At 38.9% G+C, this 72,089-nt stretch overlaps 1 protein-coding gene across 1 annotated transcript; it reads right to left on the bottom strand.

Moving 5' to 3' along the window:
* Positions 1-7,808: 7,808 nt before the first annotated feature.
* Positions 7,809-38,876, bottom strand: gabra1 (gamma-aminobutyric acid type A receptor subunit alpha1). The gene is made up of 9 exons (XM_085364630.1): positions 38,797-38,876; positions 33,865-33,977; positions 32,903-32,970; positions 30,998-31,218; positions 28,874-28,956; positions 25,821-25,964; positions 21,917-22,069; positions 8,775-8,977; positions 7,809-8,129 (listed from the first exon to the last, which is right to left on the bottom strand). Exons 1-9 carry the CDS (start codon positions 38,874-38,876, stop codon positions 7,809-7,811), a joined length of 1,386 nt encoding a protein of 461 aa, XP_085220756.1.
* Positions 38,877-72,089: the final 33,213 nt, after the last annotated feature.

Raw genomic sequence — 72,089 nt, forward strand, 5'->3', positions numbered from 1 at the left:
GTTCCGCTGCTGAAGCCAGTGCATGTCCAGGCCCGTCTGAAGTTTGCCAGAGAGCACATGGATGATACAGCAGAGGATTGGGAGGATGTCATGTGGTCAGATGAAACCAAAGTAGAACTTTTTGGTATAAACTCAACTCGTCGTGTTTGGAGGAAGAAGAATACTGAGTTGCATCCCAAGAACACCATACCTACTGTGAAGCATGGGGGTGGAAACATCATGCTATGGGGCTGTTTTTCTGCCAAGGGGACAGGACGACTGATCCGTGTTAAGGACAGAATGAATGGGGCCATGTATCGTGAGATTTTGAGCCAAAACCTCCTTCCATCAGTGAGAACTTTCAAGATGAAACGAGGCTGGGTCTTCCAACATGACAATGATCCAAAACACACCGCCCGGGCAACAAAGGAGTGGCTCCGTAAGAAGCATTTGAAAGTCCTGGAGTGGCCTAGCCAGTCTCCAGACCTCAACCCCATAGAAAATCTGTGGCGGGAGTTGAAAGTCCGTGTTGCTCGGCGACAGCCCCAAAACATCACTGCTCTCGAGAAGATCTGCATGGAGGAATGGGCCAAATTACCAGCTACTGTGTGTGCAAACCTGGTAAAGACCTATAGTAAACGTTTGACCTCTGTTATTGCCAACAAAGGTTATGTTACAAAGTATTGAGTTGTATTTTTGTTATTGACCAAATACTTATTTTCCACCCTAATTTATGAATAAATTCTTTACAAATCCTACCATGTGGATTCATGGATTTTTTTTTCACATTCTGTCTCTCACAGTTGAAGTGTACCTCTGGTGCAAATTACTGACCTCTGTCATCATTTTAAGTGGGGGAACTTGCACAATCGGTGGCTGACTAAATACTTTTTTGCCCCACTGTACTTCTGAAAAGAAAACCTCATTTCTGCCATTCAATAGGCTTCTGAACAAATGTAAACTTTTTAAAATTATACAAAATGCAAAACGCTTAGCCGTGTCTGTAATAAAACCGCTGTAACTTCAGAGGTAATGTTCATATTTTGATTAATGGTTTTCTTTTGTTTTTGATGTACTGCAGAATATTTTTGTAAAATCCCAGGCCAGGAAAATCACCTTCATGTTTTTCTGTGTTTTATCTTCAGCTACTTTGACACAAAGACATCTGCTGTGATGCTCACACCTTGGATAAAGTCTTGTGAGTGTCAGCTTCCTTTTTATAGATACAAAAATATGTAAATGTCAGAATTATAATATTTCTGACTGTCTGAGGCAAAATTTCCCAGATTTAAATTGAATCGAATTGAATTGAATCGAATCGTTGATCGAATCGATTCGGGACCTTGTGAATCGGAATCTAATCGATTCTAGAAATCAGTGACGATACCCAGCCCTAGTCAAGTGTCTTGCCCAAGGACACACCGACCAAGACTGTCCAAGCCGGGGCTCGAACCGGCAACCTTCCAAACCATAGCACTGAAAAGGTCAGCCAAATACTTATTCATTAAGACCTATATAGAAACAAAAAAATTCTGTATGACAATCACTTTCCGTCATGTACGAATTATTAAAAACACCAAACAAACAAACAACCCCCCCCCCCCAAAACAGTAACGTCCTTGCCCTAAACCTCTATGACAGAGGCATTTACTTTCAGGAGGTGCAGAATGTGAAGTAATTATCTTTTTCCCCCAATTGCATTTCTTTTCTGTTTATGTATTCATTTATTCATTTCAGTTGAAGGAGAAAAACAAATCTCAGATCCTGATACCTGGCCAAGCAATCTATGGAGTGAGAAGCTGAAGCAAACACGAGCAAGCAGAGAGAGAGAGAGAGCTAATAGAAATCTCAGGAGATGTGGGTCCCTGATATGGCCATTGCTTAAGAATTTAGGCCCTGAAGAATTGGACGTGACACAACTTGGATGTGTGCGAGAAAGATTCCTCCTTTTCTTCTCCATGAACCAAAGTCTTCATCATCTCAATGTGGAGGATGTTAACTTCAATGAGAAATAGAGATTTAGTTTAGAAATGCCTTAAATTTATAATCATGTACTCCAGGCACAGTGTTAATCTTATTGTTTTCTTGTGGTAACACAATACATTGTTGAGGCTGATAATGTCATTGTTGGCGAATGACAAAATCCATTTACTTTATGTATAACTCCACTACTTGTATGCTTAAAATGTGACTCTGAGAGTTTGCAACTTGACTGTTCTGATTTATTCAGTTTTGTTTCTCTGCAGTCACAATAGATGGTAGCCACTGAGGGCCATTCTAAATGATTGCCTGAGACATTTATCAAGTTCCACTTATATTACCAAAAATGGAAGCTGGTTTCTTAACAGCAACATGATATGTGCCCTTTAAGGGTATTTAGCAATGATGATGTCTGAGATTGATTGTTTTGATTTAAGAAAGTTAATAATCATTTTCCTCATTTGCCTTTTTTTCAGGCAACACTACAAACAATTAATGGACAGACTGTTAAATGCACCTCCAAATGAAGTTTCTAGGGAAGCTAGCAGACAAAGAAGGATGCATTGGCTTTGTACTTGTGACAATTACCGTGCAGAAAATGCTTTTATTAAATCCCAATACGTGCCTTAAACCGTGATTAAGTAAAAACACTGCATGTGCAATGGATGCTTAAACTTTAAGCACAATTCATCCAGTGCCTAAGACTGAATGGAACTTGTCCAAATGTCCATCATTTCCTCGCCTAACAACCCCATTTTTAATCTGTGCTTATGAGTGGAAGGTGACACAAACAGAGAGCGGGAAGAAGATGAGAACTATGCAGAGAGACACAGAGAGAGGGAAAAATTGTTCTTCTTTCTGCTCTCTTGCCAGGGAGAAGCAGCTTTATTACATAACAGCCTGAGGACTTGGCAGCTCACATGCTTTTAAGGAAGAAGCGCACGTTCCCCTGCACCTGAAGTCTCATGGCACGGTGGGAGAAGACGAGGATGAGGTGGAGGCTTGTGAGCAGAGGCAGCGAGAGCAGAGAGGGAATATTCAGGAGAAAACATGCTGAAGAACATAGCTGTTCTTGCCAGATAGTCACAAGCAAATAATATTACTTCACATGCACAGGTGATGCCTGCAGCTTTATGAACACGAGTTATTAGACACTCTTGGAATGAAAACAGGTTACAGTGACAGGATGCTTATTTTGAGAAAGATCTTTTTTATCATGTTTTTATCATTTTTATCATATCATATCAAAAGCAGTGGTTTTGTTTGTATGCTAACACTTGCTAGTTAGCAATAAACACAATAAAAGGCCTCAAAATCTATCTATCTATCTATCTATCTATCTATCTATCTATCTATCTATCTATCTATCTATCTATCTAGCTATCTAGCTATCTATCTAGCTATCTATCTATCTATCGCCATTTTTTCTAATATAAACTGCTGAAACTACTGCAAAAAATATGTATTTTTGATATTAGCAAAATGGATCAGGCTTAAAATGTCCTAAGAGCTGTGATCGGGGCTGAGACTCAGAAGACAGCTGCTGTAACAAATGATTTAAGCTGAAAACTGTGACTCTGTGCGTAACAGCTCAGCTGTCCGAGGTCTCCTGACCGATCCTGTCTGTGGTGCAACTAATTGAATAAATGAGGTGTGTTATGAGTTATTCTGCCCGTGGGAGAGTTACACTCACTTTATATGGTTGGAACAAATCTTCATAGCTTGTGATATCCTGCCGCATTTAGTCATCTAAGAGCAAGTCTTCTTTGGATCTTGTAAATCCAGATGAAGTCCAAACAGTAAACTGCCAACATAAACAAAAATCACCTGTGCACCAATCCCTTTAGGTGAGGTCCCACCTTCTATCCCTCTGCCCCCTTGTCCACATAAAGCTAACGTAACCCTTCTTTCCCACAGGTATCATCTAAATGGCATTTAGCTCAAAAATTGAATCATTCAGATTTCTTCACATGCCCGATACCAGATGCCAGTTATCATACACAGTCTATTTATTTCTATATCTTATTAATTATGATCAGGAGAATGTTTCTTATGATTAATTAAACACTCAAAAACAAGGTCTAACTTTTAAAATCTATCATAGCCTTGGTCAGGTAGCACAGAGACAGAAGTATAGCCATGACATTAGTTTGTTTTCTTTTTATTTAAAGACTAATGCAGAGAATCAGATTTTACAGGGCCATATCATAACCAAAAGAAACAAAACATTTACAGAAGATTCACCAGTTCATCTACATCCACCAGAACCTTTTGTCAGTATCATTGAACTGCCAGCATGAACTGTATGTAGGTTTGTGAGCTTGTGTGCGTTTTGTGTTTGTTCTTTGATGTCCATATGTATACAGTGTCATTCTTATCTCTTCTACCCTAGTCAACTTTTGTGCTTTAGAAAATTATTTTTTTTTACATTTCAGTGAAAATCAGAACATATTTTGTTTGATAAAAATACAAGAAAAACTCCAGTAGGTATCTAGGAATAACCAAAGACTCAATGTTGAACAGCAAGTGCTGCTGAGAACTGCATCGAACAATGAAATCAATGACTGATGTGCCTACCGATGTGATATTTACATGTATGCTCTGCCTATGAGTGTAAGGGTAAAGGTTGGAAGCTCATGATTGCACTGTGCCTCATATATCACATTCTCTCTGGAGCATTACCTAGACAGACCACGCTCAAAAATATTTGGAAATGATCCTTTGTTTCATTCTGCTTGGAGTAGAACTCGGGGCTTTACAAACTTGAAACAAAACTCACTGTTGCTTCCTGTAATATCACTGAGCTTTGGAAAGCAAAAGATAAACAAAATGATCTATTTAGTAAAGTAACATTTTCACCCGCCTCCATTTTTAGAATGACAAATAAGCTCAAGAACTTAACAGAAATGTTATTAACAAGGTTACGGTTTTGCTCCTGGTTTTCCAGTTCAATCACTTTATTGCATGTCTCTGGAGAAAAAGTGCAATCAACAATGAAAGCCATTTTCCCTTCAACCACTGACAAATCCAAAGCGCTAACAAAAGAGATAATCCACTGTTTTCTTTGATGTCACCCTGTATAGCCATGGTTAGAGAAAAAAAAGAAGAAAAAATGCTAATGGATGCACAGCTGATATAAAAGCTAAGCTTTTTTCCTTTTTTTGTAGTAATAGCTTGTAAATCTGAAGCACAATGGTCAGGGAAAGAAGGTCAGTGATGTGGTTGAAAGCTGTCCTTGCATAGCACGAAGCTGACTACATAAATGTAATGTTATTGTTCTAAATGTGCAAAATGCATAACAATAGGTTGATAATACAAACAATATTCATCATCATCTTAGCTAATATCTTCATTGATAGAATCAAATACTATATGCATTAAGTATTTTACATATGTATATATATATATATATAGATTTTCTTTATGATATTAAACATACATACAATAGTTTAGAATTCAAATATCTTTATACAACTCTTCACCCTGAACTTTGCAGTTCCATGACCCTCAGCTTGTAGGTTAAGTGGCTGTGAACAGTAGACTGCTTGCATATGCTTGTAAAGATGTCTGCTATAAGGGGATAGATTCCATATTGGTTATGATGATAATGCAAATAATGACAATAGCAACAGCAACCAATCTCTTTTTGATTCCCTCTGGTAGTGGCATGATCTTTTCACCTTAGTGCACAAGCACACAGAGAATTCTGCACAGTTCTAATTTGCCCTTTGGCCTGTTTAGTGCCCTGTAAAATATATTCAGCAAAAGACATTGAATCAGTAATATGACGCAATGCACCAGCACTCTTGATTCTTCATCAAACACAGTTTGAGTGCGAGCCAAAGGGTTTAGAACCCAGCATGGACACACAATGCGATGCCTGTTTTCTTTAACAAAATCTAAATAGAATAAATTTCTAAGTACAGCATACAGATGAAACTACAAGTAGAGAGGGGTCAGTGTAAAGCTACAATGGATATCAACTCCAGACTGAGTGTCAGGTTCAGGTCCTAAGAAAAGCCCTTGCTAATTAATATTGCTACATTAACATAATTTAAATTGGACTGTTCAGAAACCTTAACATGCCACGTCAGAGAAGGAGCATTTCCCTAAAGAGTGTGTGTTTTTTAAAGAAATGAAGGTAGCAAGCAATTTTCAATACAAAAACAAAAGCATTCTTTTCACACTGGCGTTAATTTCTGTTGGTTTTTCTCGGAAGAGGGATTGACATCATGCTACAAAAATAGATTCATCTTTGTCACTATCGTAGAACTACAAGACAATTCCTCTGTGTGAAACACAGCGCTGGCTAAAGTAAGCTTACAATGCCACTTCACCTAAATGTCTCCTTTCTCTTTTGTCCCTTTCTGTCTCTGTCCCTGTCTCTCGCTGTTGCACACCGACAAGCAGCAACAAATGAGTCCTAACGGGCATGTGATACTGAAGGCAGTGTAGCTGGTACTTTCTGAGTGTTATGTCTCAATATTTAACTGAATGGGGATGGGGGTGAATATGGTAAAAATGGTCAGGGGACACAGTGGGATGGAAAATACAGATGTGCCGTCAATCGCCAAAGTAACAGCCTTCACAGCTTCAACTCTGAAAATGGAAAAGGCACTTCTCCCTCTCAATGTGCCCCTGCCCCTTTTTTTCAATTGATGCTAACAGAACTTTCCTACCAATGGTGTTTCTGACAAAGGAGGCCCCACCATAAGTAGTCAAAAGCCCCAAAAAACAAAAACAAATATACATAGGTAATGAGTGTTTTATTTCTAAATCTAATGCACTCCATGATTTGTGATATATATTTTTTTACATTCTTATTCGTAACTAGCCAGTGTCAGTTTACCACTGATTTTGTTGTTGATGTTGTTGCCGTCAATGTGTACACAAGCACACAGTTTAATATTTTAATCCAATGTAAAAGCAGCTTTGAATGGAACATTAACTTGGTGAAAAACAGTCACTTAAGCATGAATTAGACCAGTATATACTCTTTTTTTGTAGAAAGTATCATAAAGAGGAAACAAAAACAAATTAATCCAAAAAATTCTTTTCTCTCCATGTGTACAATTACCCTTTAGTTACACTTTGCAAAGCCTAAACATAATACTGACATCTGTAACACCTGATATTTACAATGCTGTGAAAATAACTTACTATATTTTTTTCAATGTTGATCACAACCATGATTGAATCTTTGTATCTTTTGATCTCTAAATAAATGGTGTGTCCACTGAGACATGTTTTATTGCTATTGCAGAAATCCTAACATATTATGGAGAATGGTATAATTAGGCTCATAAAACATCTACAAACAATGGAAGATATTTGGAAAGAGACTGACTGTAGCATTTTGCTGCTGATGTCAAATAAACCAAGCCAACAGTCAATGATGAGTTGTATTTTGAATAAATAAATACAAATTATAAGATGTCCTGTCCATGCATATACACAAATGCCCACTGTATCTGTGATTCCATGTTTAAATGAAGTAGAATCAAATAAAAGGTAACAAATAAATCAACAAAAACATGCCTCTCAACAAGTTTGGGCTATGTGCAGTTGTAGAATAGCATTCTCTTGGCTATATATTTAAAGTAGCATTTTCCTAGTAGCATCATCCCAGACCTGAACAACACTCTTTCAAAAGTTTGTATTGTTTTCATTTTTTTTTCCTATATTTTGTTTTTTCAAAATCTTCAAAATTTTGTTCAACATAGAAGCAATGCAACAACTGGGAATTGGAAACCAGCATGGACACCATGTTGTCTGAAAATAAACACTGTTTATAGGAATAAGAAAATGAAATAATTACAGGTATAGTTTAAAAGGAATGAAAAACTTGATTAGTGTGGATTGGCCCCCTGCAATTTGGGCTTCTTATTCAAGTAGGTCGCCCAGTAGACCAAGTTAAAGGTTCCAAAGAGCAGAGGGAAGGCTATTCTGGCGATCCTGTCTATCTTGCTCACACTGTTAAAGGTCTTCTTGGCCTCTGGAGGCTTGGGCTTTGGCTCCTCCTTAGGCTCAGTTGGGGGTGGTGGGGCGCTTTTAGCGATAGTAGCCAATCCAGGGTCCCTGGCAATATTGGGGGCGAAGGCTGTAGCAGTGGCAGCTGGGTAGGCCGTAGTGTTGTTCTTCTTAAGGAGAGATTCCTTCTTTTTCTTTTGCTGATTTGTTTGTCGGAGAAAGGCAAAAGGATAAAGAGTTCATTTTTTGTGAGAAGCAATACTGCGCACACTGCTATTGTATCCTTTCCCAAACTACCACTATTCACTGTTGCATGCAAAACCCTGGTGAATCAAACTGGGTTTAAATAGGTATTTAATTGGGAAATATTAATTGCTCTCATTGGCATATATCCAAATGAAAGCTTTAATGTCAGAAATATAACATCTTTATAATCAGCATTGGGCCTTTTTAAAAACACCCGGAGACTGCAGAGTATGTTGTTGCTAACTGCAGCACAGAGACAAGTAGAGCAGAAAAGCACAAGCTGAACACTAAACTATTAATGTTCATGTCATGTTACTCAAATTGCATTTTCTATTAGATGACAATAATTAAATGTTCCCTGCTTGATGCAGTTCCATCAGCAGTTAAGTGATGTGCTGGTGCAAAAAAATAATAATAAAATAAACACTTTAATGTTCATATTTTGCTTGTTTGGGTTTTTAAAAAACATTAGAGGACGGTAACATGGTAAGGTTTTCCTATGTACTGATACCAGTGGTAATGCTTTTAAAAAAATGTTTTTATTATAATAAAAGCACACTTTAAATAAGTAAGACCATTTTTAAAAAGGGGTCAAATACCTTCTCTGGCACCACACTTTTTCCATCCCAAGCGTAACCCCTCTTGGTGAAGTAGTTGACTGTTGCAAACTCAATGAGGGCTGAGAAGACAAAGGCATAGCAGACAGCAATGAACCAATCCATAGCTGTGGCATAGGCCACTTTAGGGAGAGAGTTCCTGGCACTGATACTCAGTGTGGTCATGGTCAGGACAGTTGTCACTCCTGCAGACAGACACAGAGAGAATATAGACATCAAATCTCATGTTGTTGATCATTATCATAAATCGATGAAAACAAAAAGTGTGCACATTTTATCAACATTGTATAATGAGATGCTTTGTTCATGAAGCATTTTGATGTTATAACTTTATTCAAATAAGAACAAATAAACATTTTAATTATAATAAAGAGTAGCAGAAGTAACATGAACATGTTTTTTTCAAGCTGCTACAATAGCTTTTCAAGCTGCTTAAATACATGTGTTAATTTAAAATGCCCCACACTAAAAAGTGTCCCAGTGTTTCAGCTACTGAAAATCAAATTGCTAGTCTACACCCTGAACAAATGAAAGCTGCGAAGAGAATAGATGGAGAAGAAGAGGAACTGGAGCACAGCATTTCAAGCAGTGAGAGGCATATCACACAAGCAGTTACTGCAGATGTTAACAAACTAAATAACATTAACCCAAGCAGCAAATAATCCACCAATTTGGTCTGGAATATCATGCAGAACAGCTGGAGTGTGAAAGAAGACCCTCTCCGATACAGAGAGATCTTTATGTAAATATATGTGCATATACTAATCCTTTGTAAGCTTAAAAAAAAATCAACTTTCTGTAAATTGTTATGCCATACAGGGATAAGTAATCATCAGTAATATCAGTCATGCAAACAGTTTTCATCAATATAGAGTAGACAGGCATCTATATAACGTTTTCCAATCATATTAAGCACTTAACGTGTTTCTACAGTACAAATGGCCTGTATTTTCATGTGTGAATGGGTAAACAAGTCATGTTTACCCATTCACACACAGTTTCATAAAGCATTTTATTCTGTGCAGTTTAAGCACTTTTTATCTCACACACACACACACACACACACACACACACACACACACACACAAGCCTGTTCAGCTATCTTAGTGAAGACCTTCATTGACATAATGGTTTCCCTAGCCCAGGGGTCGGCAACCTGCGGCTCCGGAGCCGCATGAGGCTCTTTAGTCCTTGAAGTGCAGCTCCGCGTGGTTTGGGAAAAGTATTTAGCTGAAGTGTATTTTATTTATGTTAGTTCTTTTTTTAACTAGTAGTTCTAAATTGGAAGATTATTGTGATATTGAAATATAAAAATAAAATTATATTCTATTATTTTTTCATCGCTCAAAATAAGCGTCACACCCGCAGAAACGCCGTGCATTTATCGAGACTTTCACCCCCAGGAAGGCCAATTATGGATCTTCAGATCCACATTATATCAGCAGCTGTTCTCCTCCGTGAACTATGTTAAAAACAAACACCGCTCACGCCTCACAGATGACAGCTTACAGTCCTGCGTAAAGATGAAAGTGACTTCGTACAGCCCCGAATTGCAGACGCTGTGCGCAGAGGTTCAGGAGCAGAAGTCCCATTGTAAACATATCACGGCAGACCCGACAATGTTTGCATGAACACGCTTTTCACACACGGTTGCTGTACGCATACAGCCGGCTGTAGCTTTTCAGCTCACAGCCCGACACATACCAACACAACAGCATAGATAGCACAGGCGTGATTGCGGGTGCCGCTCAGGTGCGTCCTCCTCCCCTGCAGCGGCGCAGCAGACCACGCCCCGCCACACACATTAACCAGGTAAAATACATATTTAGGCAGAATTAGAATTAGGAATTAGGCGATATAAGGGTGGCGGCTCACAACAGTTTTTGCTTGCTACATGGATCATTTTAGTTCATCTGGGTGTCTTTCCTTTTGTTATATTTCTTTAAGAGTTCAAATGTGTTAATTACATAAATAAAATGTAATTTTCTCTGTAGCACTTCATGGATTTCATAAGCAACACACCTTAGTTGTTCACACAAAGCATAAAAGTAGAAAACAATATATACAGTGTTATCTTTATTTTAGATGTCAAAAAGTATTTGCGGCTCCCAGTGTTTTCTTTTGCGTGGAAACCGGGTCCAAATGGCTCTTTGGGTGTTAAAGGTTGCTGACCCCTACCCTAGCCCCATACCCTAACCATAACCATTAAAAATGAATGCCTAACCCTAACCCTTACCCTAAACCTAACCACAACCTAATCGTAACCCTGACACTAAAACCACATTTTGAGCCTCAAAAAGGCCATCAAACTTGTGAGGACTGGTGAGTGTGTCCTCACAAGTGACTGTTGGTTCTCACAAGTATAGTAGAATGCAGATTTCGGTCCTCACAAAGATAGCTAGACAGGAACAGACACACACACTCCTCAACAAGATCTTTTACAAATCGGTTAAAGAGTAAAGACTAGCTGCCATCAAAAAATAAAACACTACTACACTTCACATTATATCACAGTCACATACTGTATGCAAATAGAGAATCTATATTAAAACAAAAACAATCTCAATCAGCTAACCTAAAAAAAGATGTCCAACTAGTTTCAAATGATTAATACTGAGTTAAACATCTTTCTAAAACAAGCTTATAAAGCTGACTAAAACTATCATTTACCGTAATCCAATTATATACTGCACACTGCTCTTATTCATGTGTCCACCATCTCCAAGAAGCAAAAGCAGCTGTACTGAGATTAAAAGTTACGGTTTCCCTTTATAATTCTGAATTCTTTTTTTTTTTGCTTCCTCCTCATTCGTGGTGAAGTGTTAAGTGATGATTCACAGACTCCCTGTCCTCCCACTCTCTTTTCACAAGCCTTTACCATTGCTGACTGGGTGCTGTGACATGGACCATAAAGAATGATTATTATGTTATCATTACTCATAGCCAAATAAACGACTGGTCCTCAGCCATGAGCAAACAATGCACCTTAAATGGGTTTGCTGCATCTGCATACTAGGAACACAACGTGCATGGTCATACATTTTTTGTGCTTATTATGTCTCTAAGGGGAATAACAACTAAGTAGGTCAAAGTTATTTATTGTGAAGTCATTTATTGTTGAAATGTACTGCTTCTCGTGGATGGCATAATTGCACTTGGCATAAGCACAAGCTGAACAAACAAACAAAAACAAACAAAAACAAAAACAAATGACAGCTTCAGATGAAAACGGCTATATTCAATTCCTGTTTGGTATAAGGATAAAACACAGCCACCCACACAAGTGATGCTCACAGATGAAGAGTGGCTACATGAAGACTAAATGCTGCTACAGTTAGATACATGCTATGAAAACGAGGGCTAGAAAAGCACATTTTATGCCTTGTTAAGAGTATTAATGCAGATATTTAGGAATCTATGTGTGACCATGTTCTGCACTGTACCAGATGCTAAGCAGGCTATGCACTGAATGATGGCTAAGGGAATGCACGGCAAATGGTGCTGTGAAGACCAAATTTTCCATTGGCTCTGGCTGCTCAGAATTTCTTCTCCACTGACCTCCCTCACCATGTGTGCCACAACTGCATTACATTAATATTTGCCTTCACTCTCCCATAGTTTGTTTTGTCCTTGTCTCTCTATGCTCTCGTTTTTTCTTTTCACTTTGCCTTTACCCTCCAACTGGTCGCAGCAGATGGCTGCCCCTCCCCGAACTTCGTTCTGCGGGAGGTTTCTTCATGTTAGAAAGGAGTTCATCCTTCCTCCTGTCAACAAGTGCTTGCTCAAAGGGGATTGTCTTTACTTTAGAACAACATGTGTGCTGAGGGCTGTTGTCTTGCTTCTCTCTGTTAATGCTTTTTGCAGATGTGGTCTATTTTCTTTTAGAATTTGCTGGTAAAATTCAACATGCTTTAGTCCATGAATGGTGATAAATCTTTGTGGCTAAACAAAACCCTTTTCATTTAAACCAGCAAGTTTTATTTTGGTCTCATCAATCGGTTTTACTTTCTTTAGGAAACTGCAGATGGGCAGCACTTTTCATTTTTGGAGGACTGTGGCTTTGTCATTGTGCTCTTTTGATGGTGGGGTGATAAACATTAGTCACTGTGAAAGAAACCTTTAGTTGCTTAGAAGCTACCCTGGGTTCCTTTGTGCCATCCCAAACTTTTGTCTACTTTGCTTTTGTAGGAAACTTTGTTAGTTGACCTTTCCTGAGATAGAAAACAATGCTCTTAAATGTCCTCGATTTATACACAGTCTGACTCATTTAGCATTCCAAACCCTTTAACATGGTTTAATACCCCTTTCCAGTCTGATGAGCAAGAACAACCTTTTCCTCAAAAATCTAATTTGTTAATGGAGTGATTTACTTCCTCAAATGTGTTCTGAGAAGCAGACTTTGGTAGTTCCTGATAAAAACAAAAAGCAAACAAAGTACACACTCACATCCATTAATGGAAAGCACCTGTATCTAATTTCCCCTTCAATTATACAATTAATCCTAGATTTTTTTTTCCTTTTCATAGATATAAAATATTGGATCATTTTTCTTAACTAACTAAAGAACAAAGGCCAAATTTACTAAGTGTGACAAATTAGCTGCCACATTTACCAATGGGAGCGGAAAGCTCTTCGAGCAATCTGATTAATATACACTAATTCATAAACTACGACAGCCAAATGATTTCATTCTATCAAAAACAATGCAAATTAGCTAACCAACTAACCAAAATAATACTGTGTAAGCACAGGTTTTTATGCAAGTGTTTCTCTTGGTCAATAGCGAGACAATCCAGAACAATGAGATGTACTATAGCCGAAGGAGGCTTTATATGATTTAAATGGTTACTCTTCTTCTGTCAGAAGGGAACTATGTGAAGGCATGTAGACTGAGACAGGCATTCTTTGGATAAAGCTTTCAACTAAGGTTACGCACAGAACCTATCCAGAGGGGGGTTATTATTACATTATTATTACATTAATACTATTATATTGTGTTATTTAATTATTGTGTTGTGTTACAATGATGTTATAATGACAAACATTATTTCCTGCCCATTCCCGACTCACATGGGTGTTAATGAAATTATTGTTTCTGTACCACGAGCATAAATGCATGCATCACTCTTGTTTATTGCATTATTTTCTTCTGTGAGAAGATTTTTTTAGAGACTGTATTACATTTTGTAACTTCCAGATATTAATCTAACACACTTCTGATCTAAGTTCTGCTAATAGCTGCATATGCAATTGTGATATGTAACAGATCTGAAATTGCAGATGTTTTCATTATATAGCAATTTCTGTGTATAAATCTTACTAAAAGCCCAAAACCATCATCTTACTATAAAAAGTAATTTGGCTACCTGGAAATGAAGGCAAATCCTTGTATGTGTGCTGTACTGAGATTTTCCTCCAGTCCAGTTAAGTTCTGCTCTTTCTCATGAAAATATACAAAATATTACTGAGGAAGACAAATTTGTAGGGCTAGGCTCTAAAGATTTGGGGTTTGAGGACTCAGTGAAGAGCTACAGAGCCAAAGCTTTAGCACCACGTGCACAGCTTTGAGCCATCCACCCGCGCCAATAACAAACTCGTTCTGACAACCTCTACCCCCCTCTCATTTGAAATATATGAGCACTTCCAGAGGCAACTATCATGACTATGTCTGTTGCAAAACAAGACATTCTATTTTTCGGTATAGTGCAGTAAACTGCATACTGCAAGCTTTGGTTAATCATGTGATTCATTCAAATACTCTCCTCCCCATCCAGAAGGAGGTGAAAATTGTTAGAAAATCTGGCCCAGTGTGTAATATTTTCTTCTAATTTGTTCAATTGATTTTTTTAATGTACTTTAAGGACCTGTGTGGTACAATGTTTTAGGTCATATTTAAGTTAAAATATTCCGATTTTTCAACAGTTCACAAACTACATCCTGCATATGAAGAATATTTATTTAGAAATATACTGAATACAGCAGCAAAAATAAAAAATAAATGAATATATATATATATATATATATATATATATATATGGGAAGAGATTGGTAGATGGGAAGAGATTGGTAGATGGAAGAAATGGGTGACAACAAAGTAGTGTCAATTTGTCAGATACTTTGTTTGCCTGTAAATCTGTTAATTTTGTGGGGGAGGATGAAGACAGCACCACTGGGTATTACACAAGCCTTCACAAAAGCACCCTGATGCTGGTATCATATATACTATGTTTGGTAAGCACCGTTGTCATGGAAACAAGTCTTCTAACTCCTCCAATGTCTTATTACCACAAGAGAAAAGAGGAGAAAGGAAAATAAAAACATTTTGCTTTTATAACATGAAATATTCCATTGATTTGAACATTAAGTGATGTTGTGTTTTATTGCACACAAACTACTGCATAAACTATTTGCAGGTGTATCACTGCTTTTAATCAACTGCACACAAGTCTAAAGGTGTGTGTGTGCATTTGTGTGGGGTTTTTTTTTTTTTTTGGCTGTTTTTTTTTTGTCGGTGTGTGCATGTCAGGGACTTGACTAACATGGCTGACAAGGTGTGTTTCTTAAACTCTAGTAAGAACAATTTCCCTTTGTGCCTGTTAAGCAACAGGCCAACTTGGAATCATTTAGAGCCCTAGTATTTTGATTCATTTGAACATGTCTCCAGAGCTAGTTTTAAATGACTCTCTTTGACATGTTCTAACTAATAGACTTGAGGCTTTGAAGGCTGTTAATGAACAAAGTCACTGATCTGGAAAGTTCTAACTGGATTAATAGTGGTGTAACTCAGTTCTTGAGAGTTTCTTCCACTCAATTTAACTCAGTGTGCACAAGCACAAACTTTTTTTATATGATACAAATCTTCTAACAAGGTTTTCTGTCTTATTTATTAAATATTAACACATGTATAGAGGTTAATGGTTACTAACTTCAAAAGTATATTTTTATTTCTTTGGGAAATGCGAGCCAAAAATGTTAACTTGGTTAAACACAGGGTAGAAAAATAACAGAAAATTGATTTAAGGCTTATTAGAGTAATCAGCCTAATAGAAATTGTTGTCGGCAAAATAAATTAACTTGAACTCAAGGTCAAAACATTTTTCAGTAAGGTTCAAAGTTGATTGTTCTGTTCTATATTTAGCCCTTCACTGACAACCCTTAAATGACAGACTTCAAATAATCTGGCAAATCCTACGTGAGTAAGAAAAATATACTGTTTAGCCACCACATTGAAGCCAAGCCACAAATCTTTGTTCAGGAGTGAGCCTTCAGCAAAATGTCCCTGGTTCCAGTTAGAATGTTTTCTACAGGCAACCTGTCACACATGACATTCAAAACGCTGCAAGAGGTCAAAAGTACTTTATGAACTGAGTTATGTGTTTACTTTAAGAATATGCAAACTTTATGTGCAAGTTAAACCTTGTGTCTAACTGGCTGATTGAAAATATGACCAGCTTACTTATGCATAAACAACATCAACACTCAATTCTCGTTTCACTTGTAAAGTTCATCGAACTTTGTTTATGCTGAAGTCTTAAAAGCCTGTTATAACATGTTTCATCCTAATAATGACCTTTCTAAAATGTTTCTGGAATCTCAATAGTGTGGCAGGATGCCATCATTTAATTGTACAGATATTTTGCATGCAACCACAGGTCTGTGACATTAGAGATAAAAAGCCGACTGAGGTTAGACGAGGCCTATTACTACATTTACTACCAGCCATCTCATTACAAACCTTAAAAGGCATAATAACAAATAGCTGAAAGTAGTAAACAGATGAATTATGTGAGTAAAGAATTTGAAAATGAAAAATATGAAATGCATTGGTTTAAAATTTTCCTGTTAAATTGTCATTGTGAAATCACAATTTAAATCACTATATTATATTAGGAAATATAACAAGTGGTTTTTAATTTTAACAGTTTTCTTATGCTTGTGGGAGGACAAAGATGACCAGTTTGACTGCATGCTTGTGTATTAAAGAGTAAATTCATATGTTAGCTGTGTGTGGAGTTGTGTGGAGAACTTTTTTAAAAAATAATTTCCTCAAACATTCCCCAGTGCAGAGCTGTCTTTGCTGGATGTCTATCAACACCCCCGCTGTGCAGCAGCTATTTATTTATTCATGCCTTATCAATAACTGAAACCCTTGGGAAGCTACACTCACACACAATACCTTCAGCATTATTACATCACCTCTGACTGACATATAATGAAGAAATAAACGGACACATTGATGGGCAGGTGAGTTAAATAACTCTGCCAACACTATAGATGTGAGATTTGTAACACACAGACAGGCAGCTTCGGAGACACATAGTGCTTACACTGTTGTTAGCTACTAATTAGAAATTGATGAGTACCCAATTTCTTCACATATCGCAAACAAACACATTTTCACACAAATGCATGAGCGCACATGTGCGAACTCCAGTATACACCACCCACTCACATACAAGGTGTTATTCCCTGATGAACAGATACCTCAAACATCATCATGGGAAAACCCATAAATACCCAGCCAATCGCTCTTAAAACAGAGATGGAAGAAAGGGAGCTTATCTTCTGAGCCCTGCTGTCCCTGACAGCTTAGAGACAGAAAAATGGAGCGGGAGAGGGAGGTGGGATGTAAGAGAGAGCTCAAATCAGAGCCATCAGTGGCTGTTTCCTTTTGGTTTTCATTTGGACTAAATAAATAAATTGCCAACAGTTTTCCACTACACTGAACTAGCTATAAACTAATCAGCCTCTTAATCGGTACAGTGATAAATAAGATAACTCTACCCACTGCTGTGTTTTTAAATTGCCTATTCATCTACAGGGTAGGCTTTAGGAAAAAAGATTTAGTGCAGAAGCTGTGCTTCATAGTGACATAATGTAATTTAAACAGGGTTTTCAATGTTCAATTTGTTTTTGTTAATACTGTTTCTTTGTCAGCTGTGCACAACTGTGTGGCAACATCAACCTGATCACATCTGTAGCAATAACAAAACACAGTACTACAGTAGCTGTTTCTGAGATGAAAATGAGGAAAAACCAAGGTATAAATAAATATCTGTGGCAGGATGACTAAATAGAATTTGCATGGTTTAGTAATTTGTTCAATATTAATAGCATTATTTTTATTCCTAGATCTCTGTTCATGGATAAAGTTTACAGAGCCATATTCGGGTATAGCCGGACTGACAGAGCCACTGTGCTTACGCAATATTGCGGAGCTTTTATGTACAGTATATAAAGGTGCATTCGTTTGCATCATTACTATATTGCAAAATATTATTTTGCTTTTGAAAATGAATTTATGATAAAGATTTCATTAATGACCTAATGTGGACTTGAGTCATGCTTCTTCCTGCCTCTCACAGGGAATCTTCCAAATAATACTCCTCATAAATCTCCTTATTTACCAGAGAAGCGTGCAGCCACATTTATAATGTCTGACACAAATAGAATGACAAGGCATTAAACTCATTTAATTCCTATTAACCCACATGGATGTGGTACATTTTGCAAAAATACTTTTTGTCCATCCATCCATGAAGTTGGTATAATTGAAAATACAAAATATAGTGAGCTAGTGTGGCTCTGAATATCATTTTGGTTGATCACACGACCAATCCCCCGCCCAAAAAAGGCACTGACTATGATGAGTTTTTTTAATGGTTTCATTGTTTTTATTAGTAGTCCTAATAAGGTAAATCACTACATGTTTGCCATGAAATCAAACTCGTTCCTTATTTGAAATATTACATCAGATCTACTAAACCCAGCAATGGAAGTTTCAGTAACAGAAATAGATTAAAAATATCAGACCTACTATAAAATTTCAGTTTCTTCTAAATAATGAGGAACATTCCTGAAAGGAAGCTAAAATTACTGTATATAAAGACAAGAGATTTGGGTTTAGGTGCCACGGGTTTTCTTTCAAATCTGTGAAAGTTGTACACATCATATCAAGGTGAATTTATACATGGAGGAGACCTTCAACAAACAGGGACAGAGGTGCCCAAACACTTTTTTCCTAGTCTGCAGCAAACATCCAGAGCACCGACACATGTGATATCTCATAACCTATCACATAAAATTATTGGTGATATCACTAGATGTACATTATGCATTTCCATGTGTATGTGTGGAAAGCTATGGATGTAATTATAGTAATCAAGCATTTTTATTTTCACCATTATTGAGAGTCTTTGAAAATGAAAACAACCTAAAATGCCCATAAAATAAGTAAATAACAAGAAAAAAGGAATGAAAATGACAAAGATTTAAGGAAATGTGGGTTACTTGCAATATGTTAGACATATGTTTTGGCAGCAGATGTGATATTTAAAGTGTTTATACACTTTGGAACAACAAATCCTGTCTTATCCCTCTATGATGCCAAGTACCTTCCTAATGATGTTGTCTTTTGCATACAGTAAGCATATATACTGCACACAAGCAATAAAAAAGCCACTGTGGTGTGGCACTCATTCTACCCTACGATTATAATAGCGCAAAACATGTGTACAATGGTCTGAAAGATCATATAAATGTTTGACTTTGATGATAGTTAAAGGATTAAGATGGAAATGAAAGATATCGATTGTCTTTATAATGCTTCATTCATGATGATACTGGCATTACTAACCTCTTTCAAGAACAGGCTCATTCATCTGCTGATGCATATTAATCATATGAATGGTCATCCTAATGTGCTGGGACACTGTGTTGCTCTCTGTCATGCTCATACTACATACATGTAATCCCATGAAGCACAACCAGTATTGAGGGACACATACACACACACAGACACACACACACGCCCTAGATAGTTGATTGAATCTAATCTAGGCCATCCTCATCCCCCCCTAAACACGTGACAAGCACCTCAGGTAGCAAGCTGTGGCATACACATACACACACCCACACATACAAACACACACATACATATACACACACGAAGAAACTCACAGCTCACACAAACGGACTCCAAAACATTGCAGGGAGAGTAGAAAAACCTGCTGGAGACTGCAGAGCTGCAAATCTGGTGTCTGTATAATGATTCCGGGAAAGCTCTTTAAGTAGTGGGCCAGGGGAGACACTGACATTCATGAGAAGAAGATGAAGAGAGAAAGAGGGAGTGAAGGAGAATAAAGAAAAAAGAAGAAGAAAGTGTGGAGGGTGAGGTAACTCAAGGACATTCTGCCTGCTGCCGTGCTTTGCTGCTACAGAGCATGCTGCAGACTAGCAAGAGCTTTCCTTGTGGGCTGTATTATGTAAGACCTTAGTGTGACAGACAGATACACTCTACATACACACCATCAGACACACACAAACACACATTCACATAACAAACACACACACTCAGGCCAATGTGCACGTGTAGACTCGCATTCTCACATGCACTGATGTACACAAGCAGGCACAAACACGCAGTAGCTGTAGTCAAACATTCTAAGCACGTAAATCTAAATTCACACTGAGCTTAAAATTCTACTGCAGTTTGCCACAAGTGATTAACGCTCTTTTTGCCTTAGTAAAAAACAAAACAGAATAGAACAGTATGGATGTACTGAACAGAGACAATAAAATGTCTGGTATATCTCACGTATTTTAAAATATGTTTTTGACATAGCCATCTTAGCCTTCAGTTAAAAAAGCCTACAGGCTATTTATCAACCATCTGGCAACCACCGGTCACAAGGGGAAAACGTGTATTCCCTGGGCAGCTGGTGAGTGATTGCGGGAGGTTACTGGCTGATACTGGGTGAAGTCAGTCAGAAAAACCAATGCACTAAAACTCCTTTCGATTGCTTTGATTATAACCACATTCGGTCACCTAGAGTTTGCATGAAAGACACCAACTTGTCCGCAAACACTTGCCACTTGAAAAGGTGTGATACACACTGGAAAACTGGAACATTTTATTTCAGAGTTGCGTCTTACCACTGCAACCTACAGATTTCAAAAGACTTTTGGTTTGTGTAGCATTTTTCACAGTTTCGCTATTGCTTAGAAAGTAGTTTGCTATTGTTTTGCAGCTGTGTCAGCATCTGCCATGCAAACTGTTATCAAAGCATTCACAAAGAGGCTTTTCAGTGCAGCACTGTATACCTCATGAAGTTTTAGTAATGTCACAGCAACTGCTAGCAACTTCCAGCAATAACTCACAACCAGTCTAAGAATACCCATTTTTCCCTCGAAAACTGTGGTTACTAGATGGCCAGTTGTTGTTGTTCATGACTATAAGGTTTCCCAGCAATCCGACACCCCCCCGAAAAAGTAGCTTGCAGCTCGCCTTTTTTTACATTTCTGTTTATGCACAAACAAATGAGACACACATTTTAATTTGTGAATTTTAGAGGCTGTCTTTTTTTACAAAAACATTGAGCATAGCCAGGCTGACTCCCTCCCCCTCCATCCATTTATTTCAATTTATATATTTCTAAAATAGTGAAATAGTACTTTATGGAAAAATACTTTTTTTTCCTAAATCAGAGAATAATAAAACGAAACAAAGCAAAAAATCAAACCATCATTAAGCAACAGCTTTTTAGAAACAACTTAAACTCAAGATTGTGTTATAAATCTGAAAAATGTTGTTCACACGCTTTTCTGTGCATGTATTGAGGCAAAAATCAAAATGCCAGATGTAGTACTGCAGAATAAAACAATATTATGTTGAGTGTGTTTTTGGACTTTCTGTTTTGTTAATTTGAATAAACAATGCAGATGGCATTACTTTATAAAATAAAGCAAAGCATTTCTTAAGCGATATATTATTGGTTTGAAGTATTCATCAATAGTAAGTATTCTTCATTAAATAAATGTGTAAATTAAAAGAAGGTATTGTAAAAAATGCAATTGAAAATAATTTCATATCAGTGTGTCTAAGAGTCATGTGTTGGCTTTAAATAGTTTTTGTTGTATTCTTTTTTATTATTGTTTTTAATATATTAATTATTGTTATTATAGATTTAAGCAATTAGTCGATTTGTTGCCTAGCTTTTGTGTGACTACCTAATGTATCATTTGATTATCTTTCAGACTTTTCAAGAGCAGTTTTGAAAACTTCTGACGATGGCCTCTAGCCAAAGATGTTTTGAAGAGAAAAAAGAAAAAAAAAAACAACTCACCAAAGACAGTCCTGGCAGGGACAGATTCTCTGTTGAGCCAGAAAGACACTTGGGAGAGGATAACTGTCATGATGCAGGGTAGGTATGTCTGGATCACAAAGTAACCAATTTTCCTCTTCAGGTGGAAGTGGGTTGTCATCACAACATATTCTCCTGTTGTTCACAGACAGAAAGCATTGAACATTTACAATCATTAAAAAAAACTTTACTTATGGATACTAGATTGAAGTACCTAGCCATGGTTTTTATCAACACAGAAAGAGCTTTTATGATGCATTTAGTTCTTTTGATATGGAGCAATGCAATTTGGTATCTCTTTAACACTAATTGCCATATTTTAAAGTAACATTGTGATGGAAACAGTGTTGTCTTTACGTTCCTTTATGTTTTCACAGAAAGCCAAGAGTATTCCCTAGGATATAAGCATAGATTCTTAGACAATTACCGGAGAGGATTGTCCTGAAGATGCAGAAATCAATTAAAAGCTGTACACAATGATTTAAGTTTTGGGAAAAAGTTATGGTTTTAGCTGTTAAATTGGGGAAATAAAAGTCTGTTTTTGGAATTATTGTGTATTTTTCACGAGCGTTAACACCACTGCTTTGGTTTACTTCTTAAGACTGAGACTGACCAGAGGTGGCCAGGCCAATCCCACGTAGTGATCTACAAATTAGGCTAGAGACATGGTTCCCATTTTGTTAGCAAATTAGCTAGCGTTGATAAGGTAGAAAATAGTTCTGGTAAAACAAATAAACAAACAAAAAACAAACAAATCACTACGAGATCGAAAAGCAATCAGTTTTAATGATAGCAAATAACAGTGAGTTGATGAGCCTGGCAGTGCATCTTACTCCTGTCTCTCTGTATCTGTCTACCCTTAGCTTCACTGAGCTAGGTTACATATGTTTCCAGGCAATATTTCCAGCCTGGAAACATCTTTTTATTTTCATTTATTTTGTTTTGTTGTCTGACAAATGTTAAAGCAAGTAAAGCTATTTGTTAAATTTCATGAAGAGCATTATTTATACACTGTGGTCATATGTACATGTACAAAATCGAGCCTAGCATTAGTTTAGCCACGCCTGACCCAACATGGAGACAAACTTATCTCAATCTCAGCAGATCAACTAATGTCATCTTCACATCAGCTTTTCCAGTTTTCCACATACAGTGGTGTGAATAAGTGTTCCTGATTTTCAGTTTTTTTGTATGTTTGTCACATTTAAATGTTTTAAATCTTCAAACTAATTTAAATATTAAACAAAGATAACACAATTAAACATACATCATAAAAATGCCGTTTTTAAATGATGATTTCATTGATTAAGTTATCCAAACCTACAGGGCCCTGTGTGAAAAAGTGATTGCCCCCCTCCCCACCCCCATTAGAGCATAGATTAACTATGGTGTATAACATGTTTGGAATTTTTGTTTCAATTTCTCAAAAAGGTTACAAAGCCATTTTTTAAGCTTTGGGATTCCAGCGAATCACAGTGAGAGCCATTATCCACATATGGCAGAAACGTGGAACAGTGGTGTACTTTGCCAGGAGTGGCAAGCCAACCAAAATTACCGCAAGAGTACAGCAAGGACTCAACCAAGAAGTCACAAAAGACCCCAGAACAACATCCAAAGAACTGCAGGACTCACTTGCCTCCGTTAAAGTTAATGTTCATGATTCCACCATAAGAAATATACAGGGCAAAAATGGCCTGCATGGCAGAGTTCCAAGACGAAAACCACTGCTGAGCAAAAGGAACATTAGAACATCATCAGCAGAACAATGATTCCAAACAGCAAGTCAAGCTCTTACTGGCTTAAGAAAAACAAAATGAAGACTTTGGAGTGACCTGAATCCGATTGAGATGCTGTGGCGTGACCTTAAAAAGGCGGTTCATGCTTGAAAACCCTCCAGTGTGGCTGAATTACAACAAATTTGTAAAGACGCTCCACAGCGCTGTAAAATACTCATTGCCAGTTTATAGCAAAAACTTGATTGCAGTTGCTATACAATCACTTTTTCACACAAGGCCATGCAGGTTTTGATCCCCCCCCTTAATAATAAACACCTTCATTTAGAAACTGTATTTTTGTTTACTTGTGTTATCTTTGTCTAATATTTAAATTTATTTGATGATCTGAAACAATCAAGTGTGACAAACATTAAAAAATAGGAAATCAGGAAGGGGGCAAACACTGTTTCACACCACTGTACATGAACATGGAAGGGGAATGGTGGGGAATAGTCCTCTCTACCTTTTTGCTTTGTGTTCAAGAAAAGAGCCATGGCATAAATAATGGCGGATGGAGAGAATTGTCTTGTTTTGAGAAAAGTGGTCCTGACTGGAATAAACCTGATTTTACAGAGATTATATAGTCTCTATCACTACTAGTCATCAGACACTAAAAAGGACCGTATCTCTAATACAGTTTATTCTGTATTGACAAAACTATTCAAACTTATTGATAAAGCTATTAAAATTAGAGCATGGACTTTGGACTTTATTTATTATTCTCAATTCCAGTTACTAATGTGAATGCCCCATGAACACTGGGTGTTTTCACATCTCTGGTTTTTAACTCTGCCTAAATCAGGTTCATTTTCTTCCTTGCTACAACTCATTTGGGCAGGTGGGAGCAAAGTTAATGTGCTTGGGTGTAGCCCAAAAGAACCACATCGAGGTGCTTAAAATGATGTGGTCTAGGTTTGGTAACAAAATAAACTATTTGCTCGTGGTGTGAACATGATCAGACTTTCACACCTGCAACATGATACTGTAAATGATGACTATAAAATCTCTTTTTCCGCTCAGTCGTCGGACTTCATAAACATCTTATATTATAGTACAGAGCAAGATAGTATTTTCATGTTTCTTTCAAGTAAATTTTCCTAGAATAGTTTTATCTAGCTCAGATATTTGACATTGTCATGAAAACATATTAACACTGTTGTTGTCTCATGTTAAAGTACATGGCAGTGACTAGAACACAACGCCCCCTTCCCTTTCTTGTTCCCTCTTCAGATACAGGTGAACAATAAGTTATCACAAGGTTAAGTGATGGATTTTTCTTTGTTTTTTTTTTTCTGTGAAAATAAACCACCAATTGGAAAATGCTCCAAATGAACAAACTCATCAACAAATTTGTACCAGCAAAACAAGTACAAGATTGAAATAGCTCATAGAGTCTGTCTATGTGCCATAAATGCTTTGCTGTATTTTGCCCTTCTGCTTCTGTTCAGTTTTTTTTTTCTGTTTTTATGCTTGAGATTTATTGGCATGGTTTGTCTTGTGGGACTTAAAGTGGGCATAAGAATGCATTGATTTTGAGGTTTTCCAGAGACCCAAATAACTAAAACAAAACAAAATAATAATAATAAGATGGTATTAAGTCAATTGGGGGCCTGCTTCCAGTAAAACAAACAAAGGATGGAGGCCTGGGATTAAGCATTACTTTTTATTTCCAGCAGCTAACATCACTGCAAACAGGTCACCCATTTTATGCTGCGACTAATTTTTGCCAGTATCAATCAACCAAAATGAGGTGGATGGAAAAAAGATGTGGTGGCCAGTAGGGAAATAAGTATGTGGGACATAGTCTGTCATTTGTGAGGCTCAAAGTGATGCCACTACAGATGCCAATGCATTGATGCAGTTCTCAAAATTTGTAAATTCAGACTGTCTACACCATCCTTTGAGCATTTAGAAATAATTAACAAGAAGACCTCAAGAGGATAACAAAAGGATCTACATGGCTCTTTATGTATTGATCTTTCCCAGCAAATAAATGCCATGTGGATATTAAAATGTCTAGTAACTGAAGAAAAAATCCCTTAAAAGACATTCATTTAATTTACAACAAACCAGTTAATGAAGAGCAGACCTACAACCACAATGACACCTACCTGTGCTGGACTGGACCACACCAGAATCCACATGCTGCCCCATCAGATCATACTGGTTTAATCTGGATCCATCCTCTGCCACCACTACAGACTGGGCAGCCCCTCTAGTCCACACATACACCACCTCAGCTCTAGTGTAGGCATCTGACAAGAAACAAAAGAGTAAGAAGTTATGAATTATTGTGCTCCTGGTGTCTTGCCGTCCCTAGCTGCCTTGAACATTATATTTTTGGAGCTGCCAGGGATACCAGGTGGAAAAAAAGATAAATCTGAAGTGATGTCTTGCTCTTAATTCTTCATGTCCTACCTCATTTCATTTTGTACCATCCTGTCTTCTTGTCTGCTATTCTCCCATTTTACCACCTCAGTGCTGTCTATCATGGCTTATTTGCTATCCAAGCACATTATGCCCCTTTTTTATCCAGTGAGTTTCCACAGACCTTAGAAAACATTTTTTCCAATTATCTTTATTATATTATTATTTTTTTGTCTATGGCCTATATATATTTTATATCTTCTCACATGTGTTATAATGTGAGTTGATGTTGTGTCACATTATGTCATGACACATCATGTCATCTCTTAATTTATAAGAAAACAAGCAAACAACCTCCCATCAGGACAACATGACCTTAAACCAGACAAGTCAGTCTATTCTTCCCTCCGGCCACCCAACCTGTCAAAGCTGCAGTGTGGCTCCACCACTGCAGAGAAAAGGATGGCTCAACTGCAGACTGCAGCATAAGGAAGAGAGCTCATCACTAAAATATTTAGGGAGTGAGTTCAATTTAAAAGCAGTTAAGGCTTGGTCCTCTCAGTCACGCTGTGCAGCTGTCTGAAAAGTGGCACAGAGACGGTGTTACATTCACTTCTCTATTGGCTTAGTTTTGCCACATTCATATTTTTTTTCTTGATATTCTTTATTTGTGTCTCTTTTCTTCTTGTTTGGTTTTTTTCAAATGTAATATAGGGTACAGGTAGCTGTCACCAGTGAACAGTTGGCAAGGTACTATCAATACTATCTAGAGTACTCCGATAAACACAGGTCTACACTTCGCGTGTCTAGCAGGATAATCAACAAACTCAATTTCAAAAATATTTGGGATGCTGTAAAAAATGTTAATAATAACAAAATGCAGTGATTTGCAAAATCAAATAATTTGAAAATCATTATTCACAATACAATGCCATCATCATATGTACGATTTTAAGGAAAAAAAAGGTAATTTTGAATTTCATGACAACAATTTATCTAAAAAAAGTTGGTACAGGGACATGTTTACTACATTTACCACTGTGTAGCATCCAATCATCTTTTAAAAATAGTCCATAAGCATCTAAGACCCGAGGAGACCAAGTAACATTTGGTCTCCAAGATGTTAGCAGTAGCGAGTTGAGGACTCCGTGGATCGGACTTGTTTGTTCAGCACATCTCACAGATGCTTGATTGGATTGAGATCTGGGGAATTTGGCGGTCACGTGAACACCTCAAACCAATTGTTGTGCTCATCAAACTATTCCTGAAACATGCTTGCTTTGTGTTAGGGTAAAAAATCCTCCTGAAAGAAGCCACAGTGATCAGGGAATGACCTTTCCATGAAAGGACCTAGATGGTCTGCAGCAATTCTTAGGTAGCTGCATGTCAAAGTAACATCCGCATGGATGGCGGGACCTAAGGTTTCCAGGCAAAACGTTGCCCAAAGCATTCCATAGTCCATCCTGGTGCCAGGTGTTCCCCAGGTAAGCAACACACATGCACCAAGTCCACACATCCACATGATGTAAAAGAAACCATGATTCATGAAACCAGCTACCCTTTTCCTCTGTTCTTCTTCATTGCTGGTGCTTTCAGTGGTGGACAGGGATCTCTTCAGATTTTATAAATCTTGTGATATTATACTAGTCTGCAGCTTTGAAGCCCCATATGTAACAAACTGTAATGCACGGTGTGTTCTGACACCCTTCTATTACAACCAGCATTAACTGTTTCTGCATTTTGAGCTACAGTACCTTGTCTGTTGAATCGGTCCACACGTGCTAGATTTCGCTCCCCCAAAACATCAATGAGCCTTGGCCATTCATTACCCTGTCTGTGGTTAACCACTGTTCCTTCGTTAGACCACTTTTGATAGATACTGACCATTGGAGACCCCGAACACCCAAAAACAGCTGCAGTTTGGAAGATCCTCTGACTGATTTGTTTAGGCATCAAAATGTGGCCCTTATCAAACTCACCCAAATTCTTATACTTGCCCATTTTTCCTGCTCCTAACATGTCAACTTTGAGGACAAAATGTTCACTTGCTCACTAACACATCACACTCACTGACAGGTAATATAATCAGGAGATAATGATTGTTATTCACTTTACCTATCAATGGTCAGAATTCTATGCCTGTATGTACTATGCAGTTTAGCATGGTCTTGGTGAAATATGTAAGGCCTTTATTTGTATTAATAGACAGCAATTTCTATAAATGTCCCTGACCCAAAGATCGCAGGCATCCTAGATTTATTTTTGGACTTGCCCCTTGCGCACAGAGATTTCTCCAGATTTTATAAATCGTGTGATATTGTGTACTGTAGATGCTGGAGTATCCATGAAATTGTTCCACAATTTGTAGACAGTTTTTTTTTGGAGACCATCAATCTCTGCCTGTCTTTAGTTCTGAGAACTTCTGCCTCTACAACATGCTTTTTTTTTTTACATACCCAGTCACTGTTACTGATCTGTTCTCAGTTAACCCAAATAATTTCAAAATGTTCTTTCAGTTATTTCTTTTTAGTAACATTTATTTCTGACCTATCCCAACGTTTATAACACATGTTGCTTCCATCAAACTTTAAAGTGAACTAATATTTTTCCATCAAATAGCATACGGTCTCAGTTCAAACATTTAATGTTTTCTGGTTTTTTAATCTGAAGGAAATAGGGCTTTAATGGATTTGCAAATCATTGCATTTTGTTTTAATTTCCACAGGATTACACAGTGTTGCAAGCTTTTTGAAACCTAACTTGCATAAGATTATAAGTGACAACAGAGGCTACTTACAGCTGCCAAACTTCAATGGACAAGCATGAGCATCCATAGGGAAGTCCTCTAGATGCATAGGACATTCTGCTCTTACTGTAAGCCTAGAAAATGTTCACAAAGACATGGGCAGTGAATTAGAAAAAAACAGAGTATAGAGGAAAACAGAGCATGTGGCAAAGCGGGCAGAAAAATAATGAAAGTGTGATGACAGTAGAATTAAGGCAGAATGACAATTCATTACAGTTAGGCACAAGAAACATGTGGTATATTATTCTTCTTTCCAGTCTGTTGGGACCAGCGCCTGTTGAACGAACAGAAGTGCTCCAGTTCCCTGAGCTGTGAGTTTCTATTTCCTGACAGCCTGGTGAAAAACAGCATGTCAGGCCACCCGTGACACACTAATCTCCCATCTATCCCTCATCTCACTCATCTGTGACAGCAATATGGGCTCCGCCTATCACCCCTCCCCCTGCTAGTAAACATGTTGAAACAAATGCTTTATGATCCTTGCTTTAGACATCTCACATTAGCATCAGTCTGTTTTGTGCATCGAGGTTTGCACTGTCATAAATGGGTTTTTTTAACCAACTCTGTGGAAGGATACTGAGGTGTCACACCTTATCAACTCAATGGTTCATGCGGCATCTTCAAAGCAATAAATCATAATATGGTTAAAAAATAAATAAATAAATACAAATGTATTTTCCTGACGAATGCTATTGCAGTTACAATGACATTAACATCTGTGCTGGAAATTTATGGTGCCTTACCGTAATACAGACATTAAAATGCAAGCATTGAAACACTTCATCAATGTGACAGAACTTAAAAATATAAATATAGTTGTATGGTAAATCATATTTGTGTGAAGGAGCCAAAAAAAAGTATATTCCTTATATTAAATGGGGTAGATGCAGTGCACATAAAACATTAACTCAGATAACACTGTCGACAGCCCTTTCCAGAACATAGTGACTTGTAACATGAAGCTTTTTTCCCCAGTATTTCATACCTTTTAACACATTCTAATGCCAAACACCAAGACCTGACCTATAGCATTTGCAAGTTTAGCTGACAAAATCCAATGATGACCACCAAATCCATTAAAAATACATGAATAAAGACAACCTTGGATGACATTATCTTTCATTATTATGACCATGGCATTTAAAATTTATTATGAATCAATCAAATATAATTTTTTACTTATTAATACACCAAATGTGTCTTGAGAAACAAAAAATTTAATAAATAACGGGCTGTTGTGTCTGAGTCGTGTGCTATAAACGTTTTCTAGCTGGACACAGAAAATACAAAACCTTGTTACTGGTTTATGGTGCCTTGTCACTGGAGCAGTACCATTTGATGTGTGTCCTTGACAGGGGGTAATTATTTGTGGTTTGCATTTTATAGAGCTCAGTCTTAAACCTCTGATGACAATTTTATACCGTAATGTAAAAAGTACAGAAATGGACCTTCTAAAAAAAATGCTAAATAAGGGGGCATTCATTATTTTACACTGTGCATTTTTATTATCATTTATTCATACACTTGGAAACGCTTTCCTAGTCTTACTCATGAATTACAATGTGCTTATAACACACGTCTTCAGAATGTGGAAAAAAAAGCAGAGCACTGTGCCTTTAGTGAGAGCTCTCCAGTACCTTTTTTTACTGCTTGGGAACAAATTTATCTCTTTTAGACCTTCAAAAAAGATACACATAGTTACTTTGAGGTCCAGTTATTAGTACTAGGGGATACATCTGTGTGGCTTGCAGCTGTAGGGACTGACATGAACTTTTACTGTCCTCATCAAACTATGTCAGACTTTTTTTTTTTTTTTAAATACATGGTCTTGGGAAGGACTGACACAACTAGAACAGGGAGTTCAGAACTCGAAGCGAAACTCTAGGCTAAGTAATTTCACATCATTCCTCACAATTTCTCCACATCAGTCTTCCATAACTGAATTCTTCTTTTTCAGCTAAGACCATTAAGATCTACTGTTCCTTTAGCCCAGATTCCTCATCAAATGTTGCATGTAATGAAATAATACCAGTCGCTTTTCAGTCAATCTCAAAACATTATCTAGTTCCTTTTAAAATCTTTATTGCACCAGTGCAGTAGAATACATTGGCCTACCTCATGGTATAAAGTAGTGTGCCTTCCTCTGTGATTCGCAGAAGCTTGTTTGGCATGGTCATGTTGTGCGCCACTGACTTTTTGCCATTGTGGAAGAAAGTATCGGGGGTCCAGATCTTGCTGGCCATCAGGTTGTTGAGACGTAGCACAGCCATGGGGCCTTTGAACTTTAATCTTTCATCCTTCCAGCTTTGTCTGAAGAACACATCAATTGTGTACTCCTACAAGAAGCAGGTGAGGCACAGACAAAAAAAACACAAGTCAACAAAAAGTCGTGCTCCACCACCTCGTAGCAGTTTTCTTTGTACTTTTACCTTCAGCTGGTTTGAGGAAGATGCTGAGTAATCTAACCTCATTTTTCCCCTGTTGCCATGTTCTCACTTTTCTTCTCTCTTTTTTTTCTTCGTTTTGCCTCATGTCACTTTGACTTTCTTATGGTTGGCCTAGTTTCCCTGCTGGTAACTGTCTTTTTACATTAACGGTTTTGCCGAACATAAAGAAGAAGAAGGATAGAAGAAGAAGGTTTCCTGGCTGGTAAGTGTATTCTTTTTTTTTTAAAGAATGCCTCCTTTGTACAGTAACTTTGCTGTGTTTCAAACAGTAATATGTGGCTTTGCCTTTCCATTTTCTTCTTTTATGTTATTTACATAATTATTGTCTGGTCAGTTTAATGTGCCCTATGCAAATACAGAATCATTAATTATCTGGCCATTTGGTTTTGCATTGTCAGGTAAGTGCCAAAAATGATCATTGTTAGCATTTATCTTTGGGGGGACTTCTTTGCTCAGTAATCTAAATTACACCGGACACAAAAAGGAAGCACCGGACACAAAATTAGGAGGACATTTCATTTTCAAGCCAGCTAATGACTAGCTGAGAGCAGATTTTAATGGTTCCACATGACCGCCCAGCAGAGTAAAGGGAGCCAGTAAAAATTACAGAACAGCGTGGGTTTTTTTTTTTATTCTCCCCCGCCTCTTTGCCTCTCAGTTCCCGTAAGATAATTAGTATGAAGTGAAACAGAGCTTCAAGGCAATAAAGCAGGATAGGGAAAGGCTGGAGATGGAGAAAATGTTCCTCAGCTCTTCCTTCTGGCTTTAACAGAAGCAAAATAGTTGTGGCCTGTATGTCAACCAGTGCAATTAACTGAGATTATATCAAACAGAGCAGACACACTTCACGTGCTTATAACAGGAGTGTTTTTTTTTTTTTTTTTATCAAGGCTGGGTAGTGAGTCGTTTAAATGAGATTAATTGGTTTCTGGTGAACAGGGTAAAGATCACTTGTGTTGGAACAACTTACATTTTGTGTGTGTGTGTGTGTGTGTGAGTGTGTTTTCAGGTTGAATGTTAAATAAGACAAAAAAATAAAAACGTTTATTAATATTTCTTTGCATTTTGTAGCTTCTTGTAATTTCAGATGGGTTCAAATAGCTTGACCTTTCAAACTGCAGAAAAACACAATAAAGTATGACTTGTTTTTAAATCAGATTAAACTTTAAGCTTGTCATAATCAATCACTCATAATCACAATTTTGCTTGTTATTGTATTGATTTGTTCTTAATTATACTTTAGTTCATGTGAATGTTCCAAAATAATGCAAGTAATTTTATTGTCTATCCTTCCAACTTGTACAAGAAGGATATTTGAGGCTTTGTTTTTGTAGTATACACTGGTACCACAGCATTTTTGTAGCATGAGCTTACAAACCATGAACCGGAAAATTTAGTTTGCAGGTGACAGTTTTATTAACACATCATAAGTTAATAGAATGAATCTACAAATCAATAGATATTTCACAGCTTAAAGAACACTGTGTCCAGAAAGGCTATAAGGCAGGGCTAAAGATGGAGGGGAGGAATACCAGAAAACTAATGACATTTATAGAGGCGAAAAGAGTCTTACCATGTCATGGTCCGAAACTGGCCCAATACTAGTCACGAAAATGTCAGTCTTGACTTCAGTTACACGCTCTGTTGAAGCAGGAAATTGCTGAGTGAGTGACTATCAGTGGCATTCATTAGCTTCTAACTACCTGTTAACACAGGACCACCTGGCTATAGCCTCTGAAGCACTAAATCTATTCGGAAATATTTTTAGCACTTAGACATGCACACAAGAAACAAACAAAAAAACAAAACATTTAAAAAAATGTCCACTTTGGATGTCAATAACCATTTCTGTTGTTATTGAAACCGGACAGGGCTTTAATCTCTTAATAAATTTGTGCATTGCTGCATTGTTGGAAATGTGCCATTCTAGTCCCATAATGCTGATAGCCAAAATGGGACCACTGAGGATTCATTTGGAATGGGCTGCAGAGAGCGTGTGTGTGTGTGTGTGTGTGTGTGTGTGTGTGTGTGTGTGTGAAAGGTTTGTGGCAGAACAATTTATGAATGATACCCATCATAATCCATAATTTCTTCCCCTTGGCTGCTGAACTTCTAGCAGGCGTTGTTTTATTCGCCTGTCTGTTTGATGCCTGCTGCATCATACTGTGCAATCCTCAGTGTCCTTCACACACTAATTCTCACATCATCACTCCCTCCTTTCCCTTTTACTCTCTGTTTTTCTTTCTTTATCTAGTTTGCACCTTTTCATTTCCTGGATTTGTCCTTGAATTCCTGCCATTTTGCTTCCGTCTTTTGTCAATGGATAGTTGACAATAGAAGGAACAAACACACACAAAAGCAGGATAGAAGGGCCAGGTCTCAGATTGTTTTACCTTTTAAAGTCTGACACTTACTGCAAGCTCCCCTCTGTAACATTTAAACCCTTGGAGATTATTCTATTGCAAGTTTAAAAAAAAAGACAAACAGCAGCCATTATGTGGGACAAAATATATGCAATGACTTGGGTTTACTGACCTCCTAGTCCTGGCCTGAGGCGATTGTCATAGCCATCCAGAAGGCTGTCTAAGATCTTTGTGAAGACTGTAGTGTTATCTTTCTGTTGATCTGTCATGCCGTTCTGCCCAGAGCTGGGAACGCAAAGAATAAGATTTAAAGTCACAGCTAGAATCTAAAACCACAGTCAGAACTCTCAACTGTGTAAGAACAAACTGTATTATAAATCAAAGGGGGAAGAAGGACGGTTTCAGCTTTGTAGTTAATGCACATGGGTAGCGTCAATGCAGCGTGAATCACATTGTGATAACACAAAGAAAACTCAGCCAAATCCTATATGACACTGACAAATTTAGCTGCTAAATTAGAATTCAGTGTGTGAGCACGAGCATAAGGTTTCAGATCATATTGATATGAAATAAATAAGCAAGTGATTGTTCAGAGGTGGACTGGAAACGAACGTATCCCATGAGGCCAAGTTTTTCTCTACTATTAGCACATTCTCACTTCCAAGTCATCACTGACGCTTGGTCAGAACCACTTGGCGTAACATGTTCACACACTATAGCATTACATTCCAAAGCACAGATTACATTTTTGCCAGATGACAAAGTATAGCAACTGAAAAAAATGACTGGATAAATTGAACTTGGGCTAGTGGATAGCATTGAAGAGCGCTATTATTCAGTGTGATAGCAGGAGTTCCAGTTTCTTTGGCTTTTGTTTTGAAAAGTAGAATGGGAGGCAGAGCCTTCAGTTTTAAGATTAGACTTAAAACTTTATTTTGGCTCACATGACCCTGAAACCTCCCTTGGTTACACTGCAATAGGTTTAGGCTGCTGGGGGATTCCAATGATGCACTGAGTGATTTTCTGCATTTAATTATTAATTATTATTAATCTCTGGATCCTTTCACAGCATGTCTCTCTCTTGTCTTCATTTGCTCACCCCTGACCGGTCGGGGCAGATGGCTCCCTCTGAGCCTGGTTCTGCTAAAGGTTTCTTCCTGTTAAAAGGGAGTTTTCCTTCCCACATCCGCCAAAGTGCTTGCTCATAGGGGCTTATATGACAGTTGTCGTTTTCTGTTTTTTTGTATTATTGTAGGGTTTATATCTTACAATATAAAGCACCTTGAGGCAACTGTTGTTTGATTTGGCCCTGTAGAAATCAAATTGAATTGAACTGATTTCAACTAAACATTAGTTTTGACTTATTAGTCTCAGTTACTATATGGTTAGGTTTAGGAGTAGAACAACTTTACATGTTAGCCACCTCTCTGCCATTGTCTCATCCCATAACAGTGATGGCACAGCAGGGTGCATTTGGCTATAGTTTTACAGGCCACCATGCACAATGACAAATGGCTCAAGGGGTATCCAGTGTGTTAAAATGCTACGCCAAGGGGGGTCCATCCCAAACGTCATATGTGTTGACTTGATAGTGAGACCAATTTGACACTGGATTTATTTATTTATTATTAGTGGGGCGTGTGGGCTGCATAGCATGTACCGTATGTGTATGTGCACACACAGCCTTTAGGTACACTCAGCAGAGAAAATAGAGAGTGAAATACAGAGTAGACATAGAGAAACCATAATACATTATTGATGCCTTAATATGGTCTTTTAGATCACAAAGCCCTTGCTGAATGTGCTCTTTGAACAACATGAAACAAAATGCTTAGAGCAATGCTGAAAACACTCACAATCAGTAATTGTTAGAGGAGGGTTTGCATCTCCACACATAAATATTTCAACGCACTCATAATCTGGGATACAGCCCCTAATTACAATGTGTAGCACAAGGACTGCAGTGAAAGAGCATGTGTGTCTATGAAGGAATGCATGCATGTACCATCTGCACCCACAAGCTTCCATATATGAGAGCACAATGATTATCTTCAACAGCATATTTTATTCTGCTATCATCTTCGCCTCCTTTGCTGTGCCAAAGGGATTTGGTTTGATTGCATGCAAAATAAACAGCAAGTGTTTGGAAACAAGCTCTGCTAGCTGAAAAGCTCCAAGGAGAGAGAGAGGTCATCGAGATTAGTTAGCGGGGACCTGCAAAAGGTTGGAGGGAAAAGTAGGAGGGATAGCAGGTGGGAGAGTGACGCCTATTAAGAATGGGAGTTAAAGCTTCAATGTATAGTCTAAAAAGACAAAAAACAAGGGAATAGAGACTCAAAAGCCTTGGAAAAGTGAAGATACAGTTTCGACTGCCACAACCACATAGATACATAGTTCTCAAAAAAAGCTATAGGTCTGAGGCAGAGCCTACAGATTTCAACATTAACGTGCTAAACACTTCTTTGTAAATAAGGATGCACCATCCACATCCGCATGGGTTTTTAAGAGATGCTTAATCTAACTCTGCCTCCAGTTTCCCTTAATTCACAAGTGTCCACTTTTCTCTGAAAATTAATAAATACATTTAAAAAAAGCATTCAAACTTTAGAGACTGATGAGCAATTTCTTCGCCCATAAACACAGTCGGTAACTGCTTTGAAGTGCTGTAATTCAAAATAATAATAATTTTTTTCTTTTTTGTTCTGGTCTGAGGAGCCAATTATGTATAAAAACAGACAGCACAAACCGCATACATGGCACATCAGCTAAGACTAAAATAAATCACAGTCTACTTTGCCTTAGTTTTGTGTATTTCCCATTTTCACAGTATTTATCTGGTATTTTTCAGATTTGCCAAACTAGAGTAAGACACCCCAAAATATAGCCTTCCTCTTATAATCTCCACCAATATAGAATACAAGCCACGCTCCTTTACGGTCAACAGGTATTTAACAGGATGCAATGAAAATATTCATAATCGGTAAAACTAATTGGAAAAATTCACTGTCAATCTATCTATTAAATCATTTTTCACATTTCTTGAATGACATTTATTTTATCTTAACTTGACAAACTTTGATCCTCATTAGGGGCAGATATTTTTTAAGCTATATGTGGGAAATAGTTGAGTGTAGAGGTTAGAGTTGTATGTCAAGGACAAGAAAAGAATACAGAAAAAAGGTGATGTGGAAGAATACACATGTTTATCAGCCAGGGGCTACTTCCTACTGAAACATTGTACACCATCCCCATCTACAGGTCATCTGAACAGCAACAATGCTGCTCACACACTCTCTGCCAGTGTCTCTCTTTCTCTGTTAACCTGTATCTGTCTCTCTCTTTCTCCCTCCTTCGCTCTCTCTATATCTGTCTATCTTGTCAGCCGGATATCTAATTATAAGGCAATTTCTTTCGTTGGCAACATGCTGTAGCAGAGTTCTAGGTCTTCCTGATTACCGTGTCTTGTTTAAATCCCCCAAGGTGTGTGTGTGTGTGTGTGTGTGTGTGTGTGTGTGTGTGTGTGTGTGTGTGTGTGTGTGTGTGTGTGTGTGCGCGCGCGTCTCTGTGTGTTTGTGTTCGTGATTTTATATTTGACTTCAAAAAGGGGACTGGATTATACAGTAAATCTTTGGGTGATAATTGCTTAGCAGTTTGCGTTGACAGTTCCTCAGTAAGGTAATGAGTACTTTTAGATTTTCTCTAATGTACAACATATCAAACCCCATGAATCAGACCCTCTATTTGCAAGTCAGTGCTTCGCAAGCTAAAGCTGCTGTTGTGTTTAATTGGAAACAATGAGTTAAAAATACAGAGATGCTGCAATTCATCAAATATTTAAAATGGGAAACATTTTATATGTCTTCTGCATGTTCTCAAGGCGTGTTATCTGAGACACAACCTTCATGCTCCATGTGTATTTTTGTGACACAGAAAAAGCATTCTGGACCATCAAGTCATCTCCAGTGAAGTTAACTGCCTTCCTGGATTATTCAGCTGTGAGGCAGATCCAATCCCTTTAGTTTCTCCAATATTGTACACGTGATTTAAAAAGGGGTTAAAGTTCCAATGGTCTTATTTAATAAATCACTTGTCCTTTTGGAACGGTCTGATTTGTGTTCTTGAATCTTTAACCGTATGCTTTTATGTTTTCTCGCTGTTGAATCGTATAGGAATTAATGCATGGCAGTATTTTTTTTTTAAATTGTGTCATGTTTTTTCAACTTTCCTCTCCCTCTCTGTCATTGCTGGTTTGCTTCAGGTTTAGCTGACGTCCAACACTTCAGTGTTGACACTGAGAAGAAGTGTGTGTAACTCAACCCCCGCTGTCCCTGAAGCCACCGTCAAAAAACACATGTGCAATAACCCTTGCCAAATGTCTCTGTGCAACACACACCATCTACTGTACACAACCCAGGACTGAAATCTAGGAATGTAAATGTGTCCTGCATGGCTAGTGAACCAAAAAAAGTGTAACACTGTGATAAAGCTGATAGAGGCTATTTTGGCTTTCATCTTCCCCCCACTATGCGCCACTTAATATTACCACTATGCAATTAAAAGCATGGAGGTGTCCTGTGAGGATGCCCCAGTTACAACCACAGTGAATATGCTTTAATAGAGAGGAGCCCAATACACCAAGCAATAGGTAGTAAGACAGACTATCAGCATTTCAGGTGAACAGAACTAGTTACCTCCATGTTTAGCTGATTCACTGACATATTTACAGTACAAGCCTGTTGACCATTTTGTAAGCAAAGACACCAGCTTTAAAAGGTACTTCTGCTTTTTCATAAAAGTGCCCACAATTATTTTTTATTTTTTGCCTGATGCAATCTGATGTTCAAATCGTGATGTGCAATTAGAGTTCCAATAATAGCATGATCGTATGGGCTGTATCTATGCCTACAAGAATGACCACCCTCAACATTGTTTTTTCCCCCTCTAGCACTGTGCAAGCCTTCAAAACCAAAACATGTTACCAGTGTGAAGACATAGATATGAATCTGTGAGGCATCTTATGCAGATTTGTGACTTTAATGATTTGTCCAGTGAATCCGATAGAAATACAGGATATGTGCAATCACAAGTTCAAGTTTATTCTTACCTTTTCCCAAACAGTACGCTGTTGGTAAAAAGCAAGCAAGCCCACAGATACAGAAAGAGCGTCCGGCCCCGTCCACACATGGTTGCAATATGAAGACCTTTCACTGCTGGGGTTCAAAGAGAGAGAGCGAGAGACAAAGAGAGAGAGAAAGAGAGAGAAAGAGAGAGAAAGAGAAAGAGAGAGAGAGAGAGAATGGACATCATTATCAAGTCATATGAGCCAGTGGCACACCGTCATTCCTAATATTTCAGTGTCAGCAAATAGGATGTGGTAAAACACCAGCAAACATGATTATGGACCAGGATGCTTTATGTGAGGTTTTTTGGTCCTGACTCTCAACATCACTAACAGATTCACTGACAGCACATGAATCAAAAACCAAATAGCCAAGCCACATGCACTGATGTACTGGGCCATTACATCCAACATTACATCAAAGATTTGACATCAAATTTTGCATTACATGTCACGTTGACAGAGCCACATTCTACACCCAAGCCACGAGAGAGATAAGAACTGATCAACGTTTTGATTACCAAAAAGGCATACGGTGTAAACACATTTCTCATAATTGATGCTTAATCCATATGCATAGGATATGGCTGCATCTGTAGCGCATAATAATTAAGCAGAAATAACAAGGAAACACATCACTGACCACATAACACCCCCGTGAGCTTGTAGCACCTGTACACAGCCTCCTCTAATACCCTATAATTTGAAACTGCGTTACCGCAGTATTAAACCAAATCTCCCTAAAAGACCAATATTTGCATCTTCTCTATTCATTTAGCTGTGGCAGTCGGGTCATAAAGTGTACAGACGATAGAAAGGGTTATTGTGCATGTAGATCACAATGCCCCAAATCACAATCCATTCCTGAAAGCATATTCAGTGTGTCCACGAGAGGGCCAGTTACTAAGTTATTAAAAAAAGCGCTAAAATTTCACAAACGACCATAAAATGGTGCCAAAGAACCACAGCCCAGATAGAAGACAATACCGCTGATACTTGGCTGTGGTGTGCCAAGATGCACAGTGAGCGGGATGCACAGTGAGATGAACATGCACTGCTCTGTTAAAATGAAATGAAATGAAAATAAATCCCGAGGCTGACAAGGACTTGATAAGCGAGGATACTACAGATTAAGGAACGGAGGAGAAAATCCCGCATAGGCACACTTTCTAAGTTATTCAGAGGAAATGTCACCCTGTCCCCAACAACATATGAATACATATTTGACACGGACAGACATTTGGCATGCAACTGGCATCGTTGTATGGATGCTCTAAATACATGCATGACGATCGGATTCGTGCGTGGCAGAGTAATTAAGCAAATGTACGTTGATGCTATTTTATTCGGAGCGCTGTCCGTGGTGATGAAACCAAGCTGCCTCCCTTCAAAACATCAAGCAGCTCGTGTTCTCCACAGAAATCATTTTTAAAAAACCCCCAAATCGCTTCTAATTTCGACGACAAACTGCCCCTTCCTCCCCTGTAAAACTCGTCTTCGGTTATAGCGGTGTCCAGCAACAAACCATCCCTTTCTGAATCCGACTGTTCTCTCGCGCTTTTGCCTGACAGAAAGGCGAGAAAAAAAAAACGAAGAAATCACTTACAGCAGATGAGTCGGGGGTATATTCGTTGCCCGCTGCCTATATCCTCAAACTTTTACGAATAGCTTTTCTAGCCGGACTGAATGAGAAAAAATCCTCTGTGATCTCAGATCTGACGAATTTTAGCTTGAGGCTGGAGAAGCGGCTGCTGACGATATGCGCAGGTCTCTCTCACTGTTCATTGGTGGTGCCGTAGTGAGTTCAACTCTCAGTCTGTCAGCAGCAAAGAAAAAAAAAGAAAAAAAGGAGAAATCTTCTGCTAAACTACCAAATCTGGTCTGTGTACCGACATCCCCCTCCAAATTATTGCTGTTCACCGACCGTATCTGTAAATAAAGCGCACACCAAACAGACTATGTCCAAGCGCAGACTATTTAATTTTAGAATAGGCTGTGCAGACCTAATATAAAGAAAAGCCCGCCCATTTTATATGCAGCACAATTTAACTTCCACTGCTGTCGCACTAATCTCTTTTCACTGGCCGCTAAATAAAAATCCTCTTACATTTTTTGATTGGAATTCCTTGTTATTTTTTCACCATCTCGCTCTCCCTCTCTCCCTGACTCCTACGTGATGATTTCCAAAGAGATTATATTGACATTCATCAAATAGACCGTCTCACGACCTGAAACAGCTAGGACATCGTATGGACAAGAGTTACGGCTATAAAACGGACAGTGAGTTCTCGCAATGAAGAGGAAAAATGAATTAAAAAACGATGCTATGGCACAGATTCCCGCGCACCAGCGGGGGGAAAAGACACATCCACAATGTTAAGAAAATCGTGTTCCCTCACCAGCTTGCACTGATGACACGAGCTTCTCTCTCTGCAATAAAAAAAATCCTCCTCGAATCACTCGCCGTCTACTAAAAACCCACGTTTCGCATCGAGACCCCAACACTGTTTCTGTTTACAGCCAAATATTCTGCTGCTACAGCCGCGCCGCTCCAGACTGAGCACAGAACGACGAGGAGCGCTGAGCTGCGTGCATCTGCAAGGGAGGGAAAAAAACGAGCTTATGATAACCGGCGTATATTTTTGTAGTCGTCTGCGTATTTCAAGTTAAACTACAAATCAGGGGACATTTTCATCACCAAGGACTCTGAAAGAAGGCATAAGTGGAAAGCAAGGGCATTCTTATGGGCAGTTTACATCATATCACTATGACTGATGGTCGCATAAGCCTCTCATAAATCTCGTCTGTTGATCCTAGAATGATTTTGACAGAGGAACAACTCTTTTTTTCGCCTTCAGTTTTGACTGGGGGTTTATTTTCATCAGAGCAGGCAGAGTGAGCTGGCAGTGTAGTCACGTCAGTCTGGTCTGCAGTGCAACGTTTCCTCTGTGAGCGTGAGTGTGTGTATGTGTGTGCCTCTTCACGCGTGGTTAAAGTAGTGCATGTGAGTGATTAGTTGTGACGGACGTCATGGGTTTGTATGCCTCCTTTATGTCTGTATTCAATAAGACATGTCTTTCATCTACCTATCTATCAATCTATCTATGAAAATGTATTCCACAAGGACCCCTACCACCATATCCACTACCTCACACACGCATACACACACTTGCACTCTGCCCATTCCGCTCTTAACCTGATGCTGCACGGGTGTGTGTTTGTGTATATATATTTAACAGGTCCACAACCCCACCCAGCTCATAATGCTATCAGAATGCAAGTGGGGTATCGTCTCAAGCTGCCTCCCTTCTCCCAAAGCCAGACGCCACCGCTGCATGTGACTCGATTTGAGCGCATGCACAACCAACACGTGCCCGTGTGCGCTCAAATCGACGCGCACGCCCGCGATGGATAGTGGAGAGGGAAAAGTATGACTGTCGTTGCTTCCTCGCCTCCTCCTCCTTCTCCTCCTCCTGGCGTTTTATTAACCTTCCGTTGTGCCGAAGAGGGGGACTTCTTCTTGGGGAACAATGTAGAGCCTCTACCAAACATTGCAAGTGATCAGTTAAGATGAATATCTAGGGACTCCGCTTAAACAAATGGCAAACAAAGGCGACTTGGCTCCTCACAGCTCCATCTCTGGACAGGTGATGGGAACGGATAGTGAAGTGAGCTGTGTGTATGTGTTTGCAGAGAGAGATGGATGATGGTAATTTAGGTGAGAGGTGTGCAGGTTATGTGGAAATAATCACTCGCTGTGAACAGTGTTTTTGAATTTTGAAAGAAGCGTTGAGTAACTACGCCTCCACCCCCTCTCACTTCCCCTCTTCCTTCCTTTTGTGCATCCATCAAAGTGCTGTATGTGGTGATAAGTTGTTTCATTTTACACAATCTTAAAGTACTGACTGCGGTAAATTGGCTTTCATACACCACGTGTTGCAGTCTTGTATTAATGACACATTAACGCAAATAGCAACCAGCTGCCAACTCCTCTATGTGTTCACAGAGTCAATATGTTTTTGCATTCTCTGTTGCCCAAGTGCCACGTGACCGCACATGCCAGAAGACAGTTATTTGCTGTTTGGGATGTTCTGTGGATGCGCTTGAAGCATCAGGATTGTTGTGTCTCAGAGAAAAAGTGGCCCATGACCCTGAAAGCTTTTACTGTACTCTTAATTTAAGTTTAGTCAACACATGCAGTCTCACTGTGACACAATCTTTAACACCTCAGCTTTATTTGTAGCTCCAGTCTAATTTCAAATTATTTGCAGGCTTTGAAGAACATTTAAAAAATAGATGAAGCATGATATGAGAGAGTCCCAGTATATTTCTTGAGGAGTATGCACATCGCAAGGTAAAAGTGTCTTAATTTGGGATGTGACGTCACTAGATTGGAAATCCAGTCTCCATGATTCTGGGCTGTTCTAGCCAATTGCACATTTTAGTTTTGTTTAGTCCACTCTAGATTACTCTGTCCATATGCAACAACAGGCAGGGCTCCCCCCTTGGCTGACTCCATCTAAGGCTCTACCAGGAGATAGAGATGGAGATATAAACTCAAGTGCAGTACTTTATTTCAATTACTGCAGTGAAGGGTGATTTGCACTTGCCTTTTTTATTATCCACAGGGCTAGTGCATTTCATGGTGTCAGTTGGTTTAAACTCTGGTGCTGGTGTGGCCTTTGAACCTGGATGTAAAGTACTGTGGAAATGTCTTGAATCATTCCTTATTTCTTTATGTTTTAATTCCAAAGAGTCAGACCTTTTGCCATTTTGAAAGAGGTCTTGACCAGTAGTTCTCCAGGCTTTCTGAATGTCTGTCAAAGTTTTTCTTTGGGCATTGAGTGCCTTTTTACTCATTTTCAAACTGCACAGTTTGCAGTTTGTCCCTTGAAAGATGGAAGAAGCTGGACAAGCGGAGGCCTAAAACAGCAGGTGAACAGTATATGAAAGTCATGTCCTTAAGAAATAGAAAATAAAATCATGCAAAGACGTGACATGGGACCTGAGAGATGCATTTGTGTGATCTATCCACAGTTTGCCAAAACCTCTTCAGACATGCTCTTAATGAAAGGGTACCTGATAGGTAATTATTCTTAAGCAAGGAAACAGGGAGAAAAGACTGAGGTATGCCACATTACACAATAACTGGACTAAAATTAGCAGCGGGTTTTATGGATTTATGAATCAAAATGTTAAATTGTTTGTTCAAATCATTATCAGTATGTATTGATGATGTCAGGAGAGAAGTGCAACAGTGAGTGTCTACAGCCTTCTGTAAGACATGTTGGAGGCTCTGTCATGGTTTGGGACTAGATTTCAGACAGTGGTGTTGTGGATCTTGTCAAACATGATGTAATTAATAATACAAAAAAGTGTTGTCAGCTATGACCCACCATGTAGGATCATCAAAAATGTTGCAGCAAGAGTACGGACAGGGACTAGAAAGAGAGAGCAGATTTCTCCTATATTGGCTTCCCTTCATTGGCTCCCAGTTAAATCCAGAATTGAATTCTAAATACTGCCCCTCACATACAAGGTCTTAAACAATCAGGCCCCATATTATCTTAATGACCTTGTAGTACCACATCACCCTATTAGAGCACTTTGCTCTCGCACTGCAGGCTTACTTGTTGTTCCTAGAGTATTTAAAAGTAGAATGGGAGGCAGAGCCTTCAGTTTTCAGGCCCCTCTTCTATGGAACCAGCTTCTAGCTTGGATTTGGGAGACAGACACTATCTCTACTTTTAAGATTAGGCTTAAAACTTTCTTTTTTGTTAAAGCATATAGTTAGGGCTGCATCAGGTGACCCATAATCCTCTCTTAGTTATGCTGCAAAGGCATAGGGGTGCTGGGGGATTCCCATGATCCACTGTGTGTTTCTTCTTCAGTCACCCTTCTCACTCACTATGTGTTAATAGACCTCTCTGCACGGAATCATACTTGTTATTAATCTCTGGCTCTCTTCCACAGCATGTCTTTTGTCCTGTCTTCCTTCTCTCACGCGAACCAGTCGTGGAAGATGGCCGTCCCTCCCTGAGCCTGGTTCTGTTGGAGGTTTTCTTCCTGTTAAATGGGAGTTTTTCCTTCCCACCGTCGCCAAAGTGCTTGCTCATAGGGGGTATTATTGTAGGGTTTACCTTACAATATAAAGCACCTTGAGGAGACTGTTGTTGTGATTTGGTGCTGTATTAATAATATTTAATTGAACTGATTTGAATCTGGAAATCATCTGATTGGAAATGCCTATCTCTCTGCATGACAATGATCCCAAACCCTCAAACCCATATTATTTTGTCACATGGACTGTACAGCAGGACAGTAAAATGTACAGGTGTAACTGTTTCAGGTCAGAATGCAGTTCAAGAAGCCTGGAAGACTGCTTGAATAAATCTGAACAATTAAGAAAGCTTGACTAAGAGAGTTCAAACTATGTTGAAGATTAAAGGTGATGTCAAATATTGACTATCAAGCTTACACACTTAATGTTTGCTTTATATACTTAATTTTCATGTATGTTTGTGCATTTTTCAACAAGTCATCACACCTTTTCCCCCATTGTTCTAACAAAATATTTTTCTCAAAATGTATCAAGTCTCAAGACTTTTGCACTGTTCTGTAGTGTGTTGTCTTCGTCTCCACCTGGATTCCAATTTCATCATTTATGCTTCAGCCTTCCAATCAGGACAAAACTCTTGCAAGTATAGTGGAAAGATTTTCATTGCAGTGTTATCCATAAGTGGTACTAAGAAGAAGGGACACTAACAGTGAATCCATATATTACTAGTGTTTGCATAGTTCCTTTAATAAATGACTTTAAGGAGGCACTAAGTGAACCTGAATGTAGTCACAAGCTAATATCACCAAATTGCTGGGTACCTGTCGTTCTAGCAGTTTCACAAGTAGACACAAATCCACTGTCACTGTTGTCTGTAGTTCTCCTTCTGCAGAGTATTAGGAGTGACTTGCCTCAATCAGTTGTTCAGAGAAATAAATCAGGCTGTGCAGAGGACAAAAGAGTGCTTCCCCTCTGTGAGCTGCTTTCTGCAATCAGCCAAAGCTGACATCTTCTCTGACTCACAGTTTTAGGCCAAGTCCAGTGTACCACACGCTAGCATAGGTGCACACACACACACACACACACACACACACACACACACACACACACACACACACACACACACACACACACACACACACACACACACACATTTATATGAACTCATATATGCAGTCATGCACACTCATATACAGATATGGTACCTATGTAGATGTGTGTATGAATCATCCATGCAAGCTGAAATGCTTGCTGACACACACAGGCCACATGGGTATATGTAAAATAAAGCAATCATATTGAATATGGACACAAATGCACACATGCTTACAGCTGCTTGCAACAATAGCACTGCATATATAAAATTTACTCTGTGGTTTGATTTGTGGTGCTAAAATCTATCTAAAATCTAAACAATGTATTTCGTTTTTATGGTGTGTCTTATGTTTGAATACAAGAAGAAAACAGCCAGGGATTCGTTTAAAGGACCTTTACGGGACCAGTGTAAAAAACTTGAATAATTTTATAATCAAAAAAGAGTTTCCAAGGAATGGTAAAAGGGGAGAAAGACAATTTAAATACAGCTTAGAATATTTACGGAAATTAGAAGTAATTTTACTATTATTTCTGCCAGCATTATTTATTTGAGAATTATCTGATTTTTATGTCTTCTGCTACAAATATAACTTCAATTTTGACCGTTTGTTTAAAGTTGTGCTTTAAAATATGTTTTATTTATTTTCTATATTTAGAAAAGCTTTCAATTTCTTCATGTGGTGCCTGAATTTCACCAGGTCCTAACTAAACTCATCCTTTCCCAGAGTTTCACACAGTCACCTCAATACAACTTGTTTTATCCAGCCTCTAGTGGTCACTAGAGGAAATGCAACTTAAGGATTATTTGCAGTAACTGCAGCATTCGGCTGTTTTGATTTTAATGTTTAACTCGGGTCTCCATGAAAGAGATGTGACTATGCCACCTAAATATCTCTGCTCTACCAAGTGCATCTGAATTGCACTAAATGTCTGAATTTATCTGCTTCTCTCTCACACATCTTGAGCTCTCTTTTGCTCTACTGTCCTGCTTGATTTATAGCCAAACTGCCTTCAGTTTTTTTGTTTTGTTTGTTTTGGGTTTTTTTTGTGTGTGTGTGTGTGTGTGGGAGGGGGGGGGGGTCATCTCAAAAACATGGACGCCTGCACATGAAAGCACACTAAACACAAACAGCACTGCGGAAGCATCCAAGCCAGGCCACAGAGCAGAGGCAGACCACACAGCAGCAGCAGCAGCGCTTTCACTCGTCAGTTTACATAACACTGATTATAACCCTGAGATTTAGCCAACCAATGCGCAACAGTTTAGTTGGCCTGGGTTTCACTGACCATCTGTTCAACTGCATAGTTGACTTCCTTCAAATAGTTTTCCTGGACACTTATTCTACCTAGTAAAATTGTCCGCTGCTGCCGGTCATGCCTCACACGGTGGTTTCACAGCAAATCACCTTCAAAATAAATCAGCTGCAGATACAATGTAGCCCTTTATGCTGTTTTTTTTAATTCTGTTATAATGTTATCTTTGGGATTTATAAGATATTATTACCGGTAACACACTTAGGCCAATTCTTTTCTGTTGCATTGAGCAGGATATCAAACTTTCCTTGTCAAGTGTATGTTGGTTTGTTTTTGTATTTTATTTATTCTCCAAAGTGAGCCAGGTTGAGAAACACATTAGACTTGTAAGAAACCAATTTCCCTTCAGGGGATGGATATTTATTTGGATGTTGTAAATGCTTCAGGGTATACCAATACAGTATGTAAGGAAGATTATTTTTTTTTTGCATTTTGTTATAGGTATTGTTGATTAATGTCTCAGGATGACCGGTTTTCATTCTGTTCAGCGGGGAATGTTTATTTGATTGTTGTCTTGTATATTCTTCCAAAGCTTTCTTGGCAGTACTCCTTACATCAGTGGATGTTATCCCAGCCAGCCCGTGAATACAGCCAAACACAACTGCAAGCTCTGAAAATGTAATTACAGCATTAGATGCTCATTTTGAGTATTTTTGTTGTTCTTCGGCATGTTAGCTGACTCGCTGACCATTAGCCCTCCTGAGGTCTTACCTTCAGTCATGGATAAAGTCTCAGTTTCTCAACCATTGTTTTACCATGTGCTTACTGCTTGTTTGTGTTTATAAATCAAATTGTGGCAGGCTGCACACAATAAGATTTGATTTTCTGGGACTGCATTGTAACTAAAACGAATCAGCTTTAAGTAATACTCGAAGCTATGAAGATCAACGGGATGTTAGAGTTGAGGGGCTCTCTTAATTTGTAATTGTGACGAAGCCTCCTTCATGATGTACCTCGGTTCCATGTTGTTGTCCCTTTGCCCAATATTTCCACTGAGTGCAGTTTACATTTAAGTGCTGACACTAATGGATCATAAAATCTTTTTCCTGCCCAGATGTGATGAAGAAATTACAGTGCAGCGGCATTAACTGTGGCAATTATATGGAATGACAGTTCCTTTCAAACATCCCACTGATCCCAAAATAAAGACAGAGCGAACGTGATAGAGTAGATCGGCAGAGAGAGAAAGATGTTCTCTGATTGTTAGCACAAGGTAATGAAACTCTGAAAAGGTGACATTATCAACATGGGGGCGGAGAGATTCAGTGAGACTGTTGCTGCCTCTATTTCTGGAGGTGTAGGAGTATTTGTGTATGCATGTGTGAGTGTGGATTTGTGCAAATTGTTGTGTGTCTGCGTGACAGAGAAACGAATGGTGTCAGAGCGTGCATGTGAATGTGTGAGAAAGGGAGAAAGTGACAGCATTAAAAAAAACAGAGAGAGGGAATGGAGGAAAATAAATATTTTTCACACATCTCCTAACTCATTAGAGCTCATCATTCACTCATTCAGCAAAACTGTAAATTTGTATGGAGGTGCTATTCTAGGTTGCAGCCACAAAAAGCTGCGCTTCACTTTCCACCATACAGCCAACAAAAGACACTATTTCTTCCTTCTTTTTTTAACCTGTAGTTTTTTTATAATTAGGCCTCAATTTCTAAAGCAGTTTGTAGATTTCAGAGTCTTAAAATTTGAATTATGCTGAAAAATGGCTTAACATACATACACATATATGCACACGCTGCAAAAATATGAGTGAATTCATAGCATTCTTTCCAAAGATCATTTTTACTGTGAACTACTGTAAAACAAGCACAAATTTCCCCTTTGATTGATAATCTTGTTAAAGTCTAATCAGTGAATGTTAGGTTTGTTTTGAACCATCAGTTGTACATTATTTGTTCTGTTATAAACAGTGTTGGGTAAGTTACTTTAAATTAGTAACTTAGTTACATTACTAGTTACTTCTATCAAAAGCAACTCAGTTACTTCAAGTTACTCGTTACTTTCAAAGTAACTAGTTACTAGGGAAAGCAACTTTGGTTTTACTCAGAATTCTCTTGTTAATATGTTGCTTCCGTAACTGGATACCCAGCAAGATTGCCAGTCTTCTAGCTTGCTTACTTGACACAAGTGCACTGTGCCACGTACCAACAGAAAGGAAAAGATAATGTGCATATTTCCACAAGAGAAATCCCACGCCTGGACCGCCGTTGACCGCCGCCATAATTCTAGCCTACATCACAGCGTCATGTGCGCTTTTTACATCCAACACAAAAACTGCAGTCGTGGTGCTTTCGATTGTACTCAGAACTCGGAAATTCTGCCTTCTGAATAGGAAGATGTAGGTAACACCAGACTGCAGATGAGCTGCATACATGGCTGGACTGGGACAAAAAATCAGCCCGGGCGTTTTGACTATAGAGCGGCCCGCCATTATAGGAAAACTCATAAAGCCTTTGAATGAAAACAAACACTGTTGTGACAGTGATGAACACTGTTTTTATGGTATATATGCATTAATCGTTTGTTGTAAGATTCAGATAATAATTTGCTTTTAAAAGCGAGACATTTTAAATGAGAATAAGAAAGAAAAGTATTTCTTTGTTCCCACCTCTCCCTGTTAATGCCCTACCTGCCCCCCTGGCAAAACTTTGCTAGACCCGCCCCTGCGCAGTTACCAGCTGTCAGCTATGTAGAAAAGGATCCTGGTGTTATTTCTCAGAAACAGTTCATAACTTCCCTTCAACTCATTCATGTCACCTAAAAGGTAAACCTGTTTCTCCATCACCTGTTCAGCTCTGATGATTCAGTAAGGACATCTCCTGGTTTCATCTTCATGTTTCCCTCTCACCAGATAACCAAACCGACATCATGACCAGCAGCTTTTACAGCTGTGGCTCCAGCAAACATCAGCTGATACTAGAAAGTAATATTAAATAAATTCTAACAACAGCTGATCAAGCTTAAACATGCTGCTGTCGTTTAGCGCAAAGTGGGCAATAAACAAACGAGAGAAAAGCCGATCAGCTGATCATTGATCAGTTTCGTGATTGAAGTAGAAATGGGAGAGGGAGGGGGAGAGAATGAGTGAAGAAGAGGCAGCTGACAGCATAAAGACAGAATAAACCCAGCTTTGTGTCTTTTTCATTGTAGCTGAAGTCCGGGACAAAGTGTGTTCCTTTTCACCTCAATACGAAACGCATAATGTTTGCTCTGAATACGAGATGACTCTGTTTTTTAGGGGACGGTTGGCAACTCTAATAATTAACCTTATGAACAAAATAAAGTTCAACATCAGTAACATCATAGCACCCACCCAGCTGTGTAGAAACTCCATCATGCTAGCTAGCACGCAGTACGAAAAAGCACAACGAAAATAAACTCCACCTAAACTTGGTTTATATCTGACCCAGATAAACTGCGGGTCATAACTTCTTACCTGAAGTTCATTTCACCTGACACTCGGACTGGCGGGTCTCTCCTCTTGACACCCCTTTCCCTCATCCACCTGCTGGCTTCCACCACTTGCTAATGTTACTGAATCTGTGGAAGCTCTGCGATAGCCACCACACGAAGTAACGACTAACGAGCCTATCTAAATCCCAGTAACGATTAACGCGTTCCTGATTTTGGCATAATAACTAGTTACCGTGCTCGTTACCACAATAATAATGTAGTTACTGTAACGCGTTACTGTAACGCGTTACTTAATAACGCGTTAGTCCCAACCCTGGTTATAAACCCCGTGTAATAACAGTCAATGATTCTTCTTAACATAAAATGCAATTTTTCCAACACTTATAAACAAAGAGGGTTGTGGAAAAAGCTTCTTAAATTGTAAATTGTTCACTGAAGCCAAAATTTTGTCTATGTAATGTACATAACAGCTTCTTCTTTCTGCATCCGCTCTTCCTCATCTGCATCTGACTTCTATCACATCTCCATCATTGGATTGACTTTCTCTGTCCTGTCTCTCACAGCTTTGTTTCAACAGTTAAAACTGCTAGCTGTGTGAAGGGACCCAGCCAACCACATCTGCGTGTGGGCGTATACGTGTGAACTTAAAGATTGTGAACACAAGCTTTACTTGCTTGTTAGTGAAGCCAGGTTTGCTAAATTTATAGGCAAGTTCTGGCATCTACAGACAACTGAAGGTGGCTGAAGAAGCTAGAAGCAGTTAAGTACAGCACAGGATTCAGAGGATGAAGAAAATAAACAACTCTGGCATCATAATCAAAAGATAAAGCTTAGATACCTAATTAAATGGCTGCAGGCATCATCATTTCTGTCTCTTGTTGCTTTCATACGAAAATCCATCAGAAACAGACCTACAATTAAACCCCCCTTTGATCAGAGTCTAGCAGGAACAAGTGGTAAAACTTGATGCTTATTTTTGTTTTTGCTCTTTTGGCACTCGTTGAGCTGCTGCCACTCAGAATACATTAGCAGGAGTAGAAAATAAAAAAAAAGACAGACATGCAGAAAAATTGATATTTTGAGCACCAGTGAAAAAATATTTTCACAAAGTCATGTCACAAATAAAGCTTCTGGCCACATGCAGTCCTACTTTCATGTTATTAAAGCAAATCTAATCAGTGTAACGTGGAAAAGATAAAAAAAAAAAGACACAGCACTGAAATATTTAATTGCACAGTTTATTAACAATAGAAAAATCAATAGATTGTTGCACACCAACATGACATATTCAGATTATAATGGTCCCAGATATTTTATCAATACAGGCATTTCTTTCAGATGCTGCTCAGTGCAGACATCTGGGTAATTACAAATATTCAAATAATAACGAGTGCTGATCTTCTTAACTCTATGGTGACATTCGCAGTTATAACCATGCATCTGTTTCTATAGGATTTGAAATTATTGTTGTCTTTGTCCTGGTAAACCACACTCCACATTCCCTTTTGTGGAGTGAGGAGGAAAAAGGTGAGAATCTCAGAGTTGTGGATACTCAGTAATCCATTCTATGTGTTACCTTACTGCAAACAATGCCCAATACAGGACTAGACTTACTGTGTTTTGATTTGAAATTATGTCATCTGACCTGCCATCTTTTTAATGAGTAAAATGATGCTGGTGACATGTTATCAATTTTAAACACTGAAGAACAAAAAACTAAAAGTAAATGATTGAATTGTCCCTTTTACCTCAGAGCCAGCGAATCAATACCAGAGAGTGGAGCCTGTGATTTGGCTTTTGCTTTTGGCTCAGCCCCTTAAGCCCTAGCAGAGAGAAAAAACCTCAGCAGCTGGCATGAGAAAAATTGTCTTTGCTCAGAAAATCCTGCCTTCGTCTATGACCCACAGTCAAGCGACGGTTTCGAAGAGCAGGACAAAAGCCGAATGACGTAGCAGTTGGGAAACCAGCTTAAGGGTTCTACGGAATATTGAGGAGATACACCACGGTAACAGCGGAGAACTCAATAACTAGTTAAACATGTAGCAATTAGTAGTAAATTAGCAGAAAGTAGTAATTAATACTATGTAGTAAACATTATAATGAGTAATGGCCAAGCTGCTGATGTAGTTGCTGCCATTCTGGGATGCAATATTAAAATATTCATATTTATGGCAGTTATAGAGACGAATCAAAACTAAGTTGATGCCGTTAAAAACATACAATAAAAAAACAATAACAAACTCCTTGCAGCTTCTGAAAATGATTGATTGATTGTAGACACAATCTTTTGTTGTGCGTGTTTTAACATGCACTACTAACATAGCAGTCTTGTAAACAAGTTTTGCCTTTTACACTTACACTGTTTAAGAATATGCAGGAGAGTCGGATCTGCTGCGGCATGAAAATGCAGCACACTACTGAGCACGCATGAACCAAGAGCTGTGCCAGGTGGTATCACCCACCCTTTAGTGGTGACATCCAAGGTCAAATGCTTAATCAAGATTGACATTGTGTGATGTTGACTGAAACTGACAGCACTGTGTAATGTTTCCGATAGTGTTTTTCTGTGCTTATGGACGAGAAAAAATTGAAGCCTGACACTTGAAAAAAAAAAAAAAACCAACCTTAAAACAGCCTTTGCTAGTGTTTCATTTTACAGAGAAGCTGTTTAAGCAATGTGAATTAATTTAAGGTCAGGTCACACATCTTTAAATAGTGGTTATGGCTGTCATTTGGGGCTGCGTTAGCATATCCCAAATGCTTTTCAGTCCCTACCACACCTCCATTCAGCCTCTATAGCTAGTTGATCTTGATTGATGGAGGGCACTAGACCATATTGGCGAGGGGGTGACCACTGGAGCTTACATGTGTAATAGGGTGTGATGGTGTTGAGATGGTTGCAGTGGGTGTATTGTGCCTTATACAGTAGAATGTAGGTTCAGATTCTTTTAAGCATCAATCCCATTTTACAGAAAGTGTCCTGGCTGATGCCTCTAAAGCCATAACACTTTTAGAATTGACCTTGTGGTTTTTATACATTCATAGAACTTGTCAGTATTTGACAACATGATTGAAAAGGGCTTATTCTGCATGCTCCTAATGCATAGTACTTGAAAGGTTGGTATCTTTCTTGTTTATCTTATCATTGTTTTTGTTTTTTTGTGTTTTTTTTGTAGTCAAACTAAGATATGTAGTTTAAAGCAAAGACAAACTGAAATTTGTCTACTTTAGCACATCAGTTTTTGAATTAAAATACATGGACACGGTGAAAGAAAGTAATACAAGGCAAGGCATTTTCTGTATAATAATCCAGTGAAGTGTAATTGTTAATATGTAACAGTTAGTGTTCAAATAGGGATGGCATTTAATCTAAATCAACATGATGCTATTTGAAGTACAAATTGCTGCTGCCTTGTCAGCCAAGCATTTGAGGGGCATGCTTTATATACTACATATATCACACTGGCCCTAAATCCAATGTAGTAACCCTCCTCTGTTTTGTCGCCAGTGTCATGTGTGCCTCATGATTTGGAATTGTCATATAAATGCTTCTTCTGACCCCTGGGGCTAAGACATCTATCTTTGAAGAGGGAATAGAATTGTGTTGGAAGCCTGGAGCTATTCACTCTGCTAAGATGACCAGTCCACTTTATGATCATTGCATTTATCAAAGCGTGTGGTAAATTCCAAGATATGAGATCTAGCTTTCCCGTTGATTCTCCATGCTTTTTTCAACGTCACGTGGCTCTAACATAGATGAGAAGAAACTGCCATTGATCTATTTTGGAAAAGGATGTTATTAGACATTCTGAGTAATGTCTAGTAAAGAGACATCAGCCGCTTCCTCTACATTTATGGTGGTTTGGATTCACTGATCCAAACCAACAAGATCTACAGAAACAACATGTCATTTAGAGTGGAGAAGTAGTAGTCAGAAGTGAGAGGATCACACTACCAGAAGGCATGGATTCCAAGGTATTTGAGATACAAATACCTTTGAGTCCATGAGTACATGGAGAAGATGGTCACAAGAGATCATGTGCTTAGTGAATACCTCAGGCAGCAGAAACCCGATAAAGAAGAAGAGCAAGAACAGGAACTACGCATGGAAGGTCTGGATTCTGTATGGCATTTACCACCGCCAGATAAAAGAAGTGGTTGATATGGAGAAATCCTGGACCAAGCATACATGGAATGCCATAACAAAGTGGCTGGCATAGTATACAGCAGGCTTGACCCACTCCAGGCCTCGAGGGCCGGTGTCCTGCAGGTTTTAGATCTCACCCTGGGTCTACACACCTGCATCAAATGATTAGTTCATGACCAGGCTTCTGGAGAACTTCAAGACATATTGAGGAGGTAACTGTGATGTGTGTGATGCTTTGATGGATCAAGGACACATCTAAACCCTGCAGGACACCGGCCCTCGAGGCCTGGGTTTGGACACCACTGGTATACAGGAACATCTGTACCAAACATGGCCTGGAAATCCCAAGGTCAAAATTTTCCCTAGGGTGGTTGCGATTCACCAGAAAACCCACAAAGAACCTGGAGAGCATCCACGCAAACACGCAAACTCCACACGGGCTGTGGTGGAATCGAACTCGGGCAACAATGTAAGGCAAACGTGCTGACAACTGCACCACCCATATAATATATAATATAATATAACATATTACATAAACATAATGTTATTTTGTTTGGTGTACAATAACACCAAACAGAAATGACAAACAACTAAGAAATTTGACTCCAGTTTACTCCTGTACATTTGTTTAAATAGGCAGTATATATATATCACAGTCAATGTCTCACACTGGGTCGAAGGCCAGCAAATGAACTGTATGTGAAGGAGCCTGCCTGATGTGCAATGACAAATTGTTCCACAATTTTGTAACTGTAACTGCGCAAGCTGTATCACCTCTGAGTTTGTGCTGTGTCTTTCAAACAAGCAAAAGCGTCTGGTCTGCTGACCTGAGAGAATAAGACGGGACAGATAGGGCACAACCTTTAAGAGCCTTAAAGACAAATAAAAGGAATATAAAACAGATTCGTAGTCTACTGTAATGTACTTACAGTATTGTACAGTATAGTATCATTTTCATATACACTTTCAGCAGTTTAAATGCATTTTGCTGTTTCTTTTTCTGACAACCCACTCATTTCTTAACCTTTGCTCAACCTTTTCACTGTAGTGCAGAAGCTTCACTCAAACATTCAAGCTAGTTTTCTGCCTCGTTGTTTGTGTAGGTGCACATCCAATTAAATACAAACAACTAAACAACTAAACAAACAAAATACTTTGAGGTTTTAGTAATAGAAAAAATGTAAATACTTTACTAAATACTATTTTCTAATTCAATGACAGCAGTTAGAAAAGAGAAAATGGCTTATCTCAAATAAAATGACACCAACAATACTGTGGAAAAAGTGTGAACTCGTGTCAATAAGAAATCATACGTGAAGGTAATTTACCGACTGGTATACTCAGAATAGGGACCCAAACGCATGACTCCAAAGAGAAGGCTTTGTTTAGTACACTGGTTTTCAGTTCAATAAAACAAACAAAGCAAAAGAGGCAAAACAGTAAATGAGCTAGCTCAAAAAAACCAGCAAACTGGGCAAGAACGAGAAAAACAATGAACAACAGGATGCACTTTATGGAGTCTCCTGGTATCACATCATATAATCATGTAGTAAAGCTGTGAAATCATTAAATATATGCATTCAAAACACAAGAATAACAACACTCAACAGCTAACCAAAGGTGATGGGTGCATTGATCACAAGCACAGTACAGACAGTTCAGTGAGCAACAGTTGCTGCTACTCTACTCATAACAGTGCTGCTCGCCTCTAAAAATGTGATTCTAAGGAAGTCTAATGAGCCACTAATGATTAGAAATGACGGTCCAATTTCCCGATAGTTTCTATCCCAATATTAGGCTAATATCTGCTACTGGGGTCAGACAGTGACATGACATGTCTTCCTCTTTACAGGAGTGTTGAGGAAGTAGCTAACTGCCTGCAAAATTCCCAGGAATCTCGAGCATGAACGTTACAAAAGAGAGAACTCCGCAATCTGATGTGATTTGACATTAGTTTGCTGAACACTTTCCTTGTTATTAACAACAAGTAATCTAGTAATGAAGTAAAACAACATTAAATTAAATAATGATAAATAATAATGGACTGACTTAATAATAATAAAGACGAATAACTGCTGGTCTACTGTCATCTTAGGTCAATGTTTTGGAACTCGAATAACTGCTAAGTCTAATTTATAAATATATGTGCCTGCTTATAAACTACTGTCAGTACATTTATTTTTCTTTTCCGTACTAAATCCGTAACTACATCTTAAGAGTGCATATTTCTGGGTTTTTTGGGGTTTTTTTGTATGAGCTCAATCACTGATGAATCACTGGTCCTTTATCTATTATATTGTAGATACATTGTAAATTATTACTTCCCCTTTTTACATTTTTGTCATTCGTTTCCTTCATTATCTTATTTTTTCATTCAGTTCCTGAGAATTAGGCAATCAACAAAAGCTGCATGGCCTGGCAGGCAATCAAAAAATTCAATGAAAGAAGTGTGAGTTGATCCACATGACAAAACTATGTGGTCAGCAATGTTGGTCAAGTTACTTGAAAAAAGTAATCAGTAACTAATTACCAATTACTTCCCCAAAAAAGTAATCCTGTTACTTTACTGATTACTTATTTTCAAAAGTAATTCATTACTTAGTTACTTAGTTACTTTTTAAAAACACGATTTACAACCTGAATAGGTGATAAAGTGATAGATCTTTCAGCCCAATTCTACTTTTTCTGCATAATCCATCATACAAAATGTAATCAAATGGAAAGGTCTCTTTTTAAAACTTGTTTTATTAGTTTTAACCTTTTAACTTTATGCAAAAAATTTTTTAATTATATGCAACATTCTCTGACTGGAAGAAATTTGTTTAACATTTAAACCTATTTTCTGCACATTCCAGCACATAAAATAATTTTTTTTTGTGTGTTTACACTCACTCTTTCAAATAGATGCAAGTAAAACACAGCAGAAAATAAATAACATCAAAGACTAGCGGTCCTGTTGCTCTATTTTCACCTGTAAAGCAGGAGTGGCGTAGGCGGAGGTTTGCCCTGGTGCAGGTGTGCCGCAGCGGTCAGTGGAAGAATCCGCGAGTTTCTCTGTGAGTTTCCCATTACGTCGTAGCGCACTCCCGGTGCTTGCTTGGACGTTTAGGGGGGGGTTTTCGCTGTAAAAAGAAGTTTTCTGCCCACGCACAACGGACACTAATGTTTTTGTCACTTTTTATGGAATCAAACTCAAAATAAGGTCAGTACTTCCAAGCTTTAAACGCTGCATGCTCATACTCTCTCCCGCACTCGATATATGATCCATTGTTGATCTGCACACAGCTGTTGTCACGAACGTCGCACTCGCTTACGTCACTGTCATGGTAAATGGCCTGCATTTGTATAGCGCTTTTCTAGTCCATAGGACCCCAAAGCGCTTCACACTACATTCAGTCATTCACCCATTCACACACTGGCGATAGCAAGCTACATTGTAGCCACAGCTGCTCTGGGGCGCACTGACAGAGGCGAGGCTGCCGGACACAGGCGCCACTAGGCCCTCTGACCACCATCAGTAGGCAAACATGGGGTTAGTATCTTGCCCAAGAATATTTGGCATGCAGCCAGGATGCAGCCTGGGATCGAACCACCGACCTTCTGATTAGTGGCTGACCTGCTCTGCCACCTGAGCTACAGTCACCCCAACGTGTCATGAGGCATTCTCGCCAAAAAAATCACCGTTTTAGTAACGCAGTAACGCAGCGTTCCTACAGGAAAGTAACGTTAATTTAATTACCGTTTTTGCAATAGTAATCCCTTACTTTGCTCGTTACCTGAAAAAAGTAATCAGATTACAGTAACGCGTTACTGCCCATCTCTGGTGATCAGTGATTATCAATCACTTGAAAAATTTTTCTTATTCAATAACTTGTGCTATTTTACAAAACTATATATATATATTGCAACAAACCATTGTCATTTTGGTCCTCTCATTTCTCAGATTTTGAGTTAAAGCCATCCAGCTATATATCTAAGAATGTTTAACGCTATCCATCCCCCACTTATTCTCTCATCCATCGACCCACCCAACCACTCTTTCAGCTACAGTATAACTGGCCATCTGTTATTTTCTCAACTTTTCTCCTGCTCTCTGCTATCCTTAAATCTACCTCTCTCATCTGTTCTCCATTTTCCACCCCTCTCACTCTTGCTTGCTTTCTTTCTCTTCTAAAGCTCGTCCATGTTATGGACACTGTGCTCCAATGAGCGGTGAGCTTTTCTCCCAGACATCCTGACAGACTGAGACAATCTTTGCAGAAGACTTTATGTAACCAATTCATTAGGTTTTCTTGGTTCCAGACACCCCCCACCACCACCCAGATTCACATGATAATAAGAGTGGCTGCCATGGTGAGGAACCAGAAAAATATCCATTTGACATCTAGACTGAAAATACTCCAGCCGGACACACTAGGCAGCTGTATCTGTGATTTCTTTGTGCTACAAAAGTGAGAGCGATTTGTGGCAGAAAAAGCCACTTTTATAAAAGGACAAGATACAAGGGCTTTATTTCACTTATTTCACTTACCTTTACAGTTTCAGCATTTGTACAAGAGAAACCTTCTGAAGTGAGCTTTGGAAAAACATGTTTTTTGATTTAATATCATGGATGTGTCCTTGGGTAAGACCAGACTTCTATTGGTTAGACATGCAGCTTGCATTGTGGATCGTTGCTATTGTTTTAAAAAAATGCACATGTGTATAAGCAGGATAATGTAAAGTGTTTTGGTAAATGTTTAATAGAAATACAGCCATTTAATTACAATTTTGCATGCATTACACATTGTTGTATATTGAAATCGTACATAAATTAGAGCTAAATTGGAAAAAATAGAAAATCTGAAAATCTGTTATATTTTAAAATATACACTAAAATGACTGTAAAGATAAGATACCAAGCTTTTTAACTCTGTGATATTTATATATGTGATATTAGATGAGAAGCTCAAATCCTTATTTAAGTAAATAAGCTTACAGTCTTCGTTCTCTTGTTATAAATTTGAATGTGCATCAACATATAAAAGGAGAATAAATGATCCAGTAGTGTATCAATGCCAGAAAAAAAAAAACAATATGTGTCTGTGCTTTTTTACATTTTCCTTTTTCTGAACTCTGGAGTTGGACACCTGCATTATTGAATAAACTACTACCTCATAAAAAAAAAAGTACAAATGCATTCTCCAAAGACATGCTACACTCTGTGGTTTACATCTGTGTGGAGGAGGATTCCTACTGTAGCAGCATAATGATCCCAAACAAACCTCAAAGCTTTACAAGAACTATTTGAAGATCAAAGAGGACCAAGGAAAGCTGACTGTCATGTACTTTTCTTCGCAGTCACCTGACATCAGATCCACTGAACATTTATGAGGCTACTTGAAATGTGAGAAAGCCAAGCATCCCCTTACAGCGCAAGAAGTACTTTATAAATTGTCAAGCTGGATTTTGTACCCTGCCTTATGTTTTGCACAAACTTTTGAGAGTCTATGACCTTGATTGCATTGAGTCATTAAAAGAAGGACCTAGTGAATACAAATGTATTGTGAAATTTGACGATATTTTTATTTTTCCTTTTTGTGTCAGTTATCTCAGATTTGTTTTAACCAAAAAATATATATATTTTATGTAATTACTCCATTTCAGATGTGTAAATCCGTCATAGGTCTTTCTTTGTGGACTCTGTATAATCCTCCTTCATGGGTTTTCTCCAGCTGCTCTGGTTTCCTCCTACAGTCCAAAGACCTGCATGTTAGGTTTATTGGTGATACTAAATAGGCTGTAGATGTGAATGTGAGTTTGAATGGTTCCCTGGCTTTATGTGTTTGCCCTGCAACAGACTGGTGACCTGACCAGGGTGTGCTGCCCCTCTGACTTCCAGCTGGGGTACGTTCCAACCCCTGTGACCCTGAATTGAACAAGCAGTTAAGAAAATCGATGGATGGAAGTCCAAAATAACAGAAAATAAATAGAAAAAAAGCACACACACACACACACACACACACACACACACACACACACACACACACACACACACACACACACACACACACACACACACACACACACACAAAAAAATCTGTGATCTGAAAGTTTGCTGAGTTTCTGGTAAAGGTGTAATGTAGAATAGGGCCAGTTAAGGCAACTGTGATTACATCCCCAGAATCAACTAAAAGCCACATAAGTTTGCACATAAAATTAATCAGCAGAGCATTAAATGTAGGAACATTACTAATACAAAACATAATCCGTCTTGGTAGCTTGAGCAAAATCCTGAATGCATCATTATATGGTAAGTGAAGATTTTTTTATTTTTACTTTATTATAATTGCACCATAAATGTGCTGCATAAAGCAGAAATCATTAGGCTATAAAAAGAGCTATTTTGACATCATCTGTACACATATGAAATTTGCGTGTCAGCCAGTTTGCTTGTGCATACAGGATACAACACTTATGTTGCAAAAAATCATCATCACATGTGACCCAGATATCTCACCTTAATCACCACATTTAGTTCTTGATCAGCCAAACAGAATGAGAGGAAAATTTGCTTCTGATTCTACTTGGATTCAGCAATCATTATCAAAGTCTTTTTAGTGTTAAATTCAGTGTCATACCACACACCATAACATAACAGTTGCCAGAACTACAGGGAGCCAGAACAGCTAAGTCATCTGTGTACATAAGATTATAAAGAAGGCAGCAAACAGGAAGTTCACAAATATTTGGACAATGACACAGTTTTCATCATTTTTGCCTCTGTTCAGACTTTCAGCTTTAATTCAACGGGATAAACAAAAGTATTCTAACTGTAATTACAGTATTTACACACCAGTTTTTGCTGTCTCTCTGATAGGTTTATTTCAATTTTTCAGCCTAATGTTAGCCTCATTCTGAATCAGCCTCCAATATCTCCAACATGATATTGGACCTCAGGTTAAGAGTTCCAGTGAAAATCTACCAAATACAAGTTCAACACACTCCTATCTTAATTTGTCATGGACTAATGAGGGAAGAGGCCATGTAAGATGGTGAAGTGTTAAGTTCAGCTAATGCAAGCAAACTTGGTAAGGTGTATTGAAAGCTGTCAGTACAACCACTGTGCTTGCAACAAAGGCAATATTACTTGTTGGATAGAAAAAAACATCTAAAAAACAGACCAGACAAAACTGCTTACCTTTATGACCCACAGCACAGAAAACTCTCCCTGTCTTACCCCTTTCTCTACCTTAAGCAGCAAGGCAAAATAAGATACCTCCATTTGTCTGACCTTTCCGCTTACAAAAAAAAAAAGGGCATGACAGTCTTTTTTTCTTTGGGGGGGGGGGACTGAATCCCTCACAATTATATTCCAGGGAAACAGCGCAGCACAGGATGTTGCTGCTTGAGTGAACAAGCAGATCCTGTATGACTATAACAGCAGCAGCTGGTATGAGGTGTGGGAGAGCCGACTCAAAGTTAGCTGAATAACAGATGGACCAGCTGGTCTCTTCTGGTGGGTTACCATGGTAATGTGGATTTGACCTTATTTGTCTTTAATGCTGCACCCGCCACAAATGCATTCTTTAACAATATGGACATAAACGGTAGTCTATATTCACATATATTCACAAACAACATAAGCCATATAGACTTAAGCACATCAAACTCTCATTGCTCATACTCATTATAACAGTAAAATGATTTTTTTTAAATACAAATAACAATAACAACAGCATAAAAATGCACAAATTTACCAACTGTGCACTGTAGTCTCTTCTCATTCAGCTTGCTTCCTATACCCAGGGGAGGTCCCCTGTGTTCCATATTAGCATAATTCTGTCACGGCGAGTGAGGTGAGCCGTGTGGAGGAAATGAAGGAGGATCCAAATGCAGGCAGTCGTGAAGGTGTAAAGGTGGTTTATTGAACATGAACGTAAATACAAATGGCAAATGGAGCTAGAACTAAACTATACTGGGATCAACTAAACTACAGAGCACAAACCTTAACGAGAACGACCAGAAGAGACTAACGGCGGACAGCAGGGAGAACACAAAAAAACAAGGAGCACAAGAGACCAGAATAAACCAAAAACAGGCCAACACAAAACAAGACCATTCACGAGTCCACAGTAAAGTCCGGGGGCCGACAACACAAGAGCCGAAACAGTTCAGGGGGCCGACCCTGCACACAGCAACGTCGGCGACAGGCAAACAGTTCAGGAGGCCGACCGTGCACACGGCAACGGCGGCGACGGGCAAACAGTTCAGGAGGCCGACCGTGCACACGGCAACGGTGGCGACGGGCAAACAGTTCAGGAGGCCGACCGTGCACACGGCAACGGTGGCGACGGGCAAACAGTTCCGGAGGCCGACCGTGCGTGCAGCAACGGCGGCGAGGAAGCAGGTCCGGGGGCCGACCGTGCGGACGGCAACGGCGGCGCGAATGCAGTTCTGGAGGCCGACCGTGCACACGGCAACGGCGGGCAAACAGTTCCGGAGGCCGACCACGTGGAAGGCAGTGGCGGCCACCGAGCAGGTCCGGAGGACGGCCGCGATGCCAGCGGCGGCGACGAACACCTTCCGGAGGCAGTCCCCGAAGGCCATGACGCCATCTTAGAGGCCCGGAAAACGGCCGGCAGAGGCGAGGCGGAACGGGTCGAGCTGGCACCGACGGCGGCGTGGCAACCACAGGACCAGACGAGGCAGGACCAGACGAGGCAGGACCAGACGAGGCAGGACCAGACGAGGACGAAGCAGAGGCTGGACCAGACGAGGACGAAGCAGAGGCTGGACCAGACGAGGACGAAGCAGTGGCTGGACCAGGCGATGCTGAAGACACGGAGGCTGGACCAGGCGAAGATGATGAAGACACGGAGGCTGGACCAGGCGAAGATGATGAAGACGGCAGCGGAACGGCTGCGGAACCTGACGGCAGCGGGACGGCTGCGGAACCTGACGGCGGTGATGCTGCAGGAGGTGATGTGGAGATGTGCTGGCTGGGTCCTCCAGGACCACCAGCAGATGTGAGGATGTGCTGGGTGGGCTCCACGGGCCCTCCAGCAGACGTGGCTTGAGGCTGGACGGGCTCCTCGGGCCCTCCAGCAGACGTGGCTTGAGGCTGGCTGGGTTCTCCTAAACCCCCAGCAGACGACGCTTGAGGCTGGCCGGGCTCCTCAGGCCCTCCAGCCGACGAGGCAGGACGCTGGCTGGGTTCACCTGAACCCCCAGCTAACATGACTTGAGACTGGACGGGCTCCTCAGGTCAAAAATAGCAAATCCGTTAGCAATTTGAAATAAAAGTCCCCAGTATATTTTTTTCTACAAGGCAGGATAATCCTCAATAAAGCTAGATATGACATACTTACTTTTTTAACATATTAACATAAAACATAAAAATGTGGTAATTTCAAATTACCATGCAATTACATTTTACAGTGAACCTTTAACACTTTAACTCTAAACCCCCCCATAGACAACTTAAGAACTTCCTTTCAGCTTCGTTTCAAGATGCGCATATCTTCATATTCTTCCTTTTCTGTGCTGAAATTCTAAATATTGTTCTCCCAATGTAAAACCATTATTACCTGTTATGTGGTAACCATGTTAATATTTTACATTTGAATCGACTACCTGCAGACTATGAGCTAGCTTCTTATTTGCGGTATATGGATTAATGGCCAAGCGCATCATTGGTATTTTATAATGTAGAGTATAATTTAGACGTCAAGCTCACACCAAGCTGCTTAATAGCACTGGTTTCTCTTTAAGTACAGATGAGATTTTCCCATCACCCAGTATGTGCTCTTTTTCTCTCACAATGTTTCTTTCTGTCATCCTCCCCTGCTGTAATGCTTGCAATAAATGGGGGTTTTTTTTCATCTAAACTGCAGGGTTAGGAGTAACACTATTCTTCACACTATGCAAATGTAAGGAATTAGATACATGTTTGTGGTTAGGCACAGAGCTAAACATTACTGGATAGCAGCCAAACCAGCATTGTTATTTAGTCCATTAGTGTGAATGGACTAATGGACTAAACATGTATGTAGAATACAATTGAGACATTTAGAGGCATGCATGAACACGTGCCATAAATACATGGCTCATAGCTCAAAGCTCAAGAGTTGGCAGTTTGTCTTCTAATCGGAAGGTTATTGGTTCGAGCCCCGGCTCGGACAGTCTCGGTCGTTGTGTCCTTGGGCAAGACAGTTCACCCGTTGCCTACTGGTGGTGGTCAGAGGGCCCGGTGGCGCCAGTGTCCGGCAGCCTCGCCTCTGTCAGTGTGCCCCAGGGTGGCTGTGGCTACAATGTAGCTTACCATCACCAGTGTTTGAATGACTGAATGTAGTGTGAAGTGCTTTGGGGTACTTAGGGACTTAGTAAAGTGCTATACAAATACAGGCCATTTACCATTTTATTATTTGTTTGGAAATAAAGATGACTGTATTGATTTTCATACATTTTCACAAGGAGCTGGAAAGTACTGCTGATTTTTAATTTTTAAATCATTTTTAAATCTTGAAAAAAAAGGATTTTTAATACAGCACTAACAGTCCTTGACCATTTGTGATCAGGACAGATAAATATATTACAAATGCACTGGCAAATGCCAGTGCAAACTTAAAGGCAGACAATATAGTCAGGCACCGGCACTGTTTTGGTTTGCATTACAAACATCACTAATGTAACTCATTAATCTTCTAAAGCATTAGAAGTTTTTAGCTTTATCGTCCCTGTTAACAAGGATGTGCTCGGAAGTGTGATTTATTTACGCATCTAGTCCAAAAATTGAGCAAAGACAGAGAAAGCACTCTAGAATTGCTTACTGGAATCTTGTTTCTGAGAATCTTTTTTTGGAAACTTCTCTTACAGGGCTCCAAAGTAAATAAAAAAATAAACTACAACAGGTAGGCAAAATCGAAGCAGGGAGAAACACAGGAATCAAAACAGGTCAAAAACAAGGTTACAGAGCTCAAGCAGAGCGGGCCAAAGCTATCTGGCAAAAAGTAGAAGGTGGGAAAAATATTGACAGGGCTTATCAGTCAAGTGGATTCAGGTAGGGGAGATAAATAATGGGAAAAAGTGAAGCTTGGAGTGGGTTTGAAACCACAGGGGAGTTGGGAATAGAATAAAATAAAATAAAATAAATCAGAATCAGAATCAGAATACTTTATTGATCCCTGGGGGAAATTATTTTTTGTTACAGTGCTCCATTATAAACCAAATAAAGATTGCAAGTCTGGCATATCAGTGATATGTTTAATGATGAAAAAAAAACAGTGACTGTGTGTTTACAGCTTTACAGTATATACCCATAATGTGATGAATATAAGTACACAAGCCCACACAGGCACATATGGTGGATTGCTCATGTTCAACACCCTGATGGTTGTCATGAAGGTTATGCTTTCACCTCCTCCAGCTTGTCAGTTGTTTCACAATACAGGTTTCAGGAGGCTATTCATTATCCCGATTCTCTGAGCATCCACGTTATCATTCTGCTATGTACTTATCATTAAAAGAAAAAAAACAAACAATTCCCAGTTGTTTTGACTTGGTTTTAGATTAGAAAGCAATGAATGTTTTTAGTGTTTACTGCTTGTACAGTGAAACACTAAAAACATGATGGTTTTGCTGATGCTGATTCAAAATCAATTCATAAACTGCAGGAAGTGGCCTTTAGATTACATTAATTTATTTCACTGTGTGATCAAACCCTCTTTTCCTTTATTGCATGAATGCTTGATGAGTTAAAATTGGTGATATTTTCTCTTAGAATGTCAAAACTACAGGCAGCAGATAAACTAAGGCTACCATCATCTTCTGTACAAAAAGTGTTATGCTAACAATTCAAGAACCAAAATAACAGATGAGATGAGAATACTAAAAAAGCAGGCCCCTTGAGTGTCTTTGACATAGGATTGGAGTAACACCAAATACAATACAAATGTATACTCATGAGTAATCTGGTGGAGGAGAGTTCAAACCTGATGCAGAAGTTGAGATGTAACCTCTCACCTGTCAGCGTGGGAGACCCAGCCATTGGTAACCTGCTGTTTTCTCTAAAGGCTCCCACTGACCTCCTGCATCAGGAAAAGCTCAGTTGCTATGGTATCGAGAAGAATTTTAATGATATACTTAAAGGATTTGGTATGAAGAGACTTCACAGGAACCAGCTTTAGAACGCAGATGAGGGCACTACATCTCCATGCCAATAAGGCGACAGAAGCAATAGTTATTTGTACTGTCAAAGGTGGTTAGAACAATGTATTGTTTTAAGTGGGGCCCAGGTGGTAGTGCCCTGTTGTGTTCCATTTTATGACTATTGCACTGCATACTGTTTAGCCATCAGTGTATGCTGATAAATTTTAGTGTGCTTAGGAGAAAATATACAGCAAAACAAATGTTATTGCTTTTTCACTGACATATTTACACATGTGGAAAAGATGTAACCAGTGTCCTAATTTTTGCCAAAAACTCGACCATATAAGAGCTGGCACCTGCACACATTAACACACTGTTAAAATTAGTGTCTTTTTGGTAGAACAATGATGCTTGAAATTCATTGTAGATACACATTAATAAACTATAGAAGATGATGTTAAGATAAAGATGTTTGTCCTGACTTTAGATGTTCTGTGAAAACTGGTTCTAGAGTTCAAGCTGAAATGCTTGAACACCATTGTTATGTGTCTTCCCCTCTCTCTCTCTCTCCGCCTTCTTGTCTATCTTCAGTATTGCTATCCAATAAAGACAAAATGCCACAAAAGTTTATATAACATAGCTATAATGTCTATTTTTTAAATCAATTTAATAAAAGAGATTCAAACTACGTAAATTTTCAATGACACCTGTTCACCAGAAGTAAATGTGCATGGGACAGAATCTACTTTCATGTGGATACACTTATGTGCTATTGAGTTCAAAGAGAACCGTAAATGAACTACAAACTCTTTGAAGCTCCTCATCTGCCTAATGTGATGTTTCAGTTTCAAATGTGCAGGGGGCACTGGAGTGTATTGAAGGAGGTCATTTGTCACCGATTCTGTGGTTATTTTTAACCGTTCCCCACGTGCAGGTCTAATCAGAACAGGATGTTCATCAGATTAACCAGGAAGTATATTTTCATGAAATGAGACTGTGTCTATGTAGGCCTTACATTGATTTAGCAGACCCACTTCAGTTGTTTAGCGCAGATTCCGGTTGAGTTTTTTAATTCCTCCACAAAAAATATTTGTTTTTTGTGTTTGTCTGTGCATGTGTGTGTGTGAGCGAGAGAGAGAGAGAGAGAGAGAGAGCAGGTGGCTTTGGGGGGGAAGCTAAACCAAAAGCAAAGTCATATTTTACATAATAATCATCTCTGTGGTTTCCAATCTTGCTTCTGTGTCAGTAAAGTATTTCAGGATGGTGTAGAAACTACAGCTAAAAGTACTTTCGACTCCTCCCTTATTTCCCAAGGAACACTGCAGTGGATGAATCTGCATATTTGATTTGGTACAGATTTCCACACCGGATGCCCTTCTTGACACAACCCTCCCATTTATCCAGGCTTGGGCCCAGCAGTAGGAGTAGACTAGCTTGTGAATATGCAATCAATCAGATAAATCAGCAATAATCTGTCACACAGATGAACAGAGCTGCCATCATATCATGAAGCATAAAAGAACTGAAAACAAAAAAATAATTGTTTTACAGCCGCATGCATGATCAAATTTAAAAGACATTCTTCCTGCTGTTGTATTGTTTATGTAGCGTTTTCATTGTAGAGTATTCCAAGTTCGGTTAAAATTTCCATATTTAAGAAATGAGCAGGTAATAAAAGCTGTAATTTAGGTGTATATCATCATCACCATACAGCACACTCTCTCCCTGTTCAAAATTATTTTGAAACAAGTGACAGTTAAAAAGTCACTCCAGCTGTAATGTGCCACTTTAGATCTCATTTACATTTTACACAGTGACACATTGCATAATATCATGAAACACTGAAGATTTTCTCTTTAGGTTTATAAAAAGATACACTGGAAAGAGCCACAAAGCATTGTTGAATAAGTGCTCTTTAATACTTCAGGTCTATATATTTCCATATATTCAACAGCTGAACTGTGATACGTCTGGTTTTAGCTTCATTCAAAATACTCCACATCAAGTGAAGCCTCCAAACCTTCATGTGCTGTGTTGCTACTGAGCAGCAAATGGAATTGGAGATCTGTGTGCATCAAACTATATTAATGCTCCAGAAGAAAACAACATGGAACAAAATGAAATGAGATTCAGGAAGCACCTCCACACAAAACGCTACAGTTAGTGTGTCGGTGGCTCTGTCACAGAAGGAGAGACAACAAGCGAGAGCCTGAGACTGTTTCCCATCTGTGTGACACTCAGAGTTCCCGGGTTAGTGGCTGGTTTGTGCCGTTACATTTCTTATTGAGCACCAACTTGCCTCGTCAGGCACGAGAGGGCTTGAGTTCTGCTTGTGTGCTGCTTCTATTTATTCATCTTTTATCTGAATCCACTCTCCCCCTCCCTATTCCTGCTTATTTTCTTTCACTCCTCCCGGTTTGTCATATTATCCACTTCCACTATCCAGTTTTCTCTCACCTCTGCATGTTTGGATCTTTTCCCTCACCTTTCTGTTTCTGCTTCCCCTCGCTCACTCCCTCCTTCTGTTTCTCTGTCTTCGTTCTCTCCTGTGTTGACAGTGTGGAAAGATGATGAATCAGACTGCATGTGACAGTCTGGCATTTGAGTGAATCTGATGTGGTTAATATGGTGCCTGCTGACAGTGCTGTGGAAATCGTCATGAGCACTCATAGACAGCTACATTTTGGCCCAACTTTGCACACTCTATTTGCGGCTAGCATGTCTGCATGGAGGGTGCACTTGTTTACTTGCATGTGTGCAACTGTGGGTGTAAATAAACATTTTTTTTCACAGTGGTCAAAGGTCGGCAGAATAAGCTGCCTTCAATTTACTCTACCTACACGAGTCATCCTTGTTCTTGCAGCTCTACCTTCAAGAGTTCAAACTCCAGTGACCTTGGAAGCCAGACAGGCTTACTGGATGAACTCTATGTGTACACTTTTACATAAAGGAAACAAAGCATGTGCAAAACCTATTTTACACAATAGTTTGGCTATGATAACTTCCTGCCCCCCCCCCCCCCCCCCCCCCCCAAAAAAAAGGGGAGAAGGTTACCTTCATAGAGACAGCTTAAAATGAGTATTTAAATTATGTTTTTGCATTTCTTTCTTTCATTTCGTTTATGATCACCTGGTAAATTCAAGTGAAAATGTTTATGAGCAAAGATAAGTTCCTTATTTGTACTAAAATTCAATAAATAAAATATTGGCATAATTTATTCTGAAATAATCATGAAATCTCAGAAAAAAGTCACCCCAAATTACATACATATAAAGTCACACTATTAAGCATTAGCAAGGTATTAGGAAGTGCTTAATTAATCATTTATGTATCATTGTCCTCATTACTTAGGTGTGTTACTGTTACACAATGTACAGCTATCACTGCTACTACATTACTGCTATTAAAAATCATAATCACAGTCATAATTATATTTATGTATTTATAAATGACATACTAAGGAGGAGTATTGCCATTAAATGAAATAACCACTTGCTAATAGCTTACTAATACCTTAATATAGCTTAATAGTGTGATGTAGTAGTGTTTAATATTATTCATTTTTTATTTTTATGATATTTTATCTTATTTTATTTAACTTTCTGTAGAAATTATTGCTGATTTGTATTTATTAGTATTAATAAATGTATGAATCTGTGTGTCCTAGCAACTGTGTGGGTAAAAAAAAAACGGAACGTTTCCATGTGTCAGTCTTTGTGTGTGCGGGGTTACAGTGTGTGCTCAAACTGTGTTTCCTTTTGCGTGTGTAAAAACATATGGTGAGTCAGTGTGTCGGAGCCGTGTGCCTGTGTGTCTGTGGGGGGAGGAAGAGTGGATAGGTGGGGATGGAGAAAATTGAGGATTCAGGTTATACGCCAATAGATGGCACTCTACCCTTTTTTGATTGGCTGCTGTGACCAAGACTAAGACAGGTCTCACAAGCACCATCCAAACGGAAGAGGAAGTTGGATAATAAAATGTACTTTTTCCCTCCGTGGTCTGGGTTATTTCTGCCTGCCAGCTGCTCTTAATGTAGAGAAGCTGAAATGCAGAGGGAGTAGAGTGTGATAGAGGTTTAAAGCACTATTTCACCTACACCTGGCCATGTGTTGCCTGTATACGTGTTCATGCTTGTATATTAGCTGTCTAAACATGATTGCTTGTGTACCTGTTTGCAGTGCACTCTGTGTTTGCAGTGCGATCAGCTGTAGTTTATTGTAGCATACCCCCACTCATGGAGCAGATAATACTCAGAGTGAATTACATAAATGCTTGAATGAGTCACCATAAATCATTCCTCTACCTTTTTTGTCATGACATGCTCCAATTAGTGGAAACTTGATTAGGTACACCTTATACACCTTATAGTCCTAAGTTGAACCCTGTTTTGCCTCCCAAACTGCCATAATTCTTTATGGCTTGAATTCAACAAGGTAGTGGAAACATTCCTTAGCGATCCGGTTCATACTGACACAATAGCATCGCACACTTGCTGCATATCTATTGACTGAACATCCATGATGCTAATCTTCTGATCTATGAAATTGCTTTGACACTCTGTTGGACTGAGATCTTGTAACTGTTTCATGTTCAAGAAACCCATTCAAGATGATTTGTATCTAATAATATGGCTTGTTTCTGATGGATTGAAGCCAATCAGAAGATGGGTACACTATAGTCATAAACAGATGGGCATGGTCAGCAACAAAATTATGCTCGCATGCACCTAAAGGGCCCAAAATGTGCCAAAAAATATCCCCCCCAGTTTTACACCAATACCACCAGATGTCTTGTGCTTTCACAGATGCTCTTGTGATTTACTTGGTTGTTACAAGTGGCTATTTAAGTTACTGTTGCATACCTTTGCTCAAAGCAGTCTCACCATTCTCCTTTGACCTCTGAAAAGGGATTTTCATTCAGACAACTGGTACTCAATGGATATTTTCACCTTTTCGGACCATTCTCTGTAACCTCTAGAGATGATTCTGTGGAAAAATCCAATTAGATTAGCAGTTTTATAAATCCTCAGACATCCAGTCTAGCAGCAACAATCATGCTGTATTTAAAGTCACTTAAGTCACCTTTCTTCCACATTCTAATGCTCAGTTTGAATGT

Source organism: Diplotaxodon limnothrissa, linkage group LG10 (assembly GCF_057381915.1).
Source record: "Diplotaxodon limnothrissa isolate DT_005_m linkage group LG10, D_limnothrissa_male_GT1.1, whole genome shotgun sequence".
In the NCBI taxonomy this organism is placed as follows: Eukaryota; Metazoa; Chordata; class Actinopteri; order Cichliformes; family Cichlidae; genus Diplotaxodon; species Diplotaxodon limnothrissa.

Excerpts from the sequence above, each read along its gene's own strand:
- gabra1 (XM_085364630.1), bottom strand. The coding sequence starts at position 38,876 with ATGTGTGGACGGGGCCGGACGCTCTTTCTGTATCTGTGGGCTTGCTTG. Across the intron at positions 33,978-38,796 it reads AGCGTACTGTTTGGGAAAAG|CTCTGGGCAGAACGGCATGA; the intron begins GTAAGAATAAAC and ends TTGCGTTCCCAG. Across the intron at positions 8,130-8,774 it reads AAAGTGTGGTGCCAGAGAAG|CAAAAGAAAAAGAAGGAATC; the intron begins GTATTTGACCCC and ends CAAACAAATCAG.